The 72,089-nt window shown below is 44.1% G+C and overlaps 2 protein-coding genes and 1 long non-coding RNA gene across 7 annotated transcripts in view; 2 read left to right on the plus strand and 1 right to left on the minus strand.

The window, feature by feature from the left end:
• trit1 (tRNA isopentenyltransferase 1) overlaps positions 1-6,131 on the plus strand; it is a 46,799-nt gene extending 40,668 nt beyond the window's left edge. For all 3 annotated transcript variants that reach the window (XM_030412936.1, XM_030412935.1, XM_030412937.1), the window contains 3 exons: positions 2,098-2,207; positions 3,258-3,375; positions 3,796-6,131. In XM_030412936.1, the coding sequence (XP_030268796.1) occupies positions 2,098-2,207; positions 3,258-3,375; positions 3,796-4,022 (455 nt within the window). In that variant the 3' untranslated portion in view covers positions 4,023-6,131. The remainder of the gene's footprint in view (positions 1-2,097; positions 2,208-3,257; positions 3,376-3,795) is intronic.
• Positions 6,132-21,027: 14,896 nt separating this feature from the next.
• Positions 21,028-55,146, minus strand: fam49al (family with sequence similarity 49 member A, like). 3 transcript variants are annotated; one of them, XM_030411554.1, is made up of 12 exons: positions 54,774-55,146; positions 39,724-39,814; positions 34,668-34,747; positions 31,095-31,216; positions 29,181-29,286; positions 26,046-26,182; positions 25,845-25,922; positions 25,453-25,569; positions 23,772-23,851; positions 23,243-23,369; positions 21,607-21,677; positions 21,028-21,516 (listed from the first exon to the last, which is right to left on the minus strand). In XM_030411554.1, the coding sequence occupies exons 3-12, from the start codon at positions 34,738-34,740 to the stop codon at positions 21,453-21,455; spliced, it is 975 nt and encodes a 324-aa protein (XP_030267414.1). In that variant the 5' UTR covers positions 34,741-34,747; positions 39,724-39,814; positions 54,774-55,146; the 3' UTR covers positions 21,028-21,452. The 3 variants fall into 3 exon arrangements, with proteins under 3 accessions (XP_030267414.1, XP_030267416.1, XP_030267415.1); XM_030411556.1 differs by lacking the exon at positions 34,668-34,747 and adding an exon at positions 35,685-35,764 and having other exon boundaries at positions 54,774-55,144; XM_030411555.1 differs by lacking the exons at positions 39,724-39,814; positions 54,774-55,146 and adding an exon at positions 38,202-38,627.
• Positions 55,147-55,412: 266 nt separating this feature from the next.
• Positions 55,413-59,940, plus strand: LOC115578547 (uncharacterized). The gene is made up of 3 exons (XR_003983479.1): positions 55,413-55,521; positions 59,549-59,677; positions 59,845-59,940. It is a non-coding gene; the product is annotated as an uncharacterized LOC115578547 (long non-coding RNA).
• The last annotated feature ends 12,149 nt before the right edge of the window (positions 59,941-72,089 follow it).

Below are 72,089 nucleotides of genomic sequence, written 5' to 3' on the forward strand. Positions count from 1 at the left end.
ACTGTGGAGGTCAGGAATTAAACCACCAATCTGCCGATGGACAGCGGTTCTACCTCCTGAGCCACAACCGCTCAATGTACTTAAAGGATTTGAAGCCTCATTTTTATTTCCTCAGCTTGTGCACATTACTTTATCACTAATATTAATGTATACATGTAGAACTGTTGACATTGCGATGTCCTGGAAGCTTCTTGCTGGCAGCAGACAGGCTGTGGTTTCATATTTGAATATGTTGAAATTCGTCTTCCTGTCTACCACATTTCACCGACCAGAGTCATATGATTTCTGAGAAATACATTCACATGAATCATTACTATCTCGCTGTCAACCCACAACTGAACATATTATCAGAATGATAACGCAAATGTATGTTTTGCGACACGCTGATGTTTTTCTAAATACATTTTGAAAAATCCTGTCCACTTGGCTATAAATGGCAAACGTTAGCATGCTTACATGCTAAGCTGATGAACATGGTAAACATTATACTTACTAAGCATTGGCATGAACATTAGCATGCAGCTAATACAGACTTACAGAGCTGCTAGCATGGCTTGTAAGTGTTTTGGCTAACTTTTATCTTTTTCCCGTCAAGCATTTTTCATCACTTGGTGTGTTTGGTAGTACAAACCGCCACAGGTAGCAATAAATTGGTATCTTTCTCTGTCCCACCATTGCTGACGTTGGCACCAGAATGGGAGGATCCTGCTCTGACTGTCCACGAGCACACAGGACCGCCTCTCCATGGCGTCCCCGATTGGATGAAGTGTGCAGGGACACCAGAACATTTCTTGCTGCATGAGCCGGGGAGGAGAGATGTGGGTGGCTAACCAAACCCTCTGTAACAGTGCTAACAGTTGGAATAAAGAGCTACTTAACACTTATTTTAATAAGAACATTTTGCCTACTGCAGCTTTAAACAAAATGTATGCCTGACTCATGCAGCGTGATGCAGATGCAGTAACTATGGCTTAGGTTTTGATACATCATTCAGCATTGTATTTCAGCCATTGATATCGCCACGGTAACACTAACGGTGTATCATGTGGTGAAGCATCAGGGCCAAAAGCATAAATCACGTCCAGGTTTAGCGTCTTCGGTCGTGTTGAAGCACACCACGGTTGTTTTCTCCTTCTTATTTTGTGTATTTATTTATTTATTTTTCTTTCTACTTTATTTTTCCTGTGTTTTCTGCGCACATAAGTTCCTAATTCTAATGATTTCTAGCTCTATATATTTATTGTGTGCGTGCAATCTGACCTCGCTCGCGTACAGTTGCTCTTTTTCGAAGTCACTTTCTCTGCAAGTCGGACACAGCGCCGTTGTCTGTGCATCTGGGTGTCTTCGGTCAGTGCAGGGCAGGGGCTTGTGATGAAGACAGACAGACAGACAGACAGACAGACAGACGAGCAGGGCAGGGTCTGGTGCTGCTGTTTAGTGCTGAGGCCTGGCCTGGAGACTGCTGACTGATGCAAAATAGAAACGCGGGGGTGGAACATTTGGAGGGAGGGAGGGAGGGAGAGAGAGTGAGGGAGTGAGGGAGTGAGTGAAAGCCGAAGCCGAAGCGAGACTGATGGCAAGACAGAGAGGAAGAGAGATGGTGCGCAAGAGAGAAGGGTGGGAGGAAGGAGGGAGAGAGGGAGAGACATTATCGAGCCAGTGTGAGTCAGCAGGTTGACGGAGCGTCAGGGTGGGGCTACGACACATCGCTGCTACTGTAAATTTTGACCAGATTGTACAGGATTCAGCCGGACGTCCAGCTCGCCCCCCTCTGATGTAACGTCGCCCACTCCAGAGCCTTCCTGTTTCATACAGAATGTCCAATATTCAGCTGCATAATTAGCATGTAGCATGTAGCTGTGTTGTTTGTCCTCATCAGCACGCTGGCTGTCTGTAAGAAACCTGAACTCAAATACATTGTTGAGAGATTTTTTGTCACGTTTGTCAAAATGTTGTCGTCGGGAGCTTTTTTCCCCAAGTCCGCTGAAGATGAATAAATGATGGAAACGCTGGCCTGACTGTGTGTGTTTGACACGTGTGTGTGTGTGTGTGTGTGTGTGTGTGTGTGTGTGTGTGTGTGTGTGTGTGTGCGTGTAGGACCAGGGGACAACGTGCCGGCGGTGTACGGCCTGGATGCGACAGACGTGTCGAGGTGGGAGGAGACGGTGCTGAACCCTGCACTGCAGATCCTGGACAGTCTCAGCAAGGTGCGGCCTCCGTAGTCCCAACTAGCCTCCGCCCGTCGGCAGCTTTCATCTGCCGGCGGGAATGAAATGATACTTCCTTCTTTACTCCCTTTTCTTCCCCCGACACTACAAACTTTCATTGCTCACTTTGTTGTTTTCTCCATCCCCTTTGCTTTCCTCTTGAACTTCACGTGTTCTGCTCTGCCTCACCTCGCACTTTTCCTTCCTCCGCTCCCTCCTTGTAAGTCCGTCAGTAACTTTTTCTCGTGTACCTCTGTACTTTGCATCCCTTCCTTTGATTTTGTATTTATTTTATATGTATTTATATTTAGATTTAATCGAACTCTTTCAACGTTTTGTTCATTCGTTCCTAAATTTCACTTCTGCTCGCTCCCGTTTTCTCTCTCATTCTGTTATTCTAACAACTTCCTTTCATAACTGACCCCAAGCTTTGCCTCATTTTTGCTGCTCCGTAGGTATCGCTAAACCACCGTTTCATAAATATGCTATAAAAGGAACCCTGTGGAGTTTTGCCACACTAGAATTAACAAGCTTTTTACAAATGGGTTTCTGTTGTGTTTGTATTCTGAAGAGAAAGCGTTACGTGTACCTGTGTTATTCACATCCTGCCGCCGCTTTGACACAATTTTAGTAATTGACAGTTTGTGGCAGAAAAAAAAAAAAAAAGAGGGCCAATGTAGAAATCCACCGACAAAGGAAGTGAAGAAGAAGACTGCTAGCTGGCAAACAGGGATTTCAGCAGTAAAGCCCGTCTGATACTTGATTTTTGAGGCCTGTGCCGATAAATAAGGTGGTACACATATTTTTAGCCATGATCCCTCAGATTAGTCACAAACAAATGTTTATCAGACCGGCTACACACTTCGGTTTGTCGCAGTGCACTGATATTGACGACAGCTGTGTTATTTTAAAATGAAATATTTTTATTGTGTTGAGCGTGAATTCTTTACGGATTGAAAAGTCTGATGCCGTGATAGCTCGAGTACACACAGTGTCTTTCAGGGATTAACACTGAATGTAAGAATGAAACGGTTCTGCTCGATCAATCAGGGCAAGGAGCCGGCTATTGCACCAGTCAGAGTGCAGGGGGCGGAGCTGAGAAACAAACGGAGCCACCACTCGTGCGATCTGTGCGACAAAGTGATCATCGGTGACCTGGAGTGGACAGGTGAGGCTGTCGGAACCGCGTCGCACAAAGACACGCGTCATTCATTTCCTCTTTTAATTTCACCGTCAGAATGTATCAGCCGAAATCTCCTTGCGATGTTTGTGTGTCAGGGTTTCTGAAGCCAGTCCACGCAATCAGGAAGATTTCGATGTCCAGCTTTGAGTATAATATCAAATATTAATACCCATTTTCTTAACGGAGGCCGTGTCAGTTTCCTGGATTCAGGGACAGCTAATATGGTAATTATAAGGGCTTTCCAAGGGCTAAAAAAACGCCATAGTGCCTTAGAAAGTGGGAACCAACTGGGAACAAGTTTCAGTTTTTTCTGACTCATAACTAATTTTCAGTCACAATCCTCAACTTTGACTCAGATGAGAAAGTGTCTCCTGCAGCATCCAATTTTACTTCCTTTACCTGCAGCTCACCTGAAGTCCAAAAAGCATCACTATCATGTGAGGAAGAGGATGAAGTCCGATCCAGCCTGTGACCAGCCCCAGGTTCCCGCTGCCCCCCCCGCCTCTGCTGCAGAGACTGCAGAGAGCCTCTCAGAGGACTCTTGTGCCACCGTTGCCTCGGGCTGCGGTGAAACCTCTCTGGAGTCTTCCCAAGACACCAGGACAACACACAAGGAAGCTGTGACATTATGAGAGTGGCGCTGGCTCCGGACTGCACACACACGCGCTCATTCAGGTTTCCAACACGGTTCTGCACTAACAGCTGGATGTTTCCTTCCAGTCCTTGTAGGGCTACTTTTTTTTTACATCTCATAAGAGTTGAACTGAACTTTTTTCTCTTTGATCGTGCTGCACAGTCTTCTAGTTTGTCAAAGTAGTTGCTTTGATTGGGATTACAGACCATCGTTCCCCTCGTGGAAGGGAACAGTTTGTTCCTGGGCTCCGAGCATGAATCCTTTAAGTGGTTCTGTTTTGTATCAGATATGCGGATGGTTAGATTCACATTATCCCTGTTCTCCAAACGTATTTCTATTACTATTTGAAGTATTTTGCATCAGAAAAGGTTGATAGAAACGGCAACATTTCAAAAATAATGCCTCGGTTTTTAAATAGAAAAATGCTCGATTAGATGTTGTTTTTTTCCTTTTCCATAAAAAAAATTCAGTACACTTGATTGAAGTTGGAAACACTTTTTCTGTATAAATTCTTAAATAGTGAAACATTTAACTCACATGACTGATCAGCCGTTTCCGTCCCGACTTAATCCTCCACTCTGCTGAAAATGTTTTAGCTTCCTCACACCAATACAAACAGAAACGCCAACATTTCCAGAGTGTTTTCTACATTGTTTTTCACTGTTTGAGGTTCGACTGGCGATCTTTTAATTATGTCATTAACACTCATGTCAACTTTTACCCTGTGATAATGGTTTTCCGACTGGAGAAGTGGTGCCGCCCACTGCTTCGAGCCGACTTTAAATAATTGTATAACGTTTGTGGAGGGAAACAAACATTTTCTTTTTACCAATTTTCCCTGAAAATTCGGTCAAAATGTGCAATACACTGGAATTGAACCCTGGCTATTGTGGACCCAAAAGGATAAATGGGCTGTTTTATTTTCTGTACAGCCAAAGAAATATCATATTTAAGGACCTCTGTTTATGTGTATTTTTTTTTTTTTTTGCCATTGCCTGGAAACCAAATGAACATTTTAGAGATGTTTATCTTTCTGTTCTTGAAATGTGTGCCTTAAATTTCACACTGTTACATAATGTTTGCACTTCCAGATTTAAAGTCCACATGAAAACGGCCAGAAGAATGCTACTCGCTTCAGCTTAGTTGCGTGTTTCCTGTAAAGCCCGCTAACCTTGGACAGGAAGCTCCCAGAGAACCCAGCCGGACCAGGTCAGAGCAGCACAGCCTCCGAGAAGACAAAGGGAATACAGTACTGAGGTGGGGGTTTTGTCAGGTTTGGCTCCTGGCCTTCTGAGGCTGAGTCAGGAAGGACCACTTACAGAGCTAACGACAGCTAGCTACATTTAGCAGCGGTTAGCTCTTACTTTAGCAACAAAGCTACAGGTATCTGTCTGTGAGAAACTCCACACCTGGTCTTCATGGTTCTTGGAGGCCACGTTCGGTCCTGGTCCGGAGGTGTTCTTTGTAAAGCTGCTGGTTATCAGCACGTTTGTTGTGAAGTGAAGTTCTCCGTCCAGAGGGACAACCAGCAAATATCTTCTTCATAAAACATGACCCAGTTTGACCCAAATCACTGAATAAACTTATAGAGTTGTATTTTTGTGCAGTAATGAGTGAGGTCTGGTCACAAGCAGCACGCTGCTCGGCAGCATTCATCTTTTTTACGTCCATGCCGGCGACACAAAATAAAGAAAGCATTTGTTGGACAAATAATTAATATACGCCTGCGAGTGCAGGATGAGTAATCAGCATTTTTAACGATTTTCCAAGAAGAGAAAAACTCTAAAATACCATAAAACATTACTACAAACAGCTTTGTTGCCCCTGTTGGGCCTGATGCTGGTGTAGAGGGGAGATATGGAGCAATGAACACGATTTCTAACTTCATCTTAAATGTTGATGATGTGTTTTGTGTCACCGCAGTGAAAAGGGAAAACCCACAATATTGTGTTCGAGAGGTTTTCACATGACCTCAGCTGTACTTTTAACTTTATCTCGTTGAGATCTTATTGGCAACCTTAGACAGCCCGCAGTATTGTTCTCTGTTTGCCTGCTGCCAGCCTGTTTTACTGTCATTAAAAACGTTCTCCAGCTCTTTGTTTGATAATGACTAGTCACCTGATTTGCTGTTGTCTTTCAGTGAGGCTTAGCTGAGCTCATTTCTGCTCTGACTGTGGTCCAAACCACCGGCTCAGGCTGCGAGGAGGAGGAGAGAGAGAGAGAGTGTTTTCACAGCAGTGATTGCAGGTCTCTGTTTATCCAGCAGCGTGTCACACCGCTTTCAAACCAAGGTGTGCCCGCCTGCTGTAAAACCACTTACACAATACCTGGCATCGCTCCAAAGGCCTCGATTGGCGCTCCCTTTCCCTCTCCTCACCTGCCACTTTTTTCCTCTCACCAGGACAACACCCCCTCCCCCGTTTCTAAGAGTCACACAATTGTTCCGCACTCCCTGCCAACACTCCATCATCTCTTTCTCTAAGCCTTCAACCCCGAGTCTAAGAAGTATTCTTTCAGGACTAGTTTAGTTCACAGGCTCCCAGTGTTTGACCTCATCCACATGACTAAAAATATTTCCAGCCATATAATAGCTGGAAATGTGTGTGTGTGTGTGTGCAAGAGAGAGAGAGTTTGTGTGTCCCACATTCCCTCTTTCCAAACTGGGTCAGGCCTCAAGCTCACTAGGGGTTTACCATACAGTACGAGAGTCACACTGATAGCAAAGGTCACTGTGCAACTGGTGTCTGGTTTTTATAACTCTTTCTGTGTTTGGCTGGTTTGTCTTTCTGTCCTCCTGTTCAACATTTCTTCGGGTCTCCGTGGAGACAGATGTGTTCCGTAGGCATTATGTTTTCTGGTTGTACGTCCGTCCGTCGTCATCAGCCCCGTTCTGGTGAAGGAGACATCTCAGGAACGCCTAGAGGGAACTGCTTCACAGTCGTCACATTGTTCACTCAGACTCGGGGTGATTTTAGAATGTGGCGGTCAGAAGTCACTGTGGCTGTTAACATTTGGTATCAACATGCATAATGAGTGATTTGATCACAAGTGGACGGCTTTGGGTCCATCGGTTCACACCTTGCATTAAGTTGCATGTCGACATGCATCTTGAGTGACCACTTCTATATGCCGAATTGACAACAAGGCCGAAATAGTTAAGAATGTGTTGTAGTTGGCGTTTCACACAGTTAATGAAGTTTCTCCTAACGCAGTAAGTCTCAAAATTTCGTGTTTTTTTAAGGGAGTCTGGGGAATTTCTCCTCAGGTGGCAGAGAAGTGTCATTTATTGGTTTCTGTTTCTGTATTTTGTTGTAAGAGTTGTAAAGAAGCCTCTTAATGTGTTCTTAATCACCAAATCTACATGATCGTGCCCATGATTTTGATTTTACTGGAGCCTCTTCACAGAATTTGAAAAGTTTCTTTCTCATGCGACAACTCTTACCTTCAGACTGTATATATTTACATTGCGGTTACTAGAGTTGTGGTTAGTTGAAACAGAAAATAGCACTTTCAAAAATGTTTGCTGCACAGATGGCATAAAACCGCGAGGTGGTAATCCTAGTTTGCACTGTTTTCATTTCCCTCTGGTGATGTTTGTTTTCTGTAATGACATAATCGAGCACAGTGCGAGTGATCTTTGAAAAAAAAAAATAATAATAATGTTTTCAGTCACCTGATTCACTTTGGCATGTGTGTTATGTGCTTATCTCAAGCTCCTCAGCGAGCCCGGCCTGGCACCTCCAGGCACTGCTGAATCACTCGCTCACATTTAAAAAGGGAAGCTTGCGCAATTCAATGACATAAGGCTTCAGCCCCTTGAACCGCACATACACACACTATTAGAAGTAGAGAACTAGGGCAGCAGCCATGGTCACAAGGCTAATTAGTGATTTGCGCACCGCGAAGTAGTGGATCATCTACGGACACACACACACACACACTCATGCACATATGCACTGAGTGAACTCATTAGCTGCAGACAATGAGCGCAAAGAATCAACACACTGAACCAGCTTTGAAATGGGAAACCTGCAACACACAAATGAATAAATGATCTGATGGTGGAGTTTTCTGCTTTGTTGAGTATTCGATGAGATAACCGCTCTACTTGAGCAGTCTTTGAGCTCTCCTGTGTGTGTGTGTGTGTGTGTGTGTGTGTGTGTTTATATGTATAGCTGCATCACTCAGCGAGCCACGCAATAATTCACCCAGTTTGAGCGCTCCCTTTCTGTCTCTCTCTCCCTCCCTCAGTCCAGTCCTGCTCTATGGCAGCTCAGTTCGCTGTGTATGTTCACAGAGCACACAGTGTCCTATGCATGAGGCCCTCCGTGGGGTAACTGCAGGCTGGCTTATGTAACATGCTACAGCCTATAGATGCTTGTTGTCTGCGTCTGGCTTGTTTGCGGTGGAGTTTTGGCCTCTGGTGCCGCCGCCGCCGCCGCCGCTGCTGCAGCCGCCGCATGCTGCGAACAACAAGACCTTCGACTAGACATCAGCTTCTCTCTGCGTCACTGTGACATTGGCCCGTCAGTTATCACCTTGTCCGTTACCGTGATCAATATGAGAATAGCCTTTGTGTGACTTGGTGCTGTAAAGACGGATCAACAGGAAATTAGTGGGTTTCGAAAATCAATAAATTGTTTAAAACCGCTATGAGAAAAACTGCGTCAGCAAACAACGTGAACATTCTGTTTCCCTGTTTTAGAGTCTCTTTCTCTTCTGATAAATATCTCTTCCCAAAAACTACATAGTGCGCCTTTAACGAACTGATAAACTAATGACGTTAGCGTTAGCCTCAGCTTTACCTTGTGTTTAGTGATATATATGATATGTTTGTAACGTTTATTTAAATTGGGAAAAGTTTGGAGCATAAACTGCCACACACTGCAGCATTTACAGCCAAAGCTAATTTGCGATGATGATCCCTAAAGGGCTATTCTGAAACACACAAAACTCCGCAAATACAAAAAAAATACATGGCAAGAGAACAAAACGAAACACAAGCTGTAATACAACACAACAAAACACCGCAAAAAAAACCCGGCAAATCACAAGGTAATTTATGTGTTAGCATGCTATTGTGCTAAAGTGACATTTCTTAGATGGAAAACATACTTTCTAAACATCAGCCTTTAAGTGTCACGGCGTGGTGTGTGACCAGGCAATCGCATGTCATTCAGAAGATAAAACGGTGCGACCTTGTTTCTGTGCTGGCCACGCGTTTCTAGTGACAGTGTGATCTTTAGCTTACAGAGCCGCTAGCATGGCTGTAGATCCTTAGCCTTGTTTATTTTTGTATATATTCAACAATAGACAGCTGTTTTCCTCCGCTTTCCTTCATTTACGATAAGCTAGATAGCTTCCTATTTAGCGTACAGATGCGAGAGTGGCACCTATCTCGTCATCTAACTCCCAAGAACGCAAACAAGTGTAATTACGAGGTGTCAAACCATTACTTTACGGAATTAACAACACCACACCGGTTATCTGGGAGTAAAAACACTTGACGAACACTTTTTGAGCCAATCGAACAATTTCCCTCATCTGATTTCTCCCACTGCGTGCCTCCGAAGCTTCACAGAGCCGGCGTGTTGTTGAACTGCGTAACACCTCCCCGCCTCAGAGCTCTGCTGTAGTAGTGTGTCATCCAGTGACTGTGCGTCTAGGTAATTTGAAGTCCACTTAATCCTAATCTCTAATCCCATTTGACTAAACATTCTCTGCCATCTGGCTCCCGCCGAGACGAAAAAAAACCACACACTCACACGCACCTGCATGCAGACAGACAGACAGACAGACAGACAGACAGACATGCACGCAGCTAATCAGATAGAGCGACAGCTGTGGTCGAGGACGCTGTTGACTTGACTACAGAGAAGGACCTTTTTTATTTCTGGGAAATATCAGTAGTGCTGATGTGGAGGGTTAAAGATAAGACACAAGGCCAGAACACTAGACACCACACAGTCTGATAATCTCACAGGAGAAGTTTTTGGAACGTGAAGGACTTGGTGAAGAATGTGAAGTATTTTTTTTTTTTTCCCACTTGAGGACGCGGCAAAGAGGTCAACCATCAGCTGACGTGTGCATGAATTAATGCGAGCTTGATCCTGACTGCAGAGTTGAACGAGTTCTCTCATTTATGTTTTCTAATTTTGTGGAAGTTTGACGCGCGCGCACGCACACGCGTGTCGCACTGCATGCGAGCTTCCTCTGTTCAGGGTCAGTGTTTCACGGCCTGTCAGGAAGAGGACAAAGACAATTCAAAACTCGGCAGTTGCGTAACCAAGTGAGAAGCACAACACTGTCAGGTGTGACTCAATCAGAGGGGAGAGCATTGTGTTTTTGTCTTTGTGTGTGTGTGTGTGTGTGTGTGTGTGTGTGTGTGTGTGTGTGTGTGTGCGTGCGGGACGTCTGCTTCTATTGCATGTTTCACATTAGCAACATGTTAAGAAACACACCACACAACCTCTCTGTCCACCAGTGTAACAGCTGTATGCAGTTTGAATAAAACACACACACACACACACACACACACACACACACACACACACACATGGCCAGAGTTGCACCATATCAGATGAGTGTGTTGCAGCCTAATCCGGCCCAGAGACGATGTTTCAGTGCGATCTGATGTATGCATCCAGCGCCAAGTGCAGACCATCATTTATTGATGCGCGTGTGTGAGTGTGTGTCTGCCTCTATAGGGACGAACGAGGTTCACTGAGTTTATGCAGCTCCCTCTCTCTCTCTCTCTCTTTGTGTCATGCTGTCTGGCTCCTGTGGTGGCCGCCGTGTGCGAAAAAAGCGGCAGAAGGACGGGGCGAGGCAGAGATGTGATGAGATGTGAACAGCCTCTAAGGAAAGTGTCATAGGTGCAGTGTATGCATGGCCTACTATAGCCTCTCTCTCCGTCTCTCTCCCTCTCTCTCTCTGCTGCATATTTCCTGCCTGGTTATGTAATGCGGGGGCCGCTCGGTACTTTTTTTTCCCCTCCTTCTTCTTCTTCTTCTTCTTCTACCCTCCCCAATCCAGTGCATGACATGCCTTCCTGTTTTTCCAGCAACCCAGTGAACTCTTTTCCCAGGGCAACACACACACACACACACATAGAGAGAACGTACTGTCGGCACGTATTGTAAGTAATGTGCTTCTTTTAGACAAAGCTGTTTACTCTCCATGTATTGTGTCTGGTGGGCTACATAAATGTCATTGTCTCACTCCTCACACACTTTTGGTTTTGTGCGCGCGCGTTTCACTCTCTCATCTGCCTGCATATGGCGAGACACACACACACACACACACACACACACACACACACACACACACACACACACACACACACACACACACACTGTCTACTTGTTTTCACCTTTGCTCTCAGGCAGGAAATGGGAGTGCCAGCCCATCAAGGACCAACAATGCCGCCTGGCTGCCTGTTTTGTGTGTGTGTGTGTGCGCGTGCTTATTTTATTGCATGTGTGAACAGGGAGCAATGTACTCTCTGCAGTGTACTGTAAGTGAGACAAAGAGTGTGTGTATGTGTGTGTGTGTGTGTCTGGATTTCTCCATTGTCAGAGGCTTAAGCGCTGGAGCCGGCTTTTTCCCGCCAGTGCGGTGTTTTGTGGGAGGGGTTTTGGCCGGGCTCAGCAACAACAAAGACCCGGAGCTTCCCGCCCGATATGCAGATGGGCCCGTGGTGGGCGTGTCAGGGAGCCTCCCCTACTGCGGCGCTTAACCATTTCACTGCCAGAGCGAAGGGCAGCACAGCACAGTGCAGGCTGTGTGTGTGTGTGTGTGTGTTTCTTTTTGTTGCCCTGCCCTCAGAACAAAGAGGAAAGTGTCGAGAGGCCAGTTTGATTTAGGACTATCGAACACAACACCATCTTATTTCATAAAGCGCCAATTTTCGCACAGTTTCAGAACCGAATATGTGGAGATCCTTTTGTACTTCATCCACGGCCAGATTAATGACACGAGCAGCTGGAACCCTTCGTTCTTCACACTTTCACAGACATGAATTGAACTAGTGAACTTCTTAAGATTACGGAGACCCTCCTCAAGACGGCATCTAATGGTTAGAAAACAAAGACCCACACTTGAAGCTGCTTTAATTGGCGTTAATGTTTTAAAAGAGCAGTTTATCTCAAAGATTTTAGAACATTTTTCTGCCATTACCTGCTCAGCCACGTGCCACTGGAGAGTCGGTTGACGTTTTGCAATCCACAGTCATTTCTGGAGCTTCACAGCTCATCCTCAACAACTGAAGTCAATGGAGGCTTGTCTTAGAATAAGCCTCCATTGACCTTGCCTGGTGGAATGCAAGTCTCTGGAAGTCGTAGACATCAAGAATTAATTTGAAAAGATGTTATTTACAGCCTCAAGCTAGCGTACCCACTTCAGAAGCTTTTACATCTGACCTTGCAGCAGCTACAGTGAAGATTTCAGCCTTAAATAAAAATGGCGTAAACAACATCTTTTCAGATCAGTTTGGTATCCTGGGGCCTCCAGAGACTTGGATTATGTTATGAACTGTAAAGAGCCATTTTCTGTTCTGTTTTCCTGTTTTTTTTTTTTTTATACATTTAAAAAATGACAACTTTGCACATTCCCCTGCTTAATGATCTTTCAGCGTCAGGCTTTGGTTTCCAGCACAAAACAGCCGTGCAGCTGGCGAACACAGCGTAGCATTTAGCTGCTGAAAAGCTCCATATTTCCCTCACAAGTCTGTGGAGACCAAAAACAGACCTAAAAAGAGAGTAAATATTGCACGTCGCGCACAAAGCACGACCGAAAACGTTGATGCTTCATTGTTGCTCCGTTGCATTTTTTTGCTCTTCAAATTGTTGTGCTGCTCCCAAATGGCCGGAAAATCAAATGAATACTGGTTGAATCAAATTACCACCAAACCAGCTGACAGCGGGGTCTTTCAGGAAGAACATTTGCTGATTCGATTTTTAACCCACTGATAATAATAAATGGAAAGCTGCTGTCACTTTCGAATTTGGGGTTCGAAGATATTTCATAAGCTGTCTTTGTTTTTAATATCCTGTAGTGTGATGAGAGACACTGAGGTCAAAGGATGCATATGACCTGAAGTGCTGATCATCCTAAAGCAACGCCATGTTTCTATTAAAGCTATTCAGGAGACAGACAGTTGGCTCAGACCCCAATCTTTCATCACCATGGGAATGAGACTCAACTACAACTCGCTCCTCCAAATCTGATCCATCTGCCGTTTAAAAAGCACAGTACACTTGGAGTCTTTGCTTTGTTTTGAACACTGTGTACTGAAAAGCTCTTGCACAGAGACCAAAACAAGTGGCTGCTCACCTGAACGTGTTCTAAATTTAAACTACTTCAGTTGCACCGTGCTACTGATTCTACACTTACACCTCTCAAACCTGCTGCATAACCCTGCTAACTTTTACAGATATTGTAAAACAGACCTGTGTGTGTGTGTGTGTGTGTGTGTGTGTGTGTGTGGCAGCTCACGGCTCACTCATGTCCTAAGCGTGTTATGCAACCAGACGTAACATTAGATGGCATGTAGAGCGACAGCAGCTGCTGGACGCAGACATGTGCTCGAACACACATCCTCCTCAGACAAAGGGCCCTGTTATAAAGAAGCTGTGCACTTCAACATGCTAAGCAGCAGAAAGGAGGGGTCTCCACAATGGTCGCACACACACACACAAACACACACACACACCTCACACACACACACACACACAAACACACCTCACACACTGAATATTTCAGATATTCACGCTCCGTTTGTGCATTGGTAACCACAGTAGGTCATTGTAACGCAGCGTGTCTCATATCTGCTGCAGATAAAGCAGTCTTGGAATTGACTTTATGTTTCTGAACGTGAGAAGGAGGTAATTAAGCACCTCTGCTATGCCGTGTTCTAAGCGCTACTCGTGCAACACTTTAGACTGAATGAGGGTACAGCATCTGAAATGGGTAATGAGTGGATCCTTTTATAGATAGAAATACCTGTTGTTACTCTGAGATAAGGTATTTGAATATAAATTGATCATATCTGTGACTAGCGTGTGTTTGACACTTAATCATGTATACAAAAGCTGTATCAGCCTGTAAAGCAGGGCTGCCCAGAGTCTCCCCCGAGGGCGAATGTTGGATCGCTGGAATGTTTATTTTGACCCACCATGGTGTCTGATGTCAGAAACATAATGTGGGATCTTATTCAGAAACATTCTGTCTTAAAGACAGCAGAGAAAACATTTTAGACCAACAGGTTGGACAGTTTTTTCTCACTTGCCTCTCTGGGCTCCCGTATATAGTATGATTTTGCATCTTTTGGCCCGTGGTCCACCATTAAAGGGATATTCCGGTGTAAGTTTAATCCATGTTCTAACACACCGTGAAACTGTGTTAGACTCCCTCTCGAGAGATCAAGTTAGCAGACCGCTACTTTACGGAGTTTTATCAACCTCAGAAACGACCGTATGACAACAATACACTGCAGTAAATGGATCCAAATATAAACCGCCACCAAGAAGCCACAAATAATGCTCAGAACAGCACCAAACTTCAGCAACAGTACAAATAGGGTCTCAGCACATAGTCCGGGGCATCTAACCTCCGCTAGCTTAGCTGGATTTCTATTGTGAAGCTAAAAACAGATTTCAACTCTCCTCCATCAGCTTCCAGGTCGGGGAAGTCCCGACGTGACGATTACCGAGTGCGGTTAGAAATGTTCAATTCTGTTATTTTCCCTGTCCGCTCTCGATAATAACTGTTATAAACTGGCAGGTATGACATATATGAACTTTGATTGCTTTTCCATGGAGTCATAATCATACATTTTCATCCATGAACCGCAGAACTCTACTGCACTCGGTAATCGACTCGTCGGGACTTCCCGTCAACAGGAAGCTGCTGCAGAAGAGAGGTACATTTAGTCAGCTTTTCAGTAGAAATCCAGCTAAGCTAGCGGAGGTTAGATGCCCCGGACTATGTGCTGAGACCCTATTTGTACTGTTGCTGAAGTTTGGTGCTGTTCTGAGCATTATTTGTGGCTTTTTGGTGGCGGTTTATATTTGGAAACACAGGAAACACTGATGCCTGAAGTGTCTGAACCACCTCGTCTCTTGCCCCGCTGGCCTTTAATTCCATGACTTTGTGACATAGGACCACATCACCATGACACAAATTTGCAACATTTATGCCTAAATTCAAGGTAAAAGTGAAGTTGAAAACTGACCAGAGACACGATGCTGGCTCAGGTGTGTGCGAGCTGACCAATCAGAGCAGACTGGGCATTCGAGAGAGGGGCCCAAATATTACCAGGTGTTTGACATGTATCATACGTGGGCAGGCTGCTGAGAGACAATTTGTAGCATGTTGTGTAAAGAACAACTTAATTTTCTATCACCCTGATTAAGAGCACGAGCAGAAATCTGTCGTTTCACAGTACAGTTATTGTTTGTGTCGCTGGAGTTTGGACCTCCTCCGCTGACAAACATTAGCAGTCTTGTGACCGAAAGGAAATGAATGAACACATTCTATTGTGTCGTGTCCCTCCAAAGTCACCAAACAGCCAACACTGAAAGATTAAAGCGATCAGATGTGTTACACAGAAGTGTTGCCCGGCAGTTGGTAACCGGCCCTAACGACACCCCGGCTCATTTACACCGCGGCCTGGCGTGGAAGAAAACTTTTCTTGTGATATGAGTCACGTGATGGGTGGCGTTCTCTTCAGTGAGGTGTGTGAGAGGGAGACAAAGAGGGAAAAAAGACAGTGTTTTTGTTGTGCGTGTGTCTGGCTCAAGAGTTGCGTTTTGGGCGGGAGGGGAAGCCAACGGAGTGAAACCGCTGTTGAATGTATCACCCACTCTGTTCGGCTGATAAGGTGTTCCTTCCTCGAGGCGGTTAACGGTTAATAGCTGATCCGTTTGGCCCGAGCCCTGCTGCTGCCGCGCGCCTTGAAGAGGGAAGGAGACAACGCAGGGGGGGGAATTTGAGAAGGCACTTCAGGGGATTTTAGGGAGATTATCTGAGATTGCTTCAACTGTCGGAATTTATCTGAAGAGAAAACACTCCTGACCCTGAGCCACACAAAAAACAACAACAGTCCTTTATTTATTTTATTTTATTTTTTATAACTCCTTGTCTCATCCCCCGTCACTGCTGCTGTTGTGGCGGCTCCAGCTACATTATGATAACCTCAAACTTACCCCGCTGTTTTTGCATTTGCATGTTTTACTCTCTCGTTTCAGTGTGACATTTCTTGCAAATGAATTCTGCGTCATAAAAGCACCAGTGTGTCCCGGGCTATTGAAAAAGGTGTGCGAAAGGTGCGAACCCTTAAATATATTCCACTCGTCTGGGTTTTAATGAGTTTTAACGTCCCACGATGGAGGATTTGCCGCCTTGACGTGAGTAAAGGTCCAGACAAAACACTTGGAAAAATGTATTTCTGGCTCCAAAGTGAAAATCTACAGTTCATTTGGTTAAAAAGCCTGCCTCAACTCAATTGTTTTTTTTGTTTTTTTTCGTTTTTTTGCATGGCACATTAAGTCGCCTGCTTATCTGGTGCGACTTTCTGTTATTCTGCGCGTCAAATCGTCTGTTAAAAGTCAGTGAATAACTGCTGTTTGTCAGGAGAAACGCTGCTTTGAATTTGAATGCATTCCAGTAGGGAAGTTAAGAGACACTGGTTCCTTATTTATTACATGACAGTTAGGGCACAAAGCCAAAGCTGTGGATACTGGTCTGTGCCACACACACACGCACACACACACGCACACACAATTCACTCCTGTTTCTAAACGGAGATACCATATTTGCCTACTATCTTTGAAATTTAACATCCAAATCACTGTTGGTTCAGGACAGTGTCTGTGTGTCTCTCCTCGCAGCTGCCTCTTCCTCTGTGGTTGCATTCTGCCCTATAAGACGGTCCAGTATCCTCCTGCTGATCTCCTTTCCATATATAACTTGTGACAGGCTCTCCTGTGTCCCCCTGCCCTACTTTACACCCTCCAGCGCTCGCACTGTACAGTCCAGCTGACTGGACGGATATTATTTAAAAACCTGCTTCATTAGAGCCTTCACGACTCATGATCGAGTGTTAAATGATATTTTCCATTATCAGACATTATTATTATGCGGAACACCAGATCAGTTACATCATTAATTATTCAACATTAGGCTGCCAAGATTCAGGAGGTCCTCTCAGCTGGGGCGACGTGTATCTCTTCCATTCTGAGCCCATTAAAGCAGGTTATTTGTATGTATTGATCTTAATTGGTTGGTTGTCAGTTCTTTCATAAATTGGTCTTTTGCTGCCCCCTTGTGGTCAGAGAGGGAACGGGTCTGAAGAACATACATGAGAACAGACTGTACCAGGACACGCGTTGGCAGAGCATTCAGTGATAAGACTGAGAAATGTCATCACAATCCTTGATGGAACCCAGAAGTACAAATGAAATTGAAAACACTGCATCTGCCTGTTGATGCTCTTTTTTTTTTGGATGTTGTGATTATTACGGCTTCGTTTGCTTCTGTGTGTTCTTTGGCTTCTTTTTTGAGGTGGTTGTTGACCAACGTAACGTCTCTCTTGAGCACAAAGAACATATTTTTATGTTCTGCAATTTAGTGATTTTTCTCCTACTTCAGTGGTTCAAGCAACAGAGTGCTTTTCCCTCTTTTATATGGTTTCATCTGAATCATCGTTAATGAACATAAACAGTATTACACCATACAGTATGAAACGTATAAAGAATAAATAGAGGATATAAGATTTTGTTTGACAGAATTAGATTTTGTGTGTGTGTTTAATTGATTGCTGCCTCATCAATCACCTCTTTCTGTACGGTCATTTTGGGAGGATTGGAAATAACATTTCAACACTTTACAACACAGTAAGTCTTTAACACGGTTGCCTATCCTATTTTTATATATATAGTTTGAATATTGAAATAGATTAAGATTGCTGTAATCATTCCTCCTGTTCACACTGAATGATAAAAGTTTCCACACACTTCTGTCTTGTTCCCTGTGCTCTCTGTCAACTAAGAGGATAAGACAAAGGTGCTTCTATCATTTTGTTTGTGCACCTTATTGTTACCCCCAGCACATATTCATGCCTCCTAATGATTCCTTGTTCACATATGGGGACATTATTGTGACAAGGTGGGTCAGGACCCCCACCTGTTGGGAACAATGTTGAAAAAGAGAGTTGTCCCCCTCATTAGCCTATTGTGCTAATTGTAGATTGTAAACAATGTGTTTTTATGTTGTTAAAAATTGTTTAAGTGCAGGTGAGTGTGTCTGTGGAGCGGTCTGTGGGAGTGTGTTGGTGGTGCCGGCTGACCTCCAGTAAGTAGCTACATGGCAAAAGTTAACCTAAGACAAAAGATGTGTCGGAAATTTATTTACTTCTACCGCTCAGTAGACTAGAACAATTTTACACTGCTGATAAGACTGCATTGTGCTCGGTCCGTTACCTCGGTTAATACAACAGTACTTTTTGGCGTCCCCTTCAGGAACTGCTCTTGAGAGCCTGTTCATCCCGGCTGCTAAAAGATCGCTTTCTGATGCGTTTCTAAAGGAAGTGATTCGAAACCAAATCTGAACTATATTCCGATAGAAAAGAGAAAATAAACTCCAAATATTATCTTGAAGGCGCAGTATGGTGATTTTAGTGGGAGAAGAAAAAAAATCAACTAAATGTGTCTAGAGAATGTGAAACAATAACAGTTCTGGAGGATGCTGTCCGGCTCAGCCTGGCCCATCCTGATCTAGAGCTCCTGTTTCAGCGGCAGTAGCTACAGTTAGCAGTTTCTCTAGTGATGCTTTGTCCCCTATTTGTTTCATTGATTGGACAGCAGGCCAGTCCTTACATATTGTCCTTTTAAGCTTATTATGAGGTTTCAGCAGTCTGAGTCATTCAAATCACTAAACTGATTTAAAAAAAAAAACTGGGTTTTAGTGCAGAATTTCCTCGTTGTGTTCTCCAGACAGTGTTTCCTTGTTGAGTCTCAGTGGAAGGACAGTAGAAGAAGAGATAACTTCACAGTAAGAAGACAGTAACTCCGGAAAAGTCAATCTTCTGATCTTTGTCTCATCTCTTAGACTGGAAGAGCATTAGGAAGGAATCTCTCAATGACCATTATGAACAAGAGGATGAACTACAATATGAACAATTGTTCAGTGATCATGTGCTGCGACAGCTTTTTATTTTCTTTAAAGGCAGCCTAGATCATTTGTGTACCCATCCATTAAAATACTGCAGTCATTGTCGCCAATTTGCTTGATTATAGTTGTATCTTATTGAGACGATGCCCATTAACTCAAACTACAGCAACTGCACAGATTGATTCACTTCATGTGACTGAGTGAAACAGCGTCCCTGTGTGTGTTCACAGCTAACTTCATTGAAAACATAAAGGTCATCGTCAACTTCACGTGTATCAGACCTAACGTCGCGGACGGAGCTCCACAGACACACAACATCAGTGTTTGAATGTAATAAATGACAAGTTTATTGTTGCACAAAATGTACAAAATAACAAGCAAATGGACAGCCCCGACCCCTCCCCTTAGCGGCCCTCCCCTCCCTCTGGTTCATTCGCCATAATGAAGCTGAATTTCTGAAACCTATGACTACGGCAAGTCCGATGGTCCAAGCCAAACGCATGGTAATTCTGAGAGACAACACATACCCAATTTCAGCGTCACTGAACAATTAAAAATGAATAAAAACACCTTATTTACACATTTCTGTCAGAACTTTTACAACATGCCATCTATATATTTATACAGAATATGCTTGTGCACATACCCCTGTATAGAAAATATATTATAAGATCAAATTAAATTAGACTAAGGGCTATAGACATCCAAAGTACAGCACTTCTTTTTAAATCTCCTTTTTGAATCTTTTTTTTTTTTGTTTGTTTTAAATATTTATTTCCCACAATGACTTAGATCTTCCACGACCTCGTACTAAAAGAAAGAACTCTAGTTGTATGCAGATATCGATGTGTTTTTCCCTCGAGGACCCGAGCTGGCCGTGTAGGTGCCCGCTGAGAAAAGCCTCACGTATTTACACTGGAACACTCGGAGCTCTCCCTTAAAATCCTTGCGAGTAAAATATGACCACTTTCTGCCGTGCGCGTCGCTTCTGATCCTCACATGTACGTAACCGATGATCAGTGATGTTTCACAAGACAACAAGCGTACTTTTTCCGAGCCTGGCTCGTTGATTTAATAAAAAGCAAAAACCAATCAGCTTTGGCACTGGGTGAAGAAGTAAGTGTGCTGTGGTTTCCTAGAATGCCTTTTGTTTTTATGGATCTCGCAGGTCGTTCATTCCTGTTTGTGCACTAATGTGAAATCCCCCCCCCTGAGTGTGAGACTTATTAGTGCAAAAAAGCAACGAAGGAACCCTTTTTGTAATCATTTCTAACAAGCTAGTACTGTGATATCTAAACCACATTAGCACCATGAAGAAAGAGAGAGAGAGTGAACGATATTGTTCAAGTAACGCCAGACACTCGCAGGATGTTTTGTGCTGGAAAACAAACACAGCGTAAGGGCACAAGGCTTGGATGGAGTTTTTTTTTTTTTTTTTGTTGTGCCAAGGAAAAACCACATGTCCAGTGGAGTGGATGGTTGGATGGGTGGATGGATAAAGGCATGAGGGTGATGGATAACGGAGGAGAAATCGGGGAGACTATGGAGGCGGCTTCCTTTTACACCTTCGCCTCCTTTCCTTCAGCCGCACCGACGCAGAAAAGACAGCAGGCAGAAGCAAATCTCCGGAGAGTATCCATCACATTGCTCCATAAATCACCTGCAGGTGGAGGTCGGTGCAGCTGAAGGAGACCTCATCTGCACACCTCGAGAGCTCAGAAACCCACCCGGGTGATCTGAGTGTGTGAGGGGAGCACAGGGATCAGTTTGGGATCAGATTTCAGGGGAAAGGAGATGGCGTTGTTGTCAAAGTGTGTGCAAAAATACTTGTCAGACTACTGCTGGAACATGAACCCTTGTTTTTTTTTTGTTGTTTTTTTTTTTTTTTTGTACATTTTTAGTTCTGACCTTAAATTTTGCAATATAGCTTCCTCTTTCATCCTACTTATTTTTCATCTGCTGCTTGTGTTTCACTCGTTTTAATATATATCTATATTTTCATTTCTGGCTTTTTTTTTTTTTTCTCTTTTCTTACTTTACAAAATGAGAGACAGAATGATGGACAGCTGACAATATATATAATTATTTTTCCTCTTCTTATTATCAGCAGGTTGCTCTTAACCTGGAGATGATTTTTCTTTGTTCGTTGTAAACAAACAGGTTTATCAGCCACTGGCGTTGGTTTCCTCCTCCCACTTTCTTTCTTTCTTTCTTTCTTTCTTTCTTTCTCCTCCTCTCCTCCCTCTCCTCCTCTCTCTCATTGCAGGAGGGCCCTGATTTGTTTGGAGGTGCTGTCATCATTTAGATGCCGTGTCGTATACCTGAAGAACAAGGCGACAGAGAGAGGTATGTTGAAATACTTGTACAACTGTCTTTGCTAGTAAAACACACACACACACACTGATACACACCTCAGTGCGTTCAGAAGCCCCTCCACACTGTTGGACGGCTGCTCTTTCAGCACCTTGATGCAGCCCTTCATCTGCCCGACACAAAGACAACACAGGGTGTTAGAGAAAGGTCAGCAGCCTCAGGTCAACGCATCTCCTGCTGCTCACACACTGACTCAAAAACACACATTTGTAACAGTAAGTGACCTCATCTCCCAGTTTCATGTTGAGCAGCTGTGATTCATGAGAAACGGCACGTTTTTATAAGGTACTTGACATGAGCTGAGAGAGGGTCAATTAAAGGATTTTTGCTCCTCGGGCTGTTTGATTTAAATGGTTTTATCAGCCTGTGAAGGTTAAAATATGAAGTGTTGTACAAGAAAAAGCTACAATTACAAAAACTAGGGGGGGAAAAATCATCTTAACGTTTATATTAGGCTTTATATTAGTAAGAATTATTGAGTAAATAAATTCAAAAAAGCCACTTCTTATTGCCTACATCGTCGAAGACACTATGAAAACATGACATCAATCATCACTGACCACATCAACAAAAAATTGACTTAATCGATTAATTTTAATTGTTAAAACTTATGTTAAATAAAATAATGTAAGCCAAACTCAATAAATGTGTTTGTATTGTTATTATTAACAATTATAAAAAAAGAAACTTGAGATAGGTAAGGTTTTTGCTGATATTCCTAAATCATCTATAAACTGTTTTTAACTGTGGCCATCGAGCAATTCATACTCCACACAAATAGTGGTGCAGCATAACACAGGAGGAACTGCTAACTGTAGCTGCCGTTGGCTAGTTAGCTCAGTTAGCCGTGCTGCTAGTGGTCCAAACTGGGAGCTTGGGACAAGAGGAGAGTGTTGTGTGGGAGCTTTGGTTGGGGCTAGCTGGTTAGCATGCTAACTACAGTAGATATCACTACAACACAATACATAGACATATGTGACAACATTTTAAACTATTATTCTAACATATTGCACCTTTACATTTCTTTCAAGTGCTTATAAATGTTCTAAATATAAATAATAGAAGTGCTTTCTATTATTACCTGCTAACCAGCCCTTATTCAAAGGACCATAAAATTAAGTGTAAATATCAAGACCTGTAGTGAATTGGTTTTTTATTCTGATGATAAATAAGCTATAGCATTAATAGGAATAAGAAGAATTTAAAGCCTTTACTTTTTTTTCCAATCAAAACATATTCTCGTCGGGGTAGACACGACTTCAAACAGAAACTGAATCTCTCCACAGCAGCCAAGCCGATCACAATAAGTGTGGTGGGTTAGCAGAGTCAGCCCACACCACTCCAGTATGATGCTGTGTTATCAATAATAAATCAAATGCATTGATCCCCCTACTACTTCTACTCTGACCAGCCTCCTTTGCATTAGAAGGGGATGACATGACTGGTGTATATCAAGTTCATTCAAGAAGTATAAACCAGATTTAGAGCCAAATTCACTTTAAAATTTCTACTATATTTCATTAGGGAATGCACATAATCAGGTACAAAAGTAAGAAGAAATAGCATATTTGGACTCAAAATGTTATACAGTTTTTGATGGATGAATATGAATTTTGAGGGGATTGTTTGATGGTGTTTGGGAGGCAGAAATCACGTGCATCCGCTTGTACTCACATCGATTTTGGAGGTCTTGGCGAAAGCCCCGACAGGGTGAACGTGGTCGTAGAGAATAATGACTCCCACCATCACCCTCATGCAGAACAGCATAGTGTCTGTGTTGGTGAACCGACAGCGGTACTCCCTGCGACAGAGACAAGGGAAGAGAGTTTAACCAGAGCTTTTAAACAGTTCTACAATGAGCGGAGGACAGGACAGGACAGAGTCAGGGTGACAGAGAATATCACTGCTGTTATTTAAAGCACTTTGTGGTTCCCTCGGCACGTCGCTGATGACTTTTTATTCACATGAAGACGCCCAACACAAAAGACTTAAGCGTTTTAAATTTAGCATGAAGGACTCTGAATGACTCACTGTGTCATTCGGTAGATTGAATTAGTGGCTCGAACTTGAGAAGGCCTCTTTTGTATTCACTTTGCAAGAGCTCGTTAATTAAAATCTCAGCTTTTGACCTTTTGAGAAAAGGAGAGGGAGATGGATCGAGGAAAGGATGATGGAGAGGAGGCAGAGTGCGGAAAGTACTCACGGAGTCTCCAGCATGACACGGCACACACAGGCCATGGTGCTCAGGCAGTCCGTGGTGTCCTCGATGGGCAGGGTCTTATTCTGACGGACGGAGAGAGGAAAGAGATTCAGCAGAAGAGTGAGATTTGAACGTCTGGGAATCAGATAAACACGGGAAGTGATCGTCCCATCCCTCACTATCAGATGCGCCCACATCTTCCTCAGCACTTTCTGTCCGGATTGAACAAATGTTCCACCACAAGGTGGAGACACAGTACATCTGCAGAGTTCGGTCCAAGTATGAGGTCAGCATCAAGGCAATCATGACCAGCATGTCCTCTGAATTTTGCATGAGTCCTAAAAGTATTGAGGTGTAACGTTAAAAAAAAAAAAAACAACTGCTTCCTCTACATTAAATACTGTTGTGACAGCAAAGGAAAGGAGAAGGGGAGGTGGTCACGCAACCGTCCAGCAGAGGCACCTGAGGTGAGGACGCAAGCGCGCAAAGGACGTCTATTGACTAAACCCTAAATCTTATGTCGGTACTTCTGATACGGATGAGTTATAAAGCTGCGTAAATCACATTCGTATTGAAGTTATTTTTTTGCAGTGTAAAAACAGTTATACCTGCATTGATTTTTCTCACGTTCCAGAACATTCACGACTGTACTCTGATCCCCGTCGGTGTTTATTAACAGACTGGGTGCTCTCGTCTGCGTGTCCTCTCTGCTCGCTCAGCGCAGGACGTCTTGACATTGACCACAGCCGTGTGATGAGGAAACAAGCGTGCAGGTATAGGCTGATCCGTCGAGACACGTTCTCCTCGGTTGTTCTCTGAATGATGTATCGCGTCATAGTGTGTCTTCCCTCCGCTACACAGACTTTAGACGATGTTTGCAATAAAGAAACTCTTACAGTTAGTTGGCAGGTAGTTCTGTGCATGATGAGCATATAAAATGATGCATTGCTGATCGGGACCATCTGTCTGCATGAGGACACGATGCTGATAATACAGGAATACTTTGATTTGAAATAAATGAGTTAACTTTCGTCACCACTGACTTTCTGGGGCATATGATCAGTTTTGATCTTAAGTATTACTTGAAAAGGACAGTGTGGGAATGTATGGACGACTGACACATCTCTAGGGATGACTGACGGGGACAGGAGCTCGGGGAGTACTGGTACCTCTAGCTCAGGAGCTTTGGGCCGGGGATGGCTGGTTAGCATGCTTTTTAGTGAATAAATTAACATCCAATTAAATGAACAAAAAATATATATTCATGTCATTTATTTATTTCTGATTTTGGAACTTGCAGACCTCTCTAAACAAAGTCTAGGCTGTCCTGCAAGTAACGTACTTAAGGTGTATTTCAACGACACACTCCAATGCTGCGTGTTTGACTTTGTTTGTCCACCCAATCTTTAATCTGGCTTCTATCTCCTCTACCTCATCTGCCAAAGAGACGGATTGATTATCTCCTTTGGTCCGTGGCAGTTCCTGAAGAAAACTACACCTTTAACTCCCTCCTGATTAATTTTTCGGATGCTTTCCTAATGAATTGATTCTGGCATTTGGCATTATTGACAATAATTAAAAACTCAAGATCAGTTGAGAACGTTCCCACTCTGTGCGAACCGAGTCTTGACACATGAGACTTCCTGTATATGTGTATCTGACTGGGAAAGAACGGTGACTCTACCTCTGAAACAAACTTGGTGGTGGCGTTACTCAGAGTCTTCAGCATCGGTGTTGCTTCAGCGTAGAACAGGGACATCCGATTGGCCATCTCGTTGTTAACCTCGTTCTCCGCTTCCAGCTGTGTGCCAAAATGAATCACATCTTCAAAAAGCATGAATCATCATCTGCACACAGGCCAATAATCGTGTCATCCAGTAACGAGGAAGCCAATCCTGGCTCTCATTCGTGTTACTAAACGGCAATTGAAACGCTGATTCTCGCTTTGTGTCGTTGGGAGGAGAGGAGCGCGTCTCCTCGTTAGACATTAATGATTGAACAGTAAAAGTGAAACCATGCTGCTTGAGCTGAACATTTGATCATGTATGCAACACAAACAGTCTCCCAACGCCTCACCTGCTGGTTGTTCAGCCTGTTCCTGCTTATGGTCCTCCTGTAGTAGCTGAAGTCATTCTGAATGGCTGGATTTGTCATCTGCATGTTGAAGAGAAGAGGTGATTTAGCTTTTCAAAAGCCAATAGAAGGAATATATTGATTTTTCAAGACAGTAAAGGTCAGTCTGAGGCCTGTAATTAGACCAAGAATGGCTCCCTTCACCTTTAGTTCATCAAAGCTGAGTGTAAAATGAAGGATCTCAGCGAACTGTTTGGCCAGGGCCTGCTCTCTCTCCAGGTGCTGCATGGGAGCGTACGGCGGGCTGGTCAGCGCCTCCAGCAGGCTGCGCAAGGCATTCTCTGCAAACATACTGAGATGTCAGAAATGTACGTATCGGCACAAGTCTGCATGTCACACTGCTGCTGCTGTACAGGCTTCTATCTCCTCATGTTCGGACCCATGTAAGTCTCGCTAATCTGGTCTGGATCTGACGTCTCTTCCAGGTCACCAGATTTAAACAGCAAAATGCAGCAAGCAGCGGGGTTTAAACTGCTTCAAACCTGAAATCACTTCACTCCAGTTGTGTCACGTCCTTGTTGGATACCGCCAGATACCTGTCGAGCTTTTAGAAATGGAGCCTGGTACAGAAGGATCTGGCCCCAGGCAGCATAACAAACATTTGGACCCCCTCTGGGAGCATCGTTCAGGTCCTAAAACAGGCCACTTTTCACATTAGCATTTAATTGAAAGCACTCACAAAGCTGCTAGTATGGCTGCTGGGTTAAAATGTTCAGCTTGTTGCAAAAGCTATACAAGAGATGTGACTTATTCAACTGGATGTTTTCACAGTGCAGAATTCACTGATGTGGAAATTATTAAATAGCGGAAATAGAGGCTTTTTTTTATTAACCGTCTTGTTTTAAAATCCTTATCTCTCACCCTCTAACACAATTTTTAGCGCAACATGAAGTATCGCAGAGATGTTAGCGTGACTGGAGTCTTTTTACGACACACTGCGCTGAGCCTGCAGAGTAATACTGACCTTTTCCGAGGTTCAGCAGGTCAACTGATTCCTTGTTGCCCTCAATGACAACAGGTCTTAACTATACATTTCAAGAGAAGCCAAACAAACATCTACAGTAAGTGGTTCCCCACAGAGTTCACGCCGCCGCCTCGGCCTCCTTGTTGACATCGTACCAGTGGATAAACATATCCACCGTGTCACATATGCTATTGAAGCCAAGCCTCTTCAGTGCTATAACAAATCAGACACCAGAGCCGGACCCAGGAGGCTGTACGTGGTAGCAATGCCTCAGAAGCAGAGTCTCCAGAGGCCCCATCCCTTCCCTCCGCATTAAAAATGTATAAGGGCCTTCTATAAATACAACACTGAAGTGTTTCATCTAAAGGGCCTGGCCAGAAGCCCCACTCTCCCTCCTGTTGTTAGCACAGAGCTCATGGTGCCGATCCTGAGCACTGACTCCTGAGGGCATACACTGACAGATTGGATGTAGAAACCCTCCGGCTGTTTGTTTACTGTACATGCGACCTCTTCACCTCTTCTTGCACCCTTTGATCGAGCACATAAATCCAAAAAAAAGGTGCTGCTAGGGGACAGAATCAGGAATGATGTTCAAGTTCTGACTCATTCGTGTTCATAAAGACGGCAGGAAGGCGATGTCCACAAGATGTCTGTTGTGCTGCGTCTCGTGGATACATTAGCGCTGATACATTATCATTAATTATTAGTCAGCCCTCTTTCTATGGTAAGCTGAGAGCACGGTGTCCACGAGATGGAAGTATTATTGGAAGGCAGAGCAGAGGCGGCAGCCGAACTCTACTGCTTCTCTCCTACTTCTCTCTCTACGTTCTGGACAACCATGTACCGCTGTTTCCGTAGCAACGGCTGCCTGGCTGCCGGGTCAGGATGCTGCAGAGATGGCTGAGAGGACATTACTGTGTGTGTGTGTGTGTGTGTGTTTGTGAGTGTGTGTGTGTGTTTCGGAATGCTGCCTTCTGACACTGCATGTAAAATCACGACGGTGGTTACGTGGCAACATGGAGTTGGAGCTGTGAAGCAGCGCTGACAGAACAAGACGAGCTTCTCGCCGCGTTCATCGCCTTAACACTAATCTGCCACTTCTTTAAAGATCCCCTCCACACATGTATTACGGAACCCATGAGAATTCTCTAATGGCTCCCTCACTTAAAATGAGTGAATTGATATGCAAATATCTTAAGTCCACTCTCAGCGTATGTGCGCTGGTGGCTTTAGGTTTCCACATTGGAACAGGATCGCTTCCAAACCAATTATGATGTCACAAATCATCATTCAATGGCCTCAGTTTTCTCATACCATCCATAGCTGCAGCACTGTATACCCCTTCTGTCTGAAATGCTCTGATTTAGCTCATGTCTCTGTCAGACCCCTCCCTCGAGAATACCAGTCTCCTCTGATTGGTTAGCTTACTCAGGCCTGAGCCGGCACCTCTAACAACGACAGAGAAGCTGTGCTAAATCAATTTGCACGCGCCAAACTAGTCTTCACGCTTACATTATGCCAGTGTGGGAAATTGTGAAGTAGTGTGATGTCACAAAGTCACAGAATTAAAGGCAGGACTACTGACGGGGCGTTTCAGGAGCAGTGTTTTCTGTGGGAGAGAGGAGCTTCTGTTGTTAAGGACTTCGAGATATTTTACATGCACGGGAAGCTATATAACACACTGAAGAAAAGAAAAAAAGTCAAAGCATAATAGTTGTCCTTGAAAAAACACACTTTCAGCAATGATTGTGAAAACCGCCGTCCCCTCGCATACATCATTCTAATGATATTCTCATGAAAACATTTTTTTTTTACTCTTTGTTGTTGCCTGTCACATCCAATACATGTCATATGTCTCATGTGAATAGCTGTCGAAAAGACGAAAGGACTGTGACAGTCGTCATGCAGTAGGAGTCTGTGAGACCAGTGTTGAACATGTCAGCGGTCTTCCTACACTTCTGTGTTCTACAAAAACGCTACAGCTTTGTCAGAAAGGCTCATTTTAGCCTCAGCAAAGACACATGAATGTGAGTGATGCTCCTCTGTCTGTGTGCAGTCTTCACATTATCTTCTACTGCTGTTAGGGCCTCCTCCCTTCCCTTCACTCTGCCAAACACTTTCGACTACTGAGGTGATGTAATGCAACTATTAGTGACTGACTGACTGAAAGCTAAAGCTGTTTCTAAATTCAGATTTAGGTTATAGCTGCTCGCAGCTGTAATTCCAACTCCTATTGGACCTCCAATATGGCCACCAGAGAGTGTGCTACATCCCCTGAAACTACTCTACAGACCGTATGCAATAGCCGTGCTCACCAAGTCGGAGGGAAAACTCGTAGAAGCGCTTCAGTTTGGCCACCAGGGGGCAGACTGCGTTCCAGGCCTTCTCCTGAAGAGCGAGGTCGCCCGGGTTCTGGATGGCCTGTGGGCAGGGAACAGATGTTACTTTTCCGAAAAGGATTTTCAGAAGCTCCCCATCTTCTCCGCCCTCTCTTCCTTTTAGCGATGTTTCACTTCAGTCACATTTTCACTTTCACCTTCAAGTTCCACACTATAGTGATTTCAGTTCAGCAAAGATGGAGGTATCAGTGAAAGGACACATAATACCCACTTAACGCTTAAGTGCATTGTTTGGCTATTGTGATAATAAAATTGATTGGACATCGTTAACCATCTAATCAACAGGCACACACCACAAAGGAGTGATATGATTCCTTAAAGAATGAGGCGGCTCTCATCAACAGAATAAACTATGCAGTAATGTCAGACCCACCTGTTCCTATTTAAGATGTATGTTTTAAAATATGGGTCACACATGTATAGTTTCATTCTTCAAAACAGCTCGCTCGTTGTCCTAAAACAGCTGGGTACTTCAGTTATCGCAAATTTTACTCAAACAGGAGCAAATCAGTAGAAGGGTTGCAGCAGCAAATATGATAAGCGTCAGTGTTCACACCACAGCAGACTGGCACATCTATGCAACCTTAGTAAATGGTGCATTAGTTGGGGGCTATTTTCAGCCAGGCGCTGATACACATTTGCTAGTAGTGAGTATTCACAGCAGCAGGAACGTCTTCGTAGGATTGACTCAAGATAAATTACAGTGCCAATGTTAATGGTAATGATAGGATGTCACCTGGTGCAATGCTGGGACAAATTTACATGTTTTTAGAGTGAACAACAACAGAGGAGGTCCATGCCATGAAGGAATCATCTCTGGCTGCATAGTTAATACTTGTCAGTGGGATATGCAGTATTCATTGTTGGTTTTTGCTCTCTTCATTGGATTTATTGAAATAAGAAAAACATAGAATATAGCCAGTAAATCCCCTTTCACGCTCCACTGAAAATGACATCATTTTTAAAGGATGGATCCGTGTATTCTTTCTTCAGATTGTCATGATTTTTACTCAGAGTAGCAGCTACAACGCTGGACAAATTGAGAGTTTATGTATTCATTTAGGCTACGGTGAAGATGTGAACGCAGGTGGAAATGGTGCCAAGCTGCCAGCCTGACTGGATCGCCAGTCAGCCCTCATTTTCCCATCGGAGAGATTTCGTGCCCACTGGCAGACAAAATAACACAGTGGAAGCGAGGTCTAAACGCCGATGATGATATTATTTTGCAGCCATTACATTGTGCAATCAGCATTTACTTTCTCATGAAACGTTAAAGCAGAAAACGTGTCAGTTTAAACATAAACGGGCGTATTCCCAAATGTCAGTATAGGGCTTACTGCACGGCAGACTCAACAAACATTTAAAGCTTTGCGACATGTAGTTTATAAAAACAGAGTCTCAAGAAATGCTTGTAAGTCCTCAAGGTTACGAGGCAGGGAGAGGAAACGAATCAGCACCTCTTGTTAACAAGCAGAATAATGCCAGCGGCTGAGCAATCAGCAGCAATCGTTCATGCTGCAGAGGGGACTGGTTTGCAGTGATGTCTGGAGACCAGCGCGCCGGCTTTCTAACGGAGGATGTTTATCCCTCCGCCATAACATCCCCACTGAAAACAACATATTGCATGAAGTGTTTGTTTGAAAAAAAAAAAACACTTTCACACATTTCCGTCTCTACCTATATTTACTGCAAGGTTCACCACACGACATGTCAGATTTCCACCCTGGCATGTGATTCACACACGAGCGTTTATTTTTTTTTCTTCCACACTGCGCGGTGCACTTGACAGTTTATCGACTTTCAGCCCTTTATCGACTGCTTCGTGCTCACTTCTCGTATCTCCTGGCCCGCGCCATTATAGGACTGCAGCTCGGCGAGGATCCCATGAGCCTCCTCCAGCACGGCACTGACCTGGTTCCACACGGCTGTCTCTGCCTCTGTGGGCTGGGCATCTGGGAGGGGAGGAAGGAAGGAAAGTAAAGAAAGACAGAGAGAGAGAGAGAGAGAGTGGGAAGTGAAAGTATTGAGGGGAGGGTGACGAAAACAAGAGGGAAAAAAAGGAGAGAAGATTTGAGGAGAGAAAGAGGTTAGAGATAAGGAGAGGGCTGGAAAGATGAAGGCCAGATAACAGCCTGAGATAACCAATTACTCTCTACACGGCTGCAATAAGAGTTAGAAGTCTTAGTGGGCATTGCAGCCGTGCTCGTCTAAGGTCTGGCCGGTAAATGTATGATCCAATTTACCCACCACAGAGTTATAACAAGAGACCTGTGAGCCACGCTCTGTCACACAGTGAGGTTTGATTACAGTCTGTGGTCGGCCAATGAGGACCAGACGATGACAAGCCAGTTTCACTTCAGGGAACTGTTTGGATGAAGATGTCACAACTGATGGTTAAACATTCTGATGGTTTTCAGCTGGATTGCTCCACTTGGGCGAAGTGTCTGCCTCCTGAACTCTAATCGCCTCAACTGGGATTTATACGGGCCTTTAAAGGTATAATTGTCCCATCGGATTCAAGTAATAGTCCAATCCATCTTTTTCTCACTTTCTGTTGTTTCCCCCTCCACATCTATAAATGGGTAGAGGGACTCGTTTTTTGTTGCCCTCGAGGTTTAATTGTGAGAATTGTTAAAACAAACAGGCAGCAGGGAGGACAACCTCTGGGCATGCACGGCCAGCAGCACATATACTGTAAACTCAGTGTTTTTCGCCGCAGGGCTCCTCCCCGTCACAGATCTGCCTTCTTTGCCCATGTGGCGTGCTGCATGTATACAGGAGGGATTAGGCGTCTGAGCGACACAATTTAAGATGCGTCCTCTTGAGTCATCGTTGTGTTTGGTTTTCTCTTCGTCAAGCTATCGGTCTCGATGTGTGACTCAGGTATAAAGTGAGAGAGAGTGGGAGTGTACCCAGGCAGGCGGCTCTCTACATGCGGCAGCACCGCTGATTATTTTTGCACCCCGAGGCATTGCCTCCCTGCAGAGAAATAGTAATCATGGCATATCTGCTATCCTCCGTGCACACCGCCTGCCATAATAAGCAGAGCAAGTACTGTTATTTTAGCGATGATTTTATCACTAATGTGCTCCTGCAATTCTCTGGTAAACAACAACATATTTTGTTTACAAGGTACAGGAGTAATTGAATGAGCTTGTAGTCATAGCTATAAATGAGCACTATGTGGTTTTGGAGAGGAAATTCAAACTCTATGTTAATGAGGGAAAAGTACAAAGTCAGAAATTCTTATTGTCTCCATAACTGAATAAACAAGCTGTTCTCAGAGGAACATAAGGTCATCAGAACACCGTTTGAAGCTATCGAGGTGGCAGGGTCCGCCAAATATAAACAAAGTAAAACAGTTTGAAACTGTGTTGTCCTTCAAGGACAGTTTGTTTATTCAACCATTAAAATGAAGAGTTTGTTCATCTCATTTGTTTAGGCATAAATTAAAAAAAATCAGTCAATGAAAATCTTTCTTTTCTGAAACTGCACCGTTAAAGGAATAGTTCACTTCATTGCTGAGCTAGATTCAAAGATCTGTAGAATTCTTGTTTACCTCCTGCAAGAGCCTATATAACTGTGAACATATAATCTTAAATATTATAATAATACGCATTCAAAACACTGTTTTTAAGGTTTTTAAATTTTTTTTAAAAAAAGGAAGTAGCCACCTTTCAAAAGTTGCAAAAGATGAAGAACATTTTTATTGACTCATTTACAGTATATTAGTTTTACAGGTGGGGTATATTTTCCTTTCGGCGGCGCCATGCTCGTCGTTTTAAGTTTGTATGTTATGCTAAGTTACGCTAACTGACTCCTGTCTGTCGCATCGAAAGAAAAAAAGGAATTAGCTGTCAAACTAGGCTTTTAGGGTTCCTAATGGAGCTTGTGAGGATAGAGGCTACATCTAATATTGGACATGGCGACCAATAGATGGATCCAAGCGTCATGTTCTCAGTTTAAATGTAAAGTATCCACACTTTTTCTACTTCATCATCAGATTGGCTCATTATCCTACAAACGGTTTGAGCACGCTGTAATTATTAGCAATGAGCCATCAATAGCTTGACGAGAGCTAAGTATAGAGCTTAAGCCAAACTTTGAGCTGTGTGACAGAGGTGACTGTGTCTCTGGGTTGAGGAGGAGAGCTCACAGATGGCACAGGGGAGGTGGTGGTGGTGGAGGAGGAGGAGGAGGAGGAGGAGGGGGTCTGAAGCTGCGATGCCTGAGTCTGACTCATTCCACTCGCTTTTGAAGTTAGGTGAATCACAGGCATAAAAAACGAAGGGTAAATTCAGCCTGTTTGACAGCTGACGTCTCTTGCCAGCAGTGAGCTCTCCCACCCCCACTGTAACATACAGTCAGTAAAGGAGGAGGAGGAGGAGGAGGAGGAAGCCAGCTGTTAGAGGGGAAAAAGTGGTCGAGGAAGGGCAGAATATGTTGGGATACACTGCAAAACATCTCCATCTTAACAAATCATTTAATGAGAAATCTTCTGTACATTTTCAATTATTTCGTACTTAAAAAAAAACCCCTATTGTGACAGAGGGAAGAGCGTTTTTAGCTAGCGGCGTGGCTTCGTGCCAAGCATACTAACAAGCGAAACTAGGATGCTGAACATTTGCAGCTAAACATCGGCATGGTAGCTATGTCGCCGCGCGCACGTTAGCTCGCTGATGTTAGCATTTAGCTCAACGAGATTTTAACCCTGAGCGCTTCAGCTCAATGACTTGCTGAGATGGACATCTTCACACTGCAAAGTTTAGAAATCACTGACTGGGAAAAGAGAAAAGGGGGGGGGGGATGTTCGAGGTGGTTTGATTTACCAGCCTCCTTCACAATCTTTCCTTCTTCCAGTTTTTCTCACTCTCTCACACACACATTATTTGGCGTACACTCACCCACACACGGATAGGTCAGACACACAATAGGTCACACAATAGGGGATGAGGAGATGAGGAGGTGGAGGATGACGATAGACTTCTGTTAGCCATCATCATCTCCGAGCAACAGAAACCCACACAGGACTGGCATTCAGTTTTATTTCTCCTCGGTTTTTTTTTGTAGCTTATGAGCCGAGATCAAAGCATTATTGTTGTCATTTTGTTGTGGCGTCACCGTGCCATTGTGCATCTGTCTGCGCCTAATAAGATGTGGCGCGTGTGAATAAGACCCTTCAGAAAAGAAGCCAAATGACTTTCAAATGCCAGTCCCTGGAGCGGAAACCAAAAGAGAAAGAGGGAGGGCGAGGAGGAATATATAGCTGAGGAGGGAGAAAGGGGTAAATAAGGACGTAAAGATGACACAATGGTCAGCTAAGGTCGATGGAATGAGGAAAACAAAGCAAAGGCAACAAAGAGAAAGGGATAACTCAAAAAAATAAGAAGCGGATGGTCTCACGTTCAAAGTCAAGGAAAACTATTGGGCCATGCTCAAGTTCGGCGCAAGCCAGCACTTTCAGGAGGTTTCCCATGAGCCCCCTGGAACAGAGAGAGGGGAGAAGTCTGTGGGTGATGAGGGGATGGGTGTCGGGGGGGTTGTGCGCGTGTTCGTGCGCGTATGTGTGTGTGAGTTTTTAATGTGTGTGTGTGGTGTGTGAGAGGTGAAGGTGTCAGGGTGGGGGACCGGATGAGAGGGGGTTGTTGGAATGGCATGGTGGAAGTTTCTCCTGGGTGAAGCATGGCAACATGGACACAGAGCCTCTTTAATCCCACTCCTGTAGTACTATTACTCACATGTTTGCTTTGTTTAGGAAAAATGAATTTGGTGTCAGAGAATTTGTATGATTGGAAGAAATCCCATTAATGTAATAATGTAATCAAATTGCAGAATTTTGTGTAAAGATTAGAATAAGACAATAAAAATGCAGTCCTCATTTTCTGGCACCAATCTTGTAAATATACAGAATCAATTATGATTAAAAGATAATTGTTGGCTTTCTCATTTGATTTATTTCTATCGAATTCTAGCAAAGAGTCCAACTGGTTATAATGTGTACAGATTAGAATACACTGTGCATATATTCTGTAAATAAGCTGTTGAGAGTTCCTGAGGACATTATTGTACAGTATAAAAGATAACAACCTAAGTGAACTCTTACCTGTAAATGTACCTGATTGTGATGCCCTGCCTGATTACCTCCACACTGGTTTATTTGTACCTACGCACTGTGTGTTTGTACCATCATTGGTCAGAGGGGCACCAGAAAGCAGTGAGAGTGGGACTAGAGAGCGTCTGATAATGACAAACCACACCCACAACGCCACTCCATCACACCATCAACAACTCAGCAGCTCGCATCCAAATACACCTCCCCTGACTCCACCCGGCGACCTCCCACTGAACACCTCCGCTGCACACATGTGCTCTCACATTTCAAGCACACAGACACGCGCACACACCCCGGCGCTCACTTACTTTCAAAGTCCAGGAAAAAATGTGGACAGTTCTCTAAATCCTTGCCAAGGACCTTAATGAGGTTCCCCATGGCTGGCGACCTGGACGGGAGGAAACAACAAAATGCATACAGTACACAGAACCTGGCAACCTGCATGAAAACACACAACATGCACATGGAGAACACAGCAGGCTGTGACTGCCTTCTATTCTTTACCCATCTGCACTATTCTGGCCATCCTTTCTTCCTCTCATCCTCCATCCTTCTGTCTCAGCAATATGTCCAGAGTGAAGTCAGACTCCAGTTTAAATGACAGTGATCACAGTATGCATCCCATACACAGCGTATGCTGTATTCGATTAGAGGGAGGCCTAAATCCAACAGTGAATCATCCAGCTCACTCATTGGGAGTCACTAGAGCTGAGCAGTGGTTTTAATCCATTTACATTACTATAGTAACCTAATAAAAGCCGGCTATGTGCGGACTCCTAATGCTCCTCATGTACAGCGGTCTATGGATACTTTATGACAAGCTCTTTTATGCTCAAAGCTAAAGGCCAGATGCCAGCGCTTTATGAAACCAATGATGCAAGCTTGATCAGATTATACTGCAGGTCAGACGTGCAGGATATATAGTCTCTACATGCTCGTATGGTCGGATACAGCATCAGACTAAACAACATATGTCAGGCGTCGCTAGTTTCAACCTCTTCAATCCCACTCAGGCCAGTAAACTCGAGCCGTGGTGCCAAATAATGTATGAAGTAGGGAAGGGTTGAACCACAATGTATGTATGACTATGCCGCTGCCTGTCTCTGCCAGGACACTCTTGTCAAAGACATTTTTAATCTCAATGAGTCTTTTCCTGGTTAAATAAAGGTTAAATAAAAATTAAAGACACAGGCACTAAAACGGAGTGTTCAGATGAAGGCTGAGTAGAGGCGCTGCAGCAATGGACAGTGAGAGAAAATAATGTGTGTTTTGAACATTAAAGAATGTCAACTTTTTCTAGTAAACGCTCAGAATAAAGGTATGAACCTGGAAATGAGAATAATATGAGACCTTTAAAAAACAGCCCAGATTATGATGTAAAATGGGGCAGATGTGTTTTTTAGTATCTATCTTTACTGAAAATAGGACTTAGTTAAGTATCAGTATTAGTAATACTTAAGGTATCGTACCACCCACACGCTGATCAAATCCACAGATGATTTTTTAAATAATGGAGAACCTTAAGTTACCATGGATACCAAAGTCATGTTTGATTAAATAATGCAGTCCCACATTTGAATATTTCTTTCAGTGGAACATCATTTAGCTTCAATAGAGAGCTGGACGAAAGTGATGCAGCACGTGATATTGTCAGACAGTTTTAAAGAGGAGATTTAAAAAGCATGTACAGTAAGGGATCAGAGAGGGAGGGGACTGAGGGGCCGCATCTGGACTTGCGTTGCATAAAAAAAAACACACAATAAACAGCCAATAAACACAACGGCTGAGTGAAATCCAATATTCACAAACGAGTCTCAGCTGTGCGAGTTTGAAAGCCTCTCCTCGATCATAGAGGGACGTCGGCAGCCGAGCTCGCTGCCAAGTTTCACTTCCTCTGCGTACCCTCCGCGTTCGTGTGCTATGTTAGCACACAGCGGAGGCCGATCGGTTTCCCCCCCCTGCATGACTGATTTGTGGGCAGCATTAGCATGTTTATGAGATGCCACTGTCCTGGAGAGAAAAAAAACCAGCCTGGTCTGTTTCGCTGTTACTCAGCAAGAACGGGTGTTGCAATGCAGCACTAAGGTGCAGCTAGACAGGAGATGGAGTTACACTTTCCAGTCACTGAAACAGCTTGCTGATATTCTCCCCTGTCAGTTGAGTCCTGTATTATATGTTTGCTCTGTCTATAAAAATCTACCGGGAGGCAGAAAAGGGGGGAGCACTATGCTGAGTCACTGCTGTAACCTGCGAGCGTCAGTCCGAACGTGTAAAACGCACACCGTCTCCTCCTGACTTTTAGACCACCTGCTCCAAGATAGCAGTACACCATGAATAAATGAATAACAGATTCATAGCTTCAGCCTGACAAGGTGATTGCAAAGGCGAAGTCAAGCTGAGATTCAGATTGGAGCCTCACATAAAGCCATGAGAGCCTTTCTGACACATTTAAAGGTGAGTGTGTGTCCGAGGTAGCCGCACGCCGGCCTCACCTACACACGCGCGTTAACACACATACACCGAGTCTGGAGCAGCATGTGGTCCATCCTGAGAGCTGAGCTCGGCGGATGGTTGCCAGGATACTGTTGGCCTGGTGATATTGTCTGCTCGTCTCAGCAGAAGATGTAATGGGGGAGAAAAAAAGCAGCCCGTTTGCTCACACACCAGGTCAGATGCTTACAACAGTGATATGATGCACCAGTCATTACTACCTGAATAGCAATCAGTCTTTGTATTAATGAGCATTGAACATGTATGGTAAACATACATTTAATAAAAAAGGGGGAAATCAAGGGACTCAGCTTCTCACCCCATTCTCTTCTTACCCTCTTTTCCCAGTAAGTCGCCTCTTCCTTTATCTCTATCCCTCAGATTCTTCTCCCCTGTCCTGTCTTTGTCTCCACTGCTTTGTGAAACCGTCGCTGCAAATAAATCCCAGGTTAGCGGCGCTCGGGGCGACGACTGCAGTCACACAGGCGGCACTGGTTGCCACTCTGCTTTTCTTGGAGACTGATGTAAACTTCTGCTCTCGCCCTTTTTTCCCTCTGCCGCTCTCTGTGTATCTCTGTCCACTTCACACTTCTCTTTTTCAGCCATCTATTTAAAGCCTTGTGGTTTTCTCTATTTGGTCTGTGCGCTTGATGCTGCTCTTTGTGTTGTTTTTTCTTTTGTTTCAAGCTGTTTTCAGAACAAGATACTCCTCTGCCGGGTGTGTTTGTTGGTATAAAGAGCATAAGATACGCTTGTGTTATTTACATATCTGTCTTTTTCCTCTGGCTATGTCGTCTTGATGTGTGTGTGTTCATATTTTTTCAATTCGTACGCATGCAGAGAAAACTCCTTCTCTCTTTTCGGTTCTGACGTCAGAATGGGTTCCTCAAAAATATCCCCTTCAGCTCTCCTCTCTGCCTCACTTCTCTATTTCACCACTCAGCAGCACTCTCCCGACTCCTCTGGCCTTGTCTTGTCACAGCACATCTCTGTCAGGGCGTCAGTCAGTCTCACTGGTGGCCCTTAGGTGCAAACGAATCCAAGTGGCAGAATGGGAATGGTGATCGGGCTGCGTGAACACACGTCTCCTTCTCAACTGGAAGCCACTGGATCTATCACAGCCATGCTGTTATTTGCACATTGAGACATGGCATTCTGTGAATTAGGAAGTGTGTTTGGTGGCCAGCGGTTTCAGTTTCTCTTACACGCACGGCGTTTGCAGTCAGCCAGCGTTAAAGTAGAGCAAAGTACTCCTCTTATGCAACTGCACAGCACACACAGCTCTCATCTGTAGTCCGGCAGGAGAAAACCAAACCGAGGGGCTCCTTGAGCCTTAATAAAGACACGGCTCGGCTCCCACATGGCGTCTGAAAAGCAAACCTGGTCCAGACTGGAAGCCAAGCAGCAGAGCGAGGCCTCCCGGCTTCCTTTCAGCTCTCACTGAAAGATTCCTCCTGTTACCGACCAGGAGTTTCATCTGTGTGGATTTACTGAGCACAGAAGCAGTGCTGCTCGTCTCTGCCAAGTCTAACCTCTATTAACTCACCAATAATACCATCTGAACTCCCTTTCTCCATCTGTGTCTCTTTCTCTCCAACCACAATGATCTCTCTTTCTGTCGCACACTGGCTGACTGGGTATTCAGAGGCCTGTGAATCAGACCCATTCAGCAGCTGTACTGTATACAACGGATGTGGCCGCTATACTCTCCTCTCTACCCATCACTGTATCCTCACTCCTTAATGGTCCATCCGGCTCCTCCCTCTCTCTCTGACTCGCCCATATGGTGTTTCTATGCTGTGTCCTTTTCTTTTTCTTTTTTTTTTTTTTTCTCCACTCCTCATTTTTCATTCCTACCTTCGCTTGTGTTTTTCCCTCTGGAACACTTCACTGCATCAACCAGGGCTTGTCAGCTCCACACAGTGGTTACAGCATCAGCACCCACCACCTGACAAAGAGACGGACAGATAGACAGAGAGGAAGAGAAATTTACATAAACTTCAACGTCTCATGCGGCACAGTGTCTGGAAAGACGGGAATGCAGAAGACTTGAAGCACTGAGTCAACAGGGGGGGGAAGAACATCGCGGACAAAGAACGAGCCATAAAGGGCAAATAAACATAAGGTTATGATAATTATGTATGCTTAATTACTGTGATGTGCTAGTTTGCCTTAATTAGCCTTTCAGATGATGATATTTTATGTAATATTATTACCTAACTGGCTTTGCAGTGAAACTTCCTACATCCAGACTGAACCAGCTGCTACTTCTAAAACTGCTGACAATCCAGTGTTTTCTCCATTTTTAGGACAAGTCTGAAGTAGTGCTTATGTCAACCGAATAATAACGCTATTTTAGTCTTTGTTATGTCCTGAGCTAATATCTGCCCTTTAGCTGCTAAATGCTTCATAACGTTAGCTAGCGAGCCGATAATCGTGTCTGCCTGCCGTTCAGTGTTGTTCAGTTGATGAATGGTGTTTTTTTTTAGAGCCTTTTCACCGAACACGACTGCCTCATGTAGCTGAAAGCTTCACTCACAGAGTGATAGGAGCGAACAAAATAGAAATTTACAAACCGAAGCAGCGGTATTGAGTGGCCAGTGAGCTAAAACAGGATAAAGAAAAACCCTGGGTTTGGTGCCCTGCCTGAGCTACCAATCCAATGAGTCAGTGGTCTATTTGACAATCTATTATCCTACAAATTGGACCTTTAGATGCCCCGTGTTGGACGCACCATTTGCACTAAAAAGGTTACACACAGCAGTTAGAGGCACTCGTACCCAGAGACAAAAGATTAGACTTGTAGCTTGTATTACGGTTCCAGAGGCTCGGTCAGTCTAATCTGAGAACCTGGAAGGTGCCGCTTTCTTTCCCATTTTTACATTTTGATAACAGACTAATCTCGTGAAGCTTATCTCATTCATTGTCAACTCCGGCGCCGTCTTAGCCGCCGACTGTTGTAACTATTAACGCTGCTGCTGCTGCGCTTGCATCATTGAATCTCATCATGAGAGAGTGCAGACAGGAGAGAGGCGGGGGCCTTTGAAGAATAGTTGCCAGGGAAACACAGTCTCTTATTCTCCTGGCAACACGCAGTCGCGTACTGTTCAGTGTTATCAATCAGGTGGATTGGACGGATGGATGGATGAACTTAACTCTCCTTAATCCCCAGAGTGTGCGGGACACCCAAGCATTGCCTGTCCTCTTGGCAGGTTGTAAACTACACTGTCCACTGCTGGAATTACAATTCCTCCACATTACATATATGGACTTTTTTTGTGTGCGTGTGTGTTCCCCCTCAAGTAAATTACCTAATGGTTATTGATCTGTCCTCTCAGTGAAAGGTCAAAGGTCAAGCATTGCACAGGATGCTGAGGTCAAGAGAGGCGACAACTTGAACTGAGACCTTCGGGGTAAATTCCTGTGGACAGAGTTGAGGTAAAATACATCTTTGTACCCGAGTCTGACAACACTGAAAGGCCACTAGGTTTTCTCATTCATTTTAACTATAGAGAAGTAGTTTTTAGGCACAGTGCATCATTAAAGAAGTACCAGCTCTATGACGCTGTTGTGATGACTATTAATGGATCAGATTGAGAGCAGACGCATAATTTCACTCCAGCTTCAGGGCCCTGACTACGCAGTTTGATGGATTACTATTTTCAATTTTGCTAATTGGCTGAGTGTGTTAGTTTGCTGTTTAAGCCCTATGCCACCTGGTTGCATTCTCAGCGCTTCTCAACTACGTAGGTCTGATGTACAACTGCATGCAATTTCATCAGATTTAGTTCCTTAATATTAGAATACAGTCCGATCAAAACAGGACGCAATAGTAGAGGTATCAAATGGGCTTTTTGACACCTGTGTTGGTTCAGGGTCCTAAGCTTCAGTATAGTCAGTCAGATTTGGTTTGTTTGCAAAGATGGGTGATAAATGTGAGAAAACACCAACTGTCTCAGTGACAGTAGGGATTGTCGCATCAGGATTAAGACGCAGCCCCGTTTCCAGGACAAAATGACGGCGGCTAACATCTGTGCAAACCACTGATACGTTCACTGGTCACAGGCCAAGTACCATATAGACTTTTTAATATGTGTCACATCCCCTTCACATTACACCCGACTATCATACAGTGCAGATGGGTTTCAAGCCAGTGACCGCAGTTCAAGACTGTGTTTCAACATTTGTAAGTTTGACATCTCTGGATATTTTTACGGAGACCTCGGCACAAGTTCAAAAGCCAAAACATGATCTTTTCCTAACCATAACCAAGGTTAGGGTTTTGTGCCTGTTCCTGTCATCTCTTCAAAGGTTCATTCATGGTCGCAGTCCAAATTACTTATGTCATGTGAAAACAACCATTTGCATGAGAATTTGCGACTCAGTCTGTTCAGGAAGTCTAAAATATGAGGTTGAAAGCTTAAATAATGATCAGTAGTTTTTTTGTTTTTGATCAAGCATCTTCAGTGCATTCATGCAGAGATTCTCCAAGTCTGTGGAGCCCTCCTGGAGGGATAAACATTCTGTCATGACAGTGATGTCTGACAGGAAACTGAAACCCCGTAACTTGCTGACATCACACTATGTGACTATGTCGCACCTTTGCATATTTTATTCATACGTTCACGGTAAACATGAAGCAAACTAGAAGCTGAAAACAGGACAGAGCCACCTGGAGACAAAGTGAGCGGTGCTGACTCAGGTGTGTGTGAGCTGACCAATCAGAGCAGACTGGGTGTTCGGGAGAGGAGCCTTAAAGAGACAGGAGCTATAACAGAGAGACAGAGGGGGAATACAGTGCTGCTGTATGAGTAAATACCAGTGCTTTGGGTTGTTGGATGGCCCGAGAAGCCAAACCAGAGCGTCAGTATTTTTAATGAGTCGGGAATAAGACTCAATAATCAACTGTCCTTTAAAATCAAAACTGATCAATCAGATTCCAGGAAGACTTCACTTTGATACTGGCACTGCCACTTAAGGAGCCCCATCATGAATCAGTGTCATGCTAATCAAATATTAGACTACTCTGCAGTCTCCAGAGAGGAGGCACTGTAGGAGAGTTCCAGGCAATTTGGAGGGACAGTCTTTAACTACAGTTGCTTTTTCAGCGACTTCAAAGCTGATAAGTGTTTCAGAGAGAGGTGGTGAGAAAGGAGAGATCACAAAGTCATAGTACGGAGATATCTGTCTGTTTTGGTGAGAGTCTTTGCCACTTAGTTCGTATGAGCTCTGCTCACTTAAGGTCCTTCTTTGAAAAAAAATAAAAACCTGTGATTATTCCCAACCTCGCTCCCGCTCTTCATCTCTTTCACTCTTTCTCAACCTTTCGCCCTCTCTCGACGCTCCCCTCCCTTCACTCCAAGCCCCTCTTTTATGCAGCTGTTCATTCACTCATCTTCTCACCGCACACCCTATTGACCTCCTCCTCTATTTGTGTGTCTCTTATATCCTCCCTCTATTCTCTCTGCTTTGTTCTCAGCACACTCTCCCTAAAGGTAGAAGGCGAGTGCAGGAGGCTGCCGTTAAATCGCCGGCTCATGTGCGTGTTTAGAGAGGAGAGATTCGAGGGGAAATGAAGAGGATGTCAAATGAACTAAACACCGACCTGAACTCAGTTAATCCTCGGATTTGTTTGGAGAAAAGGTAAAGAGCCACTTTTGATGCTGACACTAATGGTATATAATGTACACTGTAAGTATATTGTACATTACTGTAAGTGAGATCATGATGATTCTGGTGGCAGTTTGGGAGGAAAATCATAGAGAGATTAGGGGTTAGGAAATGAAAGGAATAAAGGAAAGGAAACCTCAGGAGAGGAATTTAAGGAAAAGGAAAGGAAATGAGAATTGGGGAAGAGGAAAGGAGAAGGGAGAGAAGACAAAGAAAGTGAAGAAATGGGGAGGAAGAGCTGGGAGAAGAAAGATGACAATGAAAGGAATAGCTAGTGAAGGAGAGGCGAGAAAGGCGACCAACGAAAAAGTAGCAAATGAGAAGGAGGGAGCAAGGAAAGGAAAGATGGGAAAAGGCTAGGAGAGGAGAGGAGAGGAGAGGAGAGGAGAGGAGAGGAGACAAAGAGCTAGTTTAAGGAGTATAATGGAGGGTGGCAGTGTCAAACCCAGCTAGACCATCACTAGAGATTGACCGACGATGGAATGCTACAGCCAATTTGCCTCGGGCCTACACACACACACACACACACACACACGCTGACACACATTCATACACAATTATAGATACTGCCGTCCCTCGCTGAGGTGAGGAGGGAAGGAGAATAAAAGGGCAGAGTGGGCGCTGAGCGTGAGAGCTAGCGAAGGACGGAGCGCCGGAGAGCAGAGAGAGAGATGGAAATGGAAGGAGGAGGTTACGATTCCTCAGCATCACCCCTCCCCCTTCTCCATCTCTCTCTCTCTCTCGCGTACACACACACACACACACACACACACACACACTGGCTGGGTCTGAGTCCGGCACCGTGCATGGTGCCTCATGAAAGGGCGATTGCAAATGAGCATTGTGATTCAGTGTTGTGAGGCTGACAAAGAAAAAGGGGAGGATGGAGTGAGTGACAGCAGAAATGACAGAGGTAGAGAGAGAGGGAGAGAGGGCATGGCATGTTTAAGCTGCACTTGAATCCATTTTCCTTGTGTTACAAGCTTCAGTGTGATCATTTCTTTCCACTGAAATTAAGAACTGGGGCACCAACTGAGGGATTTAATGGTTTATTTGCTCAGAGGTGGATAAGAACCGAACTCCTAATGTCTCTATTGTGTAGCCATCACTGAAGGTTTATACCCATAAAGTGCATTTGCACTTGTAATACGCAGTATCCTGCTCATCAAAATGTCTAACATGAGAGATTCTTGCTAATAAATTCAGTCTCACTGCTCTGTTTTTCTTTCTTTCCTCCGCCACAGAGATTAATATATTCCTTATATTTAATGTAGCCATTAATATTTGAGCGCCATAATTTGGCTCAGGGGCGTTTCGAACCTTGAAAAAGCCGAGTTGGAGAAACTACAGCCTTGAATTTCCTTCACAAGAGCCGTTTCCTCTCTGAGCTTCGGCCGTCAGAGGGAGGACGGGTGTACAGTAAGCGCTTGTTATTTTTATTTGTGATGCGGGATGCCAATTAGCTGCTATCAAAGGCAGCCTGTGGGCCTTTAGGGGTCTACATGCACTCTTGATGTGTGTTCGTGTGTGTTGCTGTCATGGCTGTGACTGTTGTGCTGCAGCCCCCTTTTTTTCCTCGTGTCCCTCCCTGACCCCCCGCCATCTGTAAACAAAGAGCGAAGCGACAAACGTCTGAACAGCCAGCCTCTCCTCACACACCGCTTTGTATCGCTCTGGAACAGTGTGTGTGCAACTGCGTGTGTTTACATGTGAAGTACATTTCGTTGGGGTGAAAACAACATTTAATTGGTTTCCCACTGTGTGTGCGCATATTCACCTGAAATTGAATTGAATTCATTTGGTTTTCATTGAGGTGGTTTTACGTGTGTGTGTGTGTGTGTGTGTAAAGAGGAGATTGAGCGACAAGGACTACTATAAAACAGTACACATAAAAGCAGTTTGAACTCAACTCCCCGGCGACTCGCTGTCTTGTGATTGTCCTCTCTCCTTCAACTCTCCTTCACTCTTTCAGTTCATTGTCTGTCCATCTTGCTGTCTTTTCGTCTGCCCACTTCCCTTCTTACTGTATGTCCCCCTTCTGCTTGTCTTTTACATAATCGCGCATTTAATTTGCGGAGAACGTTGTGTTATGTGTCTAACGCACCGGGGCTTCTTGGAGATCTTAGTAGGTTTTGAGTCTGATGTGTGTACAAATTGAAAAAAAAACGACTAAATACAGCAACGACTCGTCAAAATGCATGCTCGAGTGCTCGCCATGCTGCAGCACGCGCACAATAGAGAGATTAGCAAAAAAGAGCCCCAGAGGCGATCTTGGAAACACAAAAATAGTTTCAAATCTTTGGAAAAACACTCAGCTTATTCTCGCACGGTAAACAACAGACTTCTGAATCACATCTCAGCAGTTCCTGTAGCTTTAGTGCTGGGCTCATGAGCGGCTGTCTCCCTGGTTGAAAAAAACAGCTGAGCTGATCAGAGTGTCGTGGACGCAGACATTTGTGCCGGAGCCGGAAAGAATGGTGACAATGTGCGTGGAAGAGGTTTGACGCAAGTGTACAGATTGTTGCAACTTAAGTATAAATTGTAACTGTTGCAGGTCAGGTGAGTAGGATTTAATGACAGATATGGAATATATTTTCTAAATTTGTTTTCAGTAGTCTACAATCACCTGAAAGAATCACTTCTTCACCTAACAATGAGCCTGTTATGTCTACAGAGGGAGCAGGTCCTCCTTAAGCCTCCAGGAACAGTGCCAGGCTTTGAAGCCAATCAGACATAGTGGCAACACCGTGTACAATGTTAGCTGTAATCGAACATCGTGAAAGAAGCTGCTGTAAACCTGATAGATACATTTCTTTGAGGGTCACAAACAGCTGGTTAAAGTCTAGTGCCAACCCTCTATGGGCTGCACAACGAGGAAGCTACGCGGGAGAACCGGAGCATTTTCAGGAGGTTGGACTTGGCTTTGGCTTCATGCACCACTTGGAGGCTCTCATAGGAATGCTTTATCCAGATTATCCTTATTAGATCCACGGTCCTCTTCCACAGTGCCACGTTTCTACAGTAGCCCATGATGGACAAACACTGGCATTTCATGTTTTCAGTGAGAATAGTTTGAGACGAGGAGTATTCAGTTGGTTGCGACCTGCAACCACACCACTAAATGTCCCTAAATCCTACACGCTGGACCTTTTAAATTGGTCTCCAGTGTAAAAAAAAAGCCTTAATGTTGGCTGCTTTAGCGATATCACAGCTCCGTGTTGCCTGAAAATCGTGTTTCGCTTCATGGATACGTCACTCAGTACTGCAAAATAACCTCTCTGAAGCATAAAACGGCTAACATGAACAAAATCCACACTAGAAACACAATCACTGTCAGAGAGAATAATGGATTGGGGACTTAAGAGTTACAAGGTCGGATGATCAGGCTCACAGGAAGAACGGTATTTTTCACATATAAACAGCTATTTCTGTGAACATCTGCAAGCACATGCTGCATACTACTACGATGTAGTGTGGAACTGGGACACAGCATGAGTCTCAATCCCTCGACCGCGGCACATGACCACAGAAAATGAATGAATGGGGCAACCTCTGACCTCGGCGTGACCTAGAATCTATATTCAGCTCGCTGTGTCGAAGTCATCCACCCTATACATACCGGGCAGAGCCGGCGTGTCCTTGACAGAGGCGATGCTCCATCACAGTGTGCTGCAGTGTGTCTCACATGGCAGAGGATGCAGTGTTACACTACTCCCTATCCCACTGGGAGGGGCAGGAGAGCAGCAGCAGCTCTCAAATATGGGAAGTTGGCTGCGATGTAAGGTATGGGCTCAAGCTGACGCAGGAAAAAAAAAATATTGATGGAACAGGATAAAATAAAAGTGGATCTGGGATGTGTTGGTGGATCCCTGGTGTGAAAGTTTGAGATCTTGGCTGTGCGTGTGGTTTATTTCTGTCTGCTGATTTATTTGGGAGTTACATTCATATTCTGTCTTTGTTGTTTCATAAAAAACATGCTAGTGATACACTGTAAACGGTGGATACCTAAGTAACTAATTAGTGATCATGCGTGTGTGTGTGTGTGTGTGTGTGTGTGTGTGTGTGTGTGTTTGTGTGTGTGTGTGTGTGTCCATGCACAGGGAAAAAGGTAGATAATCTATGTGAATATTCTCACAAGCCTGATCAAACACCAAACACAAGCATGACTGCCAGCAGCCCAGTGGGCCCATGACAGATCTGGCATTCACAAACACACACACACACACACACACACACACACACACACACACACACACACACACAAAGGGTATTGCTAGAAAGTAAACTTCTTTGAATCAAATGAAGAGCCTGACAGAGCCGCTAATGCTAGCTCAAACTCAGATATATCGTCATTCAGGACTCAACACTGTAGCCTTGGTAAATAGAATACAATGGTTAATTAAACCTGGACAGAAAAAATTAGAACAATTTTGTTAATGTTTAACGTTATTTTGTGTTGCTTTGGCTTCAAAAGTAGTTCTACATACGACATACAACATAACTGTAGTACGCAGTTAACAGACATGTTAATGCTTGCAGGTCAAATTGATGTAGATAATCAAGTCCTTACACTTTTACTCCATCATCTAAACAAAACTAGGATTGGAGAAATACTGTTCAGGCTGTGAGCAAACCAGATGTCCTTGCCAGTACCCATAAAGCGTTAAATTGTCTGTTTTCACCACTTTTAAAATAATAATCCACTGATTTTACTTGTTTTCAGCGCTGACATCCGTTTATCATGTTCCAATCTGCTCATTATTATCTAAGTTAATGAAACACCATGTAGTTGTCAAGGCGGTTGTTGGATTCTGACGCTTGTGGCTTGTAGGTCTCGATTCAAGTGCAAATCCTGAGATAATTTCCCTCCATCCTGGTGGAAACTCATTTGGTGTGTGCGTAAGTGCGTAGCATATGTGAGTGTGAGCAACAACATGCGACGCGCTTAAAGTGGCTGTAGGTGTGTGTGTGTGTGTGTGTGTGTGTGTGTGTGTGTGTGTGTGTGTGTCCATGCACAGGGAAAAAGGTAGATAATCTATGTGAATATTCTCACAAGCCTGATCAAACACCAAACACAAGCATGACTGCCAGCAGCCCAGTGGTTTTTAACTTCCTGTCCGTTTTGCACTCAGCACACCTCCAACAGTGTTTACTGTTGTAATATAAAGCTACTTTATATTTTAATTAAAATGTATCACTTACAGCAGCTTTAAGGGTCCTTAATTTGCGGTTTAAAATGTCATAAAAGGTCATTCCACAGTCAACTGAATAAGGGGAAGAGATTCAACGAGAGAGACCGTGATCTACAGTTTAGTCAAACACACTCCCACATGATGACTGTTAAATCCAAGTTAAACTGTTCCTCTCTCATCTAAGTGTATTTACCTTCAGCCCCAGTCATCAAACACTTGGTGGTATGATCCACCAGAACTTATTAGGAGAGCTGGAGCCTCGATTGAGATACAATCGCTAAGTAGATCATTTGTCTCTTCACTTATTACACCTTAATTGCAATGCCGCCTCGTTTCCTCTCCTCCCGCTCCGCCCTCTTTAGCCTCCCATCGTCCTGCACCGGCTTCACCTACCAGCTGAATTGGGGAAACTGATCTAAAACGTGACCAGAGGGCGTGAGTTTGGGCATTTTATTGACGTTAGTGGACAGCGGTTGATCTGATCAGGCCGTGACACTGTAGGATGCCCTCAGAAAGCAGCTCCGAAGTAATCTGATTACATCCTGAATCTCCTCCTTCATTGCCACAGAAAGAGAGAGTCAGACAAGTCATGTCGGGTTAGTCTCACAGAGGAAGGAGAGGATTCACTGCGGCCCGTCTCTGTGTCTTATTGGATCCGATATCGCACATTTCAAAGAGTTTCGGCAGGACACCCGTAACGAGGATGATAACAGCGCTTAATGAGACTTTTCAGTCGTCTCCACGAGTGCCGTCCAATATTGAGAGTTAAGTAATATGATCTTAAAGTTATCAGATCTCGGCTCCCTTGTCAAGGTGAATTAAATCTCACTGTCTGCTAAATCTATTTTCTCACTGACTCAGCGGGTTAGTGCTCAATTAGACGGTCCCTTAGTTCGAAACTTGTTGGGCAAGTTTTTTAATGAAGTTATTGAGTCTTAAGTCTGATTTTTTAGTTGAGTGGAGTGTTAAAGAATTACCTTTCTTCCTTTGTCAACTTTAGAGGATCCTTGTTCCTCTTTCTTTTCAAGATACAAAATTCCTGGAACAGGGGACAGGACTGTGAAATTTGAAGAGCACAGTGAACACACGCTTAATTTGTTTTAAAGGAATAGTTCTTTGTTTTGGGATTACACTTATTTGCATACTTGCCAAGAGTTAGGTGGGATATTGATGCCAATGTCACGTCTGTTCAGTAAATGTGAAGCACTAGCGGCTGGTTATTATCTTAGAATAAAGAGGAAGCAGGTTGAAACAGCGAGTCCGGTTCTGTTCAACAGTGACAAAATCCGCCCGTTTGGCATATTCTGTAAGAAAGTGTTAAAAGTGTAAAAACTCGTCACCGTAAGGTTGCCAGCAAACCAGCAGAGACTTCAGGAAGTTACTCTTTCTGGCCAAGAGAGAGTTTGGCACATAATCACAATCGCAAACAACTTGTTGTTTTTGCACTTACTTCTCTGTGCTGATTAAAGGTTCAATTTATAAGTAAACAGATTTTTTAGTCCGATCCCAGCTCACCAAATACTGACGCTTTGGGATGTCAGCCTACACCCTGACCTACAGTCTCAAAGCGTCAGTATGTAATGAGTTGGGAACATGTGAATTACTGAGCTTCAGATGTGTGTTTTACCTGCAGACCAGCAGCTTCTCCCTGTTTCCACACTTATATATTATACTATGCAAAGCTCAACTGAAATTAGAGTGGAATTTATCTTTTTTTCTGAGTTTAGTCTCAGCAAATAAGCCCATTTCCCCAAATTGGTGTACCATTGTCTGAGGAAACCCAAGATCACGAGACTTAATTTCTGCATGGGCAGTATTTCTCTGTAATCTGCAGTTCTCTGACCCAAAGTTGTCTGTACTGAATGCACTCTGTGCGTAGATATAACCTTCTGCATGCTATAAGTGGACCATCCGTCACCACCCTGCACTCTGTCACTCAACACCGCCCCCCTTTAACTGGATCATCTCTGATCTGAGGGAGTAATCCCTGACTTTTGACAATACTGGCTTAAAAACCAAAAGATTACCAGGTGGAGACGGATCAGGTCTCGATTTTGGGAAATTAACTAAAGCCCGGCTACAATGCTGGTCTGAACTCCCAATGGAAACAAAAGGAACATCAAGAGCAAGCATGTAAGCTCAAGTGACAGATGATTGAGAGACAGATGTTACTGGTGGACAGATGGGTGGGCCAGTAAACAAGATTAGGAATGTGGAGACAAAACGTGGATTTTCAGGCATTTTGTGAGGAAATCAGTCGGAACACATGGACTAACATACGGATGGCGTTGTATGTTAATCAAAGGATTGAACCCAACATGGCTGTCAGTCCACTTGATTCTTATGTCATGCCACTGGAAGTCTGTCTGATAAGCTTTTCTACTGTAAATGGGGGAAAAAAGCAATAATCCACCACTGAATCATTGTTGCTCTTTTGGTGAAGGCGAGTTCAGGATAATCAAGGATCATTAAAGGTGCACTCTGCAGTTTTGGGGAAGAAATTTTAATCCGAAGAGAAAGCTCTTCATTGCCTAAACCAACTGAATAATCAAACTGATCTTAAAGGACAACACAATTTCATACTGTTTTAATGTGTTTATATGTGGCGGACCCTGCCACCTTTCTAGCTTTAAACAGTTTACAGGGGACCTTATCTTTCCTCTGAGACAGTGGTGGTTCTAGACCAGTTTTAATAGGGGGGCCAGGTTGGGGCCGGCTTTTTTGTTAGGGGGCACATACAACCCGGAAAAAAGGATAAATCCCTCATTCAGACAAAGCAGTGTTTACAATTTCAGCAATTGTGATTGGGTTGTAAACTGCTGAGACACTTTATTTCTGCCTTTCCCTTCAAAACAAAATCATTGCAAGAAATCTGTCATTGTATTATTGATGCAGACTCCCTGTCAGGGGGGCCACAGGGGGGTCCAGACTCAGAGTTACTGGGGCACTGGCCCCTGTTGGGCTCCCCCCCCCCCCCCCCCCAGAACCGCCCCTGCTCTGAGAACAGCTTGTTTAGTCATTTATGGGAAAAAAATCATTTTTATAAAATGACAAGATAAATAGAAGAATCTTTCACAGTAACAAAATGGAATCATGGAAATATTTAACATCCTCGGTTCAGCAAAGAATGCAGACAGCAGCAAATATTCTTGTGTCTTTAACTTTCATTTTTAGACACTTCAGGCTTCAAGATGCTCGCTCAGGCTGTCCTATTAGCATCTATTCGGTGTCAAAATGTTTTGACAAAACTCCTCTTCAGCCGTGCACCATGACACTTTGAAGTAGCGGCACACATTTCTGTGTCACTGTACTTGTCACTCAGCTGCCTTATCCGCACACTCTGAGTCGGGGTTATGCCGCGACCTCAGCCGTGTCGAGTTCAGTGACGGCTGGAGGAGTTCATTATACAGAGTTACACCTGATGATGAGCCGCGTTGACAGCGCTCCAATGGTGACTCATAATGAAAGAAGCCGCAAATAAGACAAACATCGCCCATCCTCTTCCTCCCTCCTCTCCCTTTTTTCACTTGTTCTAACCTCACATACCCTCATCCTGTATTCCCAGCCCCTCAACATGTAAGATTACACACATGTGTGGCGTGCAATGCCTGTCATCACGGGAAATGCTGAGAAGCTGTGAACTTGGGGTAATTGCAGTGATAACAGGGAGGCGTAGCTCGCGAAAGGGTGCTCGTGCTGTTGAGGAGAAAGGGTTAGGTGATGTACATTAAGAGAAAAATAAAGAGACATGACACCCCAACCCCCATTCCTGTCTTCCGCCTTGTCCAACCTGATAATCCTGACACATGCTAAACCAACCTCAGATACCGCAGATCATACAAGCAGAGGAAACAGGACATTCTGAGACACTAATCCCCTGCAAGACAGCAGGACAGAACGATTGCGCACATGCAGTCAACACCATTTTTGCCACGAGCATTTTTGACTGGACGAGGGGCGATGGAAGTGACAGAATGTACCCTGGTGATGAAGACCGGTCGAGGGGAAATCTTAAGAGCAGCGACGAATTACTGAGAAGAACGAAAGACGGGGCTGGAGAGGGAATGCACAGGGAGAGACGCTCGGAAAGAGATGGAGACAGAGATGGAGAAGGGGTGTGTGTGAGACAAAGAGTGACAGAGAAGGAGCGAGGAGGAGAGGAGGAAATGCAGACGGGCATGTTTCTATGGGCGCTCAGGAAAGATTTGGGGTGAGGGAATCTTGCATCATCGCGGCGGGCCAATGAAAAGGCTCGCTTAAAATGTTCAAAGGGAGTGTCCTAGCAACAGCGGAGTAAATACCAAAGCAGCCACCATTCCGTCTTAGACCAGAAAAAACACCCCTCTACACACACACACACATTAATTAACACACTCGTGCACGGAGAGCGCACACACGTTAGATGTTACAGTGCAGCTTGCTGTTTATTCATACACGTAAATGGGTTATGATCTGCATATTTTGATTCATGGCCCTACAGCGCAGAGCACAGCCTATCAATCAGTGTATGTAAGCATGTTCGGATGACAGCCATGAATTAGGACAGGCGTACGTATTTACATATTTTATCTATATATAGGTGCATATGTGCAATGTGTGATTTCATAATAAAAGACGTAGGCTCGTAGAAGATGTCAGTATGTGTATAGCGTGTGTATTTTTAAATACGCACGATGAGAGTTTGGCTGATTTCACCATGTCTACTGATATATGTACATATGTGCGTGCAGGCATAATACTGTATGTGTATATATGTCTTTGTATAAACATGGATGAATAAGCATATATACAGATATATAGATATATAGCCACTACACAATAAGAGAAGATGAGATTGTAACATAACACACTGCCACTGCAACGTGACCTCCTCGGACACTAAATGAGTGTTGTGTGTGTGCGTGGGTGTGCGTGTGTGTGTGTCGTGAAAGTCAACATGGCAGTAAATCATCATTTAATCCACTCGTATGGATTATAACCAGAGTCAGTAGATTACAGACGGATAGACGGGGCCCGGATCTTTCAATTACACACCTCTACCGCCTGTTTCGCCCCTCGTCCGCACGCCCATACACACTCGAACACACACGGCACTTCATCACGCTTTCTCTTTTTCCGCCTTTCCATCCATCCATCCATCCATCTCGTTCCCTCTCCCCCGCGCGCACAAAGAAGACCTGCAGAGTCACACAGTAGCACGGCAGGTAGCTACAGCCCTCTCCTCCTTTCCCTCATTCATTCACCCCTCCATTCAGTTTTTTTTTTTTTTTTTCCCCCTTCCCTCCTCCCTGTTTTTTCCCACTTCGGTCGCATGCATCCACCCCTTCTGATCAGCAGCGCAATCTGTGGCTATTGTTTTTAGCAGGCGTCTTGCACGAGCACACACACACACACACACACACACACGGCTCGAACACCTCACCTCACTGTACAAAACCGAGTCTCTTTTGTGTGATTTCCTGTGTGCGATAATGGAGCTTGACATGCAATTTACCCACATTGCTCACAGAAGAGTGGAGTGCATCTGTGCGATACGTGATGCTATGTACTGTGATGGTTCTAGGTCACATATGTCCTGTGACCAAACCATCATCCTTCAGTGAAAATGTACACACATCAACACACACGAGCATATTTGGACACACAGAGAGAATAGATCTTTGCTCAAGTGTGTGTGTAGATGTGTGTGTGTGTGTGTCTTTGACTGTGGCTGTGACCGTGCCGCTCTCTCTAAGCACTGCAGTGAAAGAGAACAAGCCCCAGTTGACCAGCCCCATGGGGTTTGATTTGGTCGAGCCACATCCAACGCCACACTAGTCCTCCATGTCCACGAGCAGCCACCACCACCGAGAAAACCAAGCACCAGCCGGGCCACCAGCCTCAGCCCGGAGTCCTAACCCACATCCATCCTCCAGCCTCAGCCTCCTCCTCCAGCTCGCAGCCACTCTTGTGAGGTGCAGGGTGGGACTTCCTGCTATCAGAGCTAAACGGATGAGAGGTAAAAACGAAGAGGGGGAAAAGACGAAGCGTTTTTTCTCGGCTTACCGGCTGGGCGTGCAGGAGGGGAGGATGATGATGCCTCTGACTCTGCTCTTCCTTCCTTCTCTCTGGACCGAGGTGCAACACAGATGGATGCAGAGGGGTGAACAAAAGAGAGGGACAGAGAGAGACAGAATGCAGACACCAGCGGCTGGTGTGACCTCGCGAGAGAATGAAAATGAGGGGAAAGGCGGCAAAAAAGAGGAAAGAGAGTCCTTGTGCTGCTTTTCTCTGTCTTCCTTGGAGAGAGTCCTTTATCCTTGTGAGCCAGAGGGCTGTGGATTCACCTAAACACTGAGCACACGCACTGCCTCACGCCACACAGCCCTCCCTCTTCCTCTCTCTCTCTCTCTCTCTCTCTCTCTCTCTCTCTCTCTCTCTCTCTGCACTAAAGACAGCAGCTGTTGGTCTATGAGAAATAGAACGCTCTGTCCCCCCTCCCTCTCTCCCTCCCTCTCCCCTTCTCCTCCTACCTCCCTCGCTCGCTCACAAAGACCCCTACCACACACACACACACACTCACCATGTCCTCACAGCACCCCCTCCCCCTTTGACTAACATCTCCCACTAGCCTGCTGGCAATAAGAGGAGGGGGCAACTAGTTTTCTGTGTGTGTGTGTGTGTGTGTGTGTGTGTGTGTGTGTGTGTGTGTGTGTGCGTGTGTGTGTGTGTGCTGCAGAGTCGCATTGTGTTTGACATTGTTTCAGCAGCTGAGTGACTTTTTTCTGTCCACACGGTGTGAAAGTGAATCATGGTGAGTAAGGATGTGCGGCAGGGTATTTTTACAAAGTGTGTGGGTGACTGCTGAGCATCATTTTGCTACTGTGCTGCAGAGGGGAAGGAAACTCACGTTATTTGTGGTTATAGGCAGCGCTGAGTGTGAGGCTGTTTATGTGTTTACCGTAAGAGCGGCTACAGGCTGACATATGAAACTCTGACAAGTGTTTGTGTGTGTCCTTGTCACTCGGTAAGAATTTGGCCTTCTAAAAAACTCCCGTTAGGACCGTCACTTCAGGGTCGCAGCCCGGACGAAAGGCCGTGGTTAAATGAGCCGTGGCTAAATTGTCACTATGTGTGTGTGTTCGGGGGGACAGAATGTCTATTGTCTGGTGGTCTTGTACCCAGAACAGTGCTCATGGCAGCCCACCCGGCGCGCTGGGACAGAGTAACAGAGCTGAAGAGGAAATGCTGCCCTGCAAACGCAAGCACATTTTGTACAACAGCCAAATTCAGGGCAGAATCAGGTTACTGTATTTGGGTGTATGAGGAGTCCAGTTGATGAACTTTCCCCTCGACGGACATTATTAATATTAGAGCAGGCTGTTGGGTCAAATGAGTGCAAGAAAGATGCAATCAGACTACAAAGTGGTTCAGAATTAGCTTCGCCGCTGTAAACTGTGCAAAAAGTGCTTACAACTTTGGGGAAAAGAAATGATGAAATCAGGCTCACACAGAGTTCTTGTGCGGCGATTTGGCTGATCAAAAGAATTGTTTCCGGCCAACATGAAGGAGCGCCTTTCAGAAACAAAATCAGTTGGTTGGTCATGAGGAAGACCTAGAGGGTACTGTCATCTGTGTATAATGATTTGCCTCATAGATAACCAGCATGCTAGTAGTAGTAGATACCACCACTGCCCATATCATTAAAAGGTGAAATATGTATGAATTTGCCACCTAGCAAAAAGCCGTCTGCATATCACCAGAGTAACCACTACATGCTGCCAGCTGTAGCTGCTGTTAGCTAGTTAGCTCACTTAGCCATGTAGCTAGCAGCATGGATTTGGAGCACAGGGGGAATGTTGTTTACACCTCTTCTTTTTGGGACAGGACAGGATAAGGCTAGCTGGTTAGCATGCTAACTTCAGTGTATATTTCTAAATAGACATCATAACTATGAAACTGTTATTCCTTCACGTTCTGTTGGTCTTTTTTAAAAACACATTTCTTGCATATAGAACCTTTAATGTTGTATTTCTTTTTGTCATCTCCCTTTGATCATTGTGTTAGCATTGCCTGTTTGCCCACATGTTATCTCAGAATGGGATGATGAAAGATTTTACCCTGGATTGTGATGAAAAAAATAAATTAAAAACACTCACAATAAGTTAATTATTGTCAGGATAATTGTGAATATCCTTACATTAATGACCTGGAACAGCTGTCTATCTCACTAACGTAGTGCTATATCAGTTATCAGTTATCAGCCTGTCACTATGGCTGAAGGCTCGGATTGTGCCCCAACTAAAACAAGTTAATTTAAATGTGTGAATACTATGGATTCCAAACTAAAAACGACAGGGAGATGAGGTTACCACCAATTATTCATCCTTGATTTGTGCAGGACGACTCTATGATTTTTGATAACTTTGATTTTACAAAAGAAATGTGAGCCCAATGTGCGATGAAAAGAAATATCCATTTCATTTACAAAAGGTTAAACTGATAAAGTTTTAAAAATATTTCGATGATTATCTGGATAATACTATGAATCGTTATTATGTTGGACAACAAAATCATGATGGCTAACTTCCATATTGCACGATGCCTAGTTATGTCTTTTCCTAAGCTCACAAATGCTCTTATTTCATTAAAAGTTGTAACCCAATCTGTTGTAGTAGAAGGAATTTATGAGAATGACACAGACAACCTGCTTCTAAGATTAAAAAGGTGCATTTTTTTTCCTGTACTTTTATACACATAATGTTTCGTCTTCACTTGTGAAAACAAGTTAACAAAGATCATTTTGAAAAGTGCATTGTTTTAACACATTTGATGCCGGTTAAACATGGGGAATAAAAACGTTTCGCCACTTCACTTTTTTTTTTATTTAGCCTTTCTAAAAATGTTTTGAATACTGTCTGTCAAACTTAAATAAGAAGCAGAGGAAGAGCTTAATGTCAATAAATATAGCTCTTCCTGTTTTTGTGGCTGTGTCTGAGAAGTGGATCTTCTGAATGCCACTTTCACATCTTCAAACATTGCTCAGCATTGCCAAACAGGCTTCATATAGGCGCTTTAACGGCATGGAAACATTAAACGTAGTTTTGTTTTCACTTCAACTTCCCTGTGATGATACATTATTAACACTGCAGACACTGTAGGATTTGTACATTGGAAAAGTAAGCAGAATGAATTAAATATGGCTGAAACAATGTTACAAAGAGACAAAAGAAAAAACATATAGGCGCAATATACAGGGCTTCATCTACTGCATACACACATATTTGAGCATTAGAGTCTCCAGGCACACGTTCAAAGAAAGCCTGCGTAGACTCCATGTACCAGAATGCACCTGTGCCAGCTGTAGTCGATCACAGAGGAAGAGACGCATAGAAATATAGAAGTGGTGCTGCAGTGGTCGACACCCTCCTGTTAGCTGGAGACTGAGCGCCACACAGATGAAGAGGAAGTAAAAGATAATGAATAGAAAAGGCAGAACAGAAAAAATGAGCACTTTTTTGAGTGCTTTAGCTTTCATTCAACAAAACAGTTTGTCTCAGCAGGGGAGGATGGAGAAGAACCGGCGTCAGAGAGTTTTCATAAGAAACTGAAGCTCACTGAACGGGAGGTTATTATAAAAACTGGTGTGAGACTCATTATGCAGATGCAGTGATCAGGTTATTAATCGATCAGCTGACCAAATGAAAGATTCATTGCCGGCTATTTTAACTCCACATTTAACCATTTCATTCATTTTTCAGGCAAAAAAGTCAAACATTTTCTCGTTCCAACTTCTGCAATGTGAAGATTTGCTGCTTTTCTGTGTCATTTATGACAGTAAATGAAGAGTCTCTGTGTTTAGGCTTGTTGGTTTGACAAAAGAAGCAATTTATCAAACGTTACATCAATGTTCTTCCATCATTTTTGTTGCATTTAATTGATTTGATTAATCGATTAAAGGTGCAGTAGGTAAGAATGGGTCACCTTTTGAATTCGCACTCCAAACAAAGGGACAGCATATCATAACTGATCAGCATTACATGCTAACTGTAGCTGCTGTTAGCTAGTTAGCCCAGTTAACAGTGCAGGTAGCGTTCTGGACTGGAGAGGCTGGAGCTAGCAGCTTAGCATGCTAGCTTCAGTAGATATCTCTGCAATACAATACATGGACGTCTGCCGCGTAACATCAGCACTGTTTTTTCTTCACACTGTGGATAATATTAGTTCAAATTGGATTTCTTTCAGCTAAAATTCTTACAAAGTAGACCTTTAATGGTGAAAATAATTGGTAGATTAGCCGATAATGGAAATACGTTGCAGTCAAAACTCAATATAAAGATTCACTCTGTTATGTTGTTATGTGTATGTCTTTTAATGAGCTTCCCACCTCACGCGGGTAAAGTGATGTGTTTGATTTTCAGACAGAAAACCTCAAATATCGTCTCTTTCAAGCAACACTTTGGTACGTTCCCTCCACGCTAATGAGTCAAAGGCAGTGACACAGTGGATTTAAAACTGTCAAAAATAGAACTAAAATGTTGGACAAGAAGGCAAAAAATACTATGTGGGTTTCCTCCCATCTGGTGAGTGAACAGGTGCTGCTGCAGGTCCCGAGGAGATATTGAAATTCGAGGCTTCTGCAGCCCACAAATGGTGGCATCTGTTGTTTTTTATGTCCGCAGCAGTGCAAACGTGACGGTCTAAACTGTGTGCAGGGAGGCTCACTCATGGCTGTGTGACTCCATCGACTCATTATCTCACCAATACAATCAGCGTTGCCATCCTAATTTCTCCCTTTTGAACATGACTCCAGCATAGACTGACATCATTTATTTACTCAGTGCATCAGAATCTGGAGGGCTTTCAAACAATGAGATACCCCAGTTCCACAGTTGGAGCAAGCGTCGCCACCCGTAATGACTCAAGCGTGCACGGGACCAGATGTTCTCTTTGGAACAGGAGCGAGGACGGTGAGTTTTAGCTGTTGTCTGTGAATAAACATTACTTTGATGTGAGGCCTTGTATTGAACCCTCCTGACCATCTGATCTCCGGCCAACGGATAAATTGTTCTCACCACACCATGAAATTCACACTAGTGTTTTTCAGCGTGTGTGTGTGTGTGTGTGTGTGTGCCAGATTGAACTGCAGATACCGCAGAGCCCGGCTGAGACACATGATCGTCCCCTGATCTGTCTGCGTTGCTCTGAAAGACGACAGCTCTGCATTGAAGGAGACCAAAATGAAAAAATAACTGGTATCCAAGGATACTGAGGGAGGATGGTGAGTACGTTCATTTGCATAAGCTTCTAGGAAAAGTTTGCCTCCAGTCAAACCTACTGTATACAGTCCCTCAGCACATAAATATGAATTAATGATCGCTAGGCCGTTCATTGACTTTAATTGCACCGAGGTCTTTGTTTCATGCTCTTCATCTGACGTCATCATACCCTAAATTCTCCTTTAACATCGCACCAGATGAGAAACTGAAGGCACATTCAGTTTGATCGATTAAAAGTCGAGGAAGGAGGCCAAGCTCTCTTCTCAGGACCAAGCCTGCAATATGGGGCAGTGCAAGAGAAGTATGGCGGTCTTTCTATCTGAAATATTAATACCTGAGCATTATTGCCACCCGGCATAAGTCGGAGCACCCTGGATTATTTATATAGTGTCTATTATTTTTTAGGTCAGTTGTCCCATCCTGCTTGCCACTGCATGAATGGCGGAGACCGCCTGTGGTGTGTGTGAGCCGGTGTCCTCATATGAGTCCACTCTTTATGAAGGCATGTTTTATGAATTATGAGCAGGAGTAAAGTGCTCCACCGCCGTTAAGTTGAAATGAAACGATGAAAAAGAGACTCTGGGTGAGAAAATCAAAGCTAGGGACATTTATTTCGGGAGGGTTTCAGGCAGAACCGTCATTTTTTACAGTGAAAGGAAAATGATAAACTCAACGACCAAAAAACTTGTGTTGGTCTTGAATTAAGATGATAGGATTTATACAACATTTGAATTACACACAGCTGCGTGGACAGCTCAGCGGGCAAACATTAAAGTGGTCAAATTAAAGGTGCACTACGTAGTTTTGGACGAGAAATTCAAACTCATAAAGGTAATATTTACAACAGTAGTAAGGTGATAATACAAACTTACAAAAGATATATTTATTTTGACATAACTGAATAAATAAGCCGTCGTCAGAGGAAAATAAGGTCCCCAGAACACTGTTTGAGGGTGGTGGCAGGGTCCGCCACATATAAACAAAATGAAACCGCATGAAACTGTGCTGTCCTTTAATATTCTGTTGAGTCAATCATGGAAGTCAATCACCAATGATTTTTCTCTTTTGATTGAAATGTCTTTCCCAAAACTTCATTGTGCACTTGGTATCACACTAAAGTCCTGGAGGGAGGCCTCGTCCGTCTGACAGTCTGTCCTCTGTAGCACTGGTGAAGGCAGGATGATCTGGTGCCCACATGTTTGCAAAAATGCTGCTAAAGTGCCCTCTTGGATGCGCCTGTGATAGATAAAACATGATGAAGTGGACAAAATGTGGCGCCCTGATTGCTTTTTTTCACCCCTGCCCCTCAAACGTCCTGAGTCTGGCTGAGTCTTTCCCTGCACTTGTGTGTATCCGTGGTTGCTAGGAGGTGTAACTTCAAATCTCATCAGAGTGGAAAATTTCACCTGAGCCCGGGCCCGTTGGGTCTGAAGACTGCAAATGTGAAAATGAAAAATATGCGGGCGTGGGGAATAAAGTGAGCGTACCAGACCTCTCTCGACTGCTCCTCACCGCTGCATGAGGCCGCTCAGGGCTACATTAGACCTACAAGCATAACAAATCTGAATATCGAACTGATCTGTTGGCAGTGGAGTTGCATTGTGGGTAATATAGGTGCCAGGTTTTAACGAGGAAGAAAGTGAATATCTGATGATTTCTGATGAGTTGATTCTTACTGTCCACCATGAATCTGACAATCTATTGTGCCGTGCTGAATCTGTGCACTCCTTAAAACAGTCGAGGTGAACATGCTCAATAATCTGAAATCAGTCGTTATTTCTTGGACCACGTCCACCCGGTTCCTCTCATCAAAGAACAGAACATCTGAAGCCCGGACCAGTCACGTTGCACTACAGACGTCCACGCCGAAGCCCACACTCTCCCTCCATGACTCTCACCAGCTAAATGTTAGACTTCTATATCGAAGAGTATGTGGGCAGCTGGTGAGCTGGCATCATGCAGACACTACTCACAGCGTCAGAACGGAGGAAATGAGAGCTTTGTGAATGTATATCATCAGTGTGGAGGGGTCCAACTTTGCCTTTTTGACATGAAGGGTAAATGTGGCTGCAAAATGCTCTGTCTCATAGCAACATCACCTCGCAGACACATTCACCTGCCTCTCCTCGCCATCCTCCCTCCCCCCACCTCTTCTTCCCCTGTGCCTATTTCTGTCGTCTTATTTGGAGTCATTGACAGAAGCACGGTGGCTCGACACCCCCCCCCCCCTCTCCCATCCCCTCTATCCGCTCTCCTCCATCCTCCTCCCATCTCACCCCGCCGTTACATTCGCTGTGGTCTCCCTGCCCCTGCAACACCCCCGCTGAGCTCACGCGGTTAGTACAGTCTGCCTGCGCTCTTTCCTTATAAGGGCAAAATACATTGACAGAGGCAGATAGAGGGGGCTGTACCAGCACAGGCAGGCAGGTAGGGGGACAGAGTCTGTAGCAGGAGGAGAGAGGGAGAGATGATGTAGAGGCAGAGGAGCAGAGATGAGGAGGAGGAGGGATGAAGATGGTCAGGGGGAGAGAGAGTGATGGAGATGGTGTGATAAGAAGTGGGGCTCAGCTGAAGATTTGGGGGCTTTTGTAAGCAAATCACTAGCCAGTACCACATATTTTGTGTCGATCAGTTTTCAGTCTCATGCAAAAGATGTTTCATAATCTGTTTTTTCTTTCTGAATTTCTTTTCATCGCAGTGGTAGAAAAACCTACGAAGAAAGGTAGTTTAAGCAGTAGTGCACCGTTGAATAAAACCGAGGTTAATCCGATCAGAAACTGCTGATATGAAGTCAGTGAATATGTGTGAACGGCAAAAACGGCAACAAACAAGCAAACTTTGAAAAAAGCTTTTGGACCATGACACATCAAAATCTTTAACAATATTTACCAACAGCCATCCTCATCACAAAGGTAAATGAGGAGGAGTTTATTATGACGCATATTTACATTTGCTGTCAGGTGGCAACCTCTAGAGGTCGCAGTAATTATCACGCCAGCAAAGGAGGAAGTCAAGTGAAGAAGTTTAAAGAGCACCAAATCTGTACTGGGAGGTAGTTGGGTCAAACAAGCACAGGACTGTCATTCAGGAGAGTTATTTTAACTCAAGTTAAGTTACGCAACAAAACTAAAGTTATGTATGTAACATATCTATGTTCCTAACTGAAGTTACATGGGTAATGTAGTTAGTTTAAGCCAAACCACAATGTTTACTGAAACATAACCGAGCAGATTTCTTGCCTGAACCTGACCAGACTAGTGCATACAACCAAGGTGAAGTACGCCTGTCGCTGGTACGCTGCAATTGTCATGTTGTTTTAAGAAAAATGATAGATGCCGTTTTGAAATCAACTGTATTCAGTTGTTAAGGTATGAGGATATTTTGGGGTAATAACCAGCAGTATTAAAAGCAATTTAAGTTACTAGAAAGTTAGTACTAGTCCAGTGTCATGTCAAAATGTGTGATAGCTACATCGGTCCACAGCGCAAAAACATTTTGTTTTACAGTCATGGCTTTAAAATTGTGAGATATTTGCTTTTGTTTCTGCCATGTCTATCATCATCAGTGGAAAATGCAGATCTCAGCATTAAAATGGGTTTTGATGTTATTTAAAGATATTTACAGAAACACATCTTTCACAATCTTTATTCAGTGATTGTGTTTGATCTTTACTCTGTTAGTTGATACGAATATTTTTCCAGGTCTCAACGGAAAACAGTTTTAACCAAGATTTTTTTTGGAAGAAAGAAATGAGAGAAATGACTTTTTTCCACAGAAAGTAACCTGACAGTCATGTGTGCATACAACACAGCACGACCAATGTAGCCATTATATATTTTGATGTGTGACGGGTGGATTAACCAATCATTAAAGGAACAATAGCAAAATAGCTGTCATGAGCATACCCCAGACAGAAATGGCTACATAGCTCAGCTGTAGGTGTGTGCTTTGTGCTAACTGGTTTAGCTTGGCTCGGGGGCTGTGTGCTTTGTGCTAACTGGTTTAGCTTGGCTCGGGGGCTGTGTGCTTTGTGCTAACATTAGCTGGAGGATTTTTTTATTGTTCTTTAATTTGTTACAGCCTTTGATTTATTGCTGCTGGATGCTGGATGATTTTCCACAAATCTAACAAAAAATGCTTATCAAATTACTTAGCGACTTTAGCTTTAACCTAACATTATTAAACAAAACACTGATTTTATGTGCAGGAGGGTTAGGTTCCACAACTTGTCGGCTTCATTTTTAATGTTTGCTTCATTGCTTACTTGTCTGTAAATGACCCTGGAATATATGTCAGCAAATGCAACAAATGTATAGTGTCCTGTTGTCCAGAAACAGTGCTCCGAAACTCTATCTGCACCTCTAGCCCCCTGATGCTGCAGACTGTATTGATAACAATGACTGTCATCTGCATCATCATTATTGATTCATCAACGTCTTTTTCATCCTCACCGAGATCATCACAGTCATCTTGTGGTCACATTGTCATCGCATGAATGTATTCCAGCATGCTGTAGTGGATAGTGATCACATGCCATTTTACAATCAATACAGGTTAAGCACTGCTACACTTAGCACCAGTTAGGTATTGATCAGTTACACAAACAAAAATCTTTGTAGCCATTAATATCAGAGATGGAAACAATTGTCCCATCAATATGGAATTCATAATAATAAAAGTATTATATTGACTAGTAACAATCTTGCATCTAAACAGTTTTCCTTCCAGACACTGAAACATTTTCATAACAACTAACAGTCTAAAGATCAAACACATTACCTGAATAAAGATTATGAAAAAAAAAAAATAACGTATTAGGAATCTATATTAGGAACGCCTCCTGCCTGCCAAATTCACTTTAAAAAGTATTCCACCGATTTAGCATTGCAATTCTGTTACACTGCTGAACTCACTGGATCTATACAAGCGAACAGGGGGTGGCATATTTTGTCAATATCCTCCATTACCCACAACGCAGCTTGGCAGTTTGGTTGGTGCTATGCTAAAAAAGGAAATGTAGCATTGAGCCTTTAGCCTCGAGCACAGATGAAAAGCTGGCTGCAGAAGTCTGATACACTAACTTCTTTCTAACTACAGTGCCTTGCAAAAGTATTCACCCCTGCTTGAACTTTCCCACATTTTGTCACGTTTTAACCACAAATGTCAATGTATTGTATTGGGATTTTATGTGATAGACCAACACAAAGTGGTGCATAAATATGAAGTGGAAGGCTGTATGTTTAGACTCGTTGTCCTGCTGGAAGGTGAGCCTCCACCCCAGTCTCAAGTCTCAACAGGTTTTCTTCTAAGATTGTCCTGTATTTGGCTCCATCCATCTTCCCATCAACTCAGACCAGCTTCCCTGTCCCTGCTGAAGAAAAGCATCACCACAGAATGATGCTGCCACCACCATGTTTCACGGTGGGGATGGTGTGTTCAGGGTGATAGTTTTCTGCCACACATAGCATTTTACATTTAGGCCAGAAATGTCAATTTTGGTCTCATCTGACCAGAGCACCTTCCTCCACATGTTTGTTGTGCCCCCCACATGGCAAACTGCATGGCTTTGATTCAACAATGGCTCTCTTCTTGCCACTCTTCCATTAAGGCTCGATTTGTGGAGTGCATGACTAATAGTTGTCCCGTGGACAGATTCTCCCACCTGAGCTGTGGATCTCTGCAGCTCCTCCAGAGTTATCATGGGCCTCTTGGCTGCTTCTCTGATAAATGCTCTCCTTGCCCGGCTTGTCAGTTTAGGTAGACCATGTCTTGGTAGGTTTGCAGTTGTGCCATACTCTTTCCATTTTCAGGTGATGGATTGAACAGTGCTCTGTGAGATGTTCAAAGCTTGGGATATTTTTTCATATCCTAACTATGCTTTAAACTTCTCCACAACTTTATCCCCGACCTGTCTGGTGTGTTCCTTGGGCTTCATGATGCTGTTTGTTCCCTAATGTTCTCTAGCAAACCTCTGAGGCCTTCACGGATCAGCTGTATTTACACTGAGATTAGATTACACACAGGTGGACTCCATTTACTAATTAGGTGACTTCTGAAGGCAACTGGTTGCACTGGATTTTATTTAAGGGTATCAGAGTGAAGGGGGGTGAATACTTTTGCACAACACACTTTTCTGTTTTTTATTTGTAAAAAGAAATTAAGACCATTTGTAATTTTCCTTCCACTTTACATTTATGCACCACTTTGTGTTGGTCTATCACATAAAGTCCCAATGAAATACATTTACATTTGTGGTTAAAACGTGACAAAATGTGGGAAAGTTCAAGGGGGGTCAATACTTTTGCAAGGCACTGTACATACCCCAGATTCTTTAGTCTTCAGCCCAAACCAGTGCTGACTCAAGTGACATCCCATGAGGCGATTTATCTGTCTCTGCTCAGCTCCTTCTGGAGCAAAAAAAATACTTTCCACAACTCTTCTTTTACTATAGGCAGTATTAATCCCCAAGACCTGAAGACAGACTTCAATTCATAATATACAGTATAGCATATACAGTCACATTATACGTGTATATCAATGATAAACACACTCAGTCATTATGTACTCACTATCTGCTTGGCAGATTAACAACTGACTTGGACTTTTTATAAAGGAAAAAAAAAAAACACCTGAAAGAAAAAAGAAGAAATGACTCCATATTGCTCGTCCAGCCTAATGAAAGTCTCCAGAAGCTAACTGCTGAGTGTAAAAGCGTTAGCAAGACCCCCATCTCTAATAACGTCTTTTCAAAACTTTTCTGCGGTCTCCTGGGTTTATGTTTTCTTCGATTACGCTGGACAAGCTGTTCAATCCATGTTTTTTTTTTATTTATGCTGTTTTGTGAAGTCCTCAGATACTTCTGTTGTTTAGGAGAATGCTGCAGCGCTGTTTCAATGTGAAGCTCCAGAAACGTTTGTTGGACTACAAAACTTCCGAGCAGATAATGAGTGATTTATCATTTCTGGGTGAACTTGTCCTTTAAAGTAGAAAAGAGTCATTCTTGAGTGTACATGAGCTCAGTTCAGTTGAGTGTGTGTGTGTGTGTGAGTGTGTGTGTGTGTGTGTGTGTGTGTGTGTGTGTGCGTGCGTGCGTGCGTGCGTGCGTGCGTGCGTGCGTGCGTGCGTGCGTGCGTGCGTGCGTGCGTGTGTGTGTGTGTGTGTGTGTCCGTCCGTGTGCTGGTCCTGTTGGTTCAGCTGGAGTTTTTCTCAGCGTCACACCTCATGTGTAGCAGGAGGCCTGGCCTGGGAGGACTGGGCAGGTGCTAATTGGGCCTGTAGCTTCTGAATGGAGGCGCCTGCCATGAATGGAAAGTGAATGGATCGGGCGAGAGGGGGCCTCGTGTGATCTGTGTGTGTTTGCTCAGTGTGTGTACGGTACATCAGCGCAGCGCCACAGACTGTATAATCGCACCTCCGGCCTGTGTACTGGTATCCGTCTCAGCTAAGTTAAATAGATCCTCATTTTGTCGCAGATGGAGGGATGACACCCCTTTGGGACTTGGATGCAGGGAGAGAGACGCAAATCCATTTAGTCACAGGTCTCTAAGTGGAGTAAAAGGCAGACTCAAGGAGGGGATGAGAAGGGAATTAAACCAACGTAACACAAGGCTGCTAAGTGTGTCAGCATCTACGAAAGGAAGCAGGCGGGGGTCGTTAATAGCGCCGGGGTTGTGTGTGTGTTTGTTTCGGCATATTATCAGCATGAAACATCTGCTCTTGTTAATCTTTACCGACCTTTAGGCAATACTTCATTTACTCTAAGTAATTCCCCCAGAGGGACAAAACTCACACCCACCCTATAAGCCCAGGCAACTGAATAGATCCTAGAAGTAAAACAGATCAGATGAATACATCAGATCTTGAGTCAGAGGGAGTTCGGAAATTAGCCCTTTTTTTTTCCTCTCAGAATATAGAACAGAGAACTATCTCCGCCTATCTCTCCATCACGCTTTTCAATCGGCATTCCCTTTGAAGGAATTAAGGAATGGAAACTGTTGAGAGAGAGATGAGACCTGATAGCTCTCCCTGGTGTGTCGCTTATGTAAAAAGGGCTGTGATATAACCCAAGGGGGGGAGACGGCGTTCATGGGATGAGTAGACTGAAGTACATGCAAGAACGAGGTCATACGTGTGCACCAACAGAATTTGCTGATACGTGCATGTTGACACAGGGTGCAATATTCCTTAACGCCAGAAAAAGAAACATTACGTTTGGATATTGACTTTTCTAGTCTGTGTGGTAAAGGTTTATATTACAGACAGTCACAGTGTTGTGATTTATTATAGATGTGCTGTCAGTGAAATACTGGGTCAGTACCAGGACAAATGGGAACATCAAGAAGACAAGTGGTCAAAGAATTTGGGTTTTAGAGGAATTTATGCACAAATTACGTTTAGAAGTTGGAAGTCTCTGGTTCTGCAGTAAAATCTCGCCTCTCTCTCTCTCTTTCTTTGAAGAAGGATTTGACAGCACACTGGACCTGAACTGCTCCGAATCCCTCTGAACATACTGCACAGCACATCAGTGGCAGAGGTCTGTGGCATAAGCTCGCTCGCACAAACAACAAACTGCCCCAAAAACATGCTCTCAGTATTGAACATCATGTCATTCAATCATTGGAGACGGAGAGGAGAAACTCTCAAGCAGCATCAAAACCAGCCTCATACCCAGAATGCAACACTCTTGGAGTAACATAGCGTTGAGGCTCTTGACAGCTTTACTGGTTTCATATGTGCAAAATATATATTTTATAATAAAGTTGTGTTATTTTCTTATCAAAATAAAGTAAAACTTGCAGAGAACATGCAGAGAGCAGGATCCTCCTGTTCTGGTACCTGCATTGGCAATGCAAATGTCTACCTGTTATCTACCTGTTAGACAGACAGGAAGTTAGCATGAACACTTACAGCAGCCTCAAAGTTTAGAATAAAAGTTTTTTATTTTATACAATCTTTTATGCAAGTGTGCCTCAGAGTTTAGCTCCACTTCAAGAATTTCCCACAATGCACTAGGAATATTTGGAGGAACCGGTGTTTCCACTCCAGGGACTGAGGTCTAGATAAAGTTCTGTTGGGGTAAATTAATGTCCCCAAATAATACTTGTTGGGGCAGTACTACTTTTCAAAAGTAAAGTAAACTCAGGTGGGTGCAGGGGCGGTTCTAGGGGGGGGGCCAACAGGGGCCAGTGCCCCCGTAACTCTGAGTCTGGACCCCCCTGTGGCCCCCTGACAGGGAGTCTGCATTAATAACACAATGACAGATTTCTTGCAATGATTTTGTTCTGAAGGGAAAGGCAGAAATAAAGTGTCTTACTACCCAATCACAATTGCTGAAATTGTAAACACTGCTTTGTCTGAATGAGGGATTTGTCCTTTTTTCCGGGTTGTATGTGCCCCCTTACAAAAAAGCCGGCCCCAACCTGGCCCCCCTATTAAATCTGGTCTAGAACCGCCACTGGGTGGGTGAGACTTGAATATTTCTGATTTCTGATCACTTTATCGTCGCAAAAATCTACAGCCTCAAACCAATTTTTGTTTGTTTATTGTGGGACACATTAACATGGAGTTACAGAGGAGGTCGTTAATCATGCGTAAGCAAACAAATTTGCCCGATCTTTGCAGGTCCTCAGACCGCAGTGACGGAAGGAACCTGTCAGCTCCCCGAGAAGTCGCTGCTGAGACTAAAAGTTCTGGGTACTTAAAGTGGAAATACATTGTTACTTAAAATAAAGTCCTTGCATGATGATATAGTCCCCCATGAGATGCACATTAGTTCCCTTATTCACTCAACTTTTGATCTTATAACCACTAAGCACTTCACTGGTACAACGATGTGAAAAATATATATCCTGTGATCTGCAGCCTGTCATCTAAACCTCTTGGCTTGTGATTAACTGAATCATTTTAAGTCTTCAGGTTCTCAGTTCACAATTTGAATTGTGCCTGCCACGCATAGACAGATGCTCGCTGCAGATTAACAAGGGCTCTAAAGTCAAGAAGTTTGGCAGCATGATTTCTCTGCTTCATGCGTCCAAAAAAACTCCAAACATGACTCATTCATGGCGATGACCCGCTCTGACATTGGGAAAGGGGTTAACACAATGATTGTGTGTGTGTTTGTATGTGTGTGCGTCTGCATCGGCGCCAACAGGGGAAGCTGCAGGCGTGGGGGGTGGGGTGCCCCAGAAATTGGCAATTGCCCCTCACCCTTCCCCCCACTGCTGGGCACCCACATGGACAGTGAGTAGAAGCGGAGGAGGGAGGAGGAAGGTGGAGAGATGCCAGCATGTCTTCCCTCTTGGCGCTGAGATGATCCTCATGGTGTGCCCGCTGCACCCTCTTTGTGCGCATCCATTTAAGCACTATCAGTTGAAAACAGATCCGGGATGAGCACCGCTCTCGGAGTGAGCGTGCATATTCCCTGTACAGTCCGTCGGAAAAATAACTCCACCCCCTGCAACAGTGATCCATACATCCCGCCATGTCTCCATATGTGTCTAGACTGGAAGTTTCCCAGTAACCCTTAGTGGTCCAGACCTCTCCTTTCCCCCCGAGGTTGAGCTGATTAACAGTAATAGGGAACAACAATGCATGATAATGTGAATTATAATGGACCAATGGAGGCGGGCCTCTGGCCCCCTGCACTCCATATGAGGGCCGTGGTATAGTAAAGGGGCACATGGGCCCTGCAGGGACAGGCCAGACAAAGACAAAAGCACAGCAGACTGTAGGTCCATGTAAGTGGAAAGGACATGGGACGCCTGGAGGGGGTGCATAGGTCCTCTGCATGGTCCACACACACACACAGATGAGGGAATCAGTTTATTTTGAACTGTAAATACACTTGTGCCTGCCAGTGTACACACACATTAGTACAATGAGGTCACCCCGTAGCCCCAGCTTTCATATTGTTACGCTTTTTAAAAAATGAATGGCACCCAACCTAAAAACACAGCATTTTCTGGTTGCTGAAAAGTTGATATTTCAGAGATTATGTGAGTTTTACTCAAGAGCAGCCAAGCGCGGTCGGAGTGTTTTGTTTTTGCAGCAGCCGCAGCAGTTATTGGCCTCCCGCCTCCTCTCTGCTCCCTCACCTCCTTACGATGGCCAGCTGTTGTTCAGCCATCTTCCCCGTCTTCTCCTTCTCCGGGGCACTTACAACCATACGGTGGTCAGATAGGAGCATCATGGAGGGAAGTTTTAAACACCAGAGATGGACAGTGCAGCGAATCTAAAAAGACTACAACACACACACACACTGGCTCTGTGTTTGGAGGTCTCATCCCAAGTGACACCCAACGTGTCTCACTCAGGAGGGGTGAAGAGGTCAGCCCATTTACTCTGCAGAGGATCCCTGTCTGTGTCTAGTCCACACACACACACACACACAAAGTGAAACAGACAGAGAGAGACAGAATTTGTCCCCTCTCACCTCATTTATCTCTCGACAAATTGGACTCAGTCTCCCTTGCAGTGTGTGGTGTCTGCTTATAAGGAGCTGTAAGAGACGGAGCTGACAGCTATCCGATATTAATGAGACTCATCCAGCTCCTTCACCCTCCGCTTTCTTGCTCCGCTTCTCTCTTTGCCGTTTTCATTTCTCGCAGCATTTCTTTCATTCTCTCGTTGATGGATAACGAGAGTCAGAGTTTGCGGCTGTTGATGAAAACTGTGATGAAACCAAAGACCCAGTGGAAAAACTGAGTCACGTATTAATTACTCTGTTTAGTTATCTTCTATAGGACTGTCTGAAAAATGACTCTTACAGTTTGGGTTGTGTGTAAATAATAATGTGGACAGATAAAAACCTCATGACTTGGCTACAGTGGCGGTTCTAGACCGGTTTTAATAGGGGGGCCGGGTTGGGGCCGGCTTTTTTGTTAGGGGGCACATACAACCCGGGAAAAGACAAATCCCTCATTCAGATAAGGGATAAATGGGACTTCAAACAATGTTTATAATTTCAACAACTTTGATTGGGTAGTAAACTGCTGAGACACTTTATTTCCACCTTTCCCTTCAGTAAAAAATCAGTGCAAGAAATCTGTCATTGTATTATTGATGCAGACTCCCTGTCAGGGGGCCACAGGGGGGTCCAGACTCA

Source organism: Sparus aurata, chromosome 3, assembly GCF_900880675.1.
Source record: "Sparus aurata chromosome 3, fSpaAur1.1, whole genome shotgun sequence".
Taxonomy (NCBI): Eukaryota; Metazoa; Chordata; class Actinopteri; order Spariformes; family Sparidae; genus Sparus; species Sparus aurata.

What these genes read in the sequence shown, in the direction of transcription:
- fam49al (XM_030411554.1), bottom strand. Translation starts at nt 34,740, where the DNA reads ATGGGAAACCTCCTGAAAGTGCTGGCTTGCGCCGAACTTGAGCATGGC. An exon ending in CCACCAAGTTTGTTTCAGAG is followed by an intron (nt 23,852 to 25,452) that starts GTAGAGTCACCG and finishes TCCGTCCGTCAG; the next exon opens with AATAAGACCCTGCCCATCGA. An exon ending in GGGCTTCTGAACGCACTGAG is followed by an intron (nt 21,517 to 21,606) that starts GTGTGTATCAGT and finishes CTTGTTCTTCAG; the next exon opens with GTATACGACACGGCATCTAA.